This window comes from Lytechinus variegatus, chromosome 1 (genome assembly GCF_018143015.1).
Source record: "Lytechinus variegatus isolate NC3 chromosome 1, Lvar_3.0, whole genome shotgun sequence".
Taxonomy (NCBI): Eukaryota; Metazoa; Echinodermata; class Echinoidea; order Temnopleuroida; family Toxopneustidae; genus Lytechinus; species Lytechinus variegatus.
Genome location: NC_054740.1, coordinates 68120085 through 68182858, shown reverse-complemented (window position 1 = coordinate 68182858; position 62774 = coordinate 68120085). Strand labels below are relative to the sequence as shown.

The 62774-nt window shown below is 37.2% G+C and overlaps 3 protein-coding genes across 3 annotated transcripts; 1 reads left to right on the top strand and 2 right to left on the bottom strand.

The window, feature by feature from the left end:
• Nucleotides 1-6284: 6284 nt before the first annotated feature.
• LOC121420816 (solute carrier organic anion transporter family member 4A1-like) lies at nt 6285-14880 on the bottom strand. The gene is made up of 11 exons (XM_041615451.1): nt 14589-14880; nt 13489-13797; nt 12873-13077; nt 12279-12378; nt 10089-10210; nt 9415-9669; nt 8895-9090; nt 8427-8598; nt 7811-7992; nt 7388-7452; nt 6285-7055 (listed from the first exon to the last, which is right to left on the bottom strand). Exons 1-11 carry the CDS (start codon nt 14727-14729, stop codon nt 6784-6786), a joined length of 2019 nt encoding a protein of 672 aa, XP_041471385.1. The 5' UTR covers nt 14730-14880; the 3' UTR covers nt 6285-6783.
• Nucleotides 14881-24601: 9721 nt separating this feature from the next.
• Nucleotides 24602-27581, bottom strand: LOC121420804 (gastrin-releasing peptide receptor-like). The gene has a single exon (XM_041615442.1). It carries the CDS (start codon nt 26990-26992, stop codon nt 25838-25840), a length of 1155 nt encoding a protein of 384 aa, XP_041471376.1. The 5' UTR covers nt 26993-27581; the 3' UTR covers nt 24602-25837.
• A 1564-nt stretch (nt 27582-29145) lies between these two features.
• LOC121420793 lies at nt 29146-38371 on the top strand. Its single transcript, XM_041615433.1, has 3 exons — nt 29146-29661; nt 31420-31529; nt 31862-38371. The coding sequence occupies exons 1-3, from the start codon at nt 29411-29413 to the stop codon at nt 36349-36351; spliced, it is 4851 nt and encodes a 1616-aa protein (XP_041471367.1). The 5' UTR covers nt 29146-29410; the 3' UTR covers nt 36352-38371.
• The last annotated feature ends 24403 nt before the right edge of the window (nt 38372-62774 follow it).

Sequence of the window (62774 nt, the reverse complement as noted above, 5' to 3'; positions counted from 1 at the left end):
CAGTCTATACAGACCACAATCCTCTTGTGTTTTTGGAGAAATTCAAAACAAAGAATCAAAGACTGTATAGATGGAGCCTAATGCTCCAACCATTCCCTTTGAAAATTATACACATAAAGGGAAAGAATAATGTAATTGCTGATGCTCTATCAAGAGTATAAAAAGTGAAATTATTCATGATTTTGACCAAGTGTGTCATTTGAAGAAAACATCTTTGATGTTCATTTATTTTAACATGTTCGTTAAGTACTATATCTTTGTACACGATAACTGTAAATGATTTATCAAGATGACTTTGAACAGTTAAAAGAAAAAGTAATCTTAAAGAAACCTTTACTACGGTAAAGCTTTCTTTTCCCCGGTGGGGGAGGTGTTACATATAAGAATAATTGTAGAAGAATTGTAAAAGCGATTACATTCATCTATTAGTTATTTCCCTTTAAGGATAGCCAAGAATTGTAAAGAACATTCCAGGATGTCTTTTTATTATGCAGGCCTTGCCTATTTAAAGGCCAAGGAGTTTTATTGTTGAATAAGGAAAAGCCAAACAATAGAATTGTATTGGTAGTGGAAATGAATAGGCTTAGGTATTTTGTTTACACTGTTGATTTCAATGAGGTCATTCAAGAGTGTTCTGGATTTTGACTGCTCCTGAAAGGAGAAAGTTCTTTGGAAGACAATTCTAGAAGCTTGTAGATTAGTCGAAATTTGAGAATGATCTAGAACACTTGTAATTAGTATAAAGCTGCAGATTTTTCAAGATGATCATCACATCATCACACCATCACATCATATGAGAGCAGGAGATCACATCACATCATATGAGATCACTTCACCAGATCAGATCAGAGCAGTTTATGCATCAATGAACTGTTTGCAGTTATTTTGAGAAATTATCAGTTCTCATCGAGATCATCAACATCATCAACCTGTTCAATGAACACGCTTCAACCCATGGATTGCTGAAATTGACTGTTAATCATCATCAACATCGTCTTCACGGACATTTCAACTCGTTGCAGTGACTCTTATTATTCATCGGACTTCAACATCAGTTTCATCATCGCCATCATTGTGAATTTTCGCCAGTCAACTGGGATTTTATCATTTGGATTATTACTTGGATATAGCATCATCACTTCGGGATTTTACATCGGACACTTCAAGAGATTTATGTAAGATCATTATTTGTTTTATTTATGTATAATTATTTCCTGTAATAAAAAAAAGGAAATTTAAATAAAATTTTTACTTGTTATTTGTTGCAGTATCGTAACACACTGTAAAAGAATTATAAAACTATTAAGAAGGAAAATGAAATTCCATGTCATTGCAATTGGACCTACTAAAATTCTCAATAATGCTCAGAACTCTTTCAGCTTTGTTTTAAATCTTGACGATGGGACTTCATGAATACAGACACGAGTAATAGCGGTCTCATCATCGATAAAAATGTCCATTGATAAGAAATCTTGGGATGCTTTCAAACGTCTGAACGGATCCTATTCAAACCATGAACTGGCAGCATACACGTCAGTGGTAATCTATCTCGCCTAAATTCATGAAAATGCAAATGAATGATGGTAGGTCATAGTTATAAATGAATACCTGGTCATATGTTTGATTTGAGGAAAATCGACAAAATTAGGATTCACGCCATTAATATTCAGAAAACAAATATGTTCGGTCAGTATAATTTGGCTATTACCTTTGGCGTGTTAGAACTGTTTTACAGGTACTGTGTGAGTTATCATTTCTAATGCCCCGTTATTTTAATGATTTTGCACATTGGGGCTCACCATTAAATAGGCAAACTTTCAATAACAAATATCTTATACCCTGTAGTGCCATTTATATTTCGTTTAACACATGTATATACTAGTTTGCAGTTATTGTGCTATTGCGTTGAAGTAATATTTATGCTGACATACATGCATTCGGGAAATTCCACTAATTCAACCGTCCTTTTAATGGATAACTTCTTTCATTATGCATTTCTATCTTCTGGGCTGAAATATAGGGCAACAAACAAACCACTTCCAGATTGGGGATTGTGTGTTTCTAATATTTTCATTGAAAGGAGAAGTCCAAGGTGACATTGAGTTGGCTTTAAAAATCAGAAAAAATGCTCCTTTTGACGTCCCCCTTCCAAATGGACTCATTTCAGTTAATCCCACTAAAAAATGTAATTTCTTCTGAATCTACCGAAAGTAAGTTTATAACATCAAGAAATAAATCATACAGATTGCAAGATGATTCCAAATAATATGCATTTAAAAGAAAAAAATTACGGGCATTAAAACTAACGCATATGACTTTTAACTGGACGTAATATTTGTGAGAAATTTACATTTTAATCGAGCAATACATGTATACTCTTACTTACTTTTGCTGTTCAGGCACCGTTACACAAAGATTACTGATCATTGAAAGTTTGAAACGATAGATTGGTTGAAAGTGGATTCGGAGATCCTAAAACTCATGCGCCAGTCAAATTGATTGGTCGTTGTTATTTCTCGTAATGTACTGTAAACCTTAGTGCTATGAAGCCCCAACAGCATAGTCTTTGTTTTCAGGCACTTAACGAATTAGCACATTTACTGAATATCTCACAAGGAATGATATACATTACATTAAATACCCTGTACCCTTTTGACCCTATAATCTACTTGGTCTAAAGTTTAAGATTATCCCTAAAAGAACTGTGAGGCATGATGCCCCCCCCCCCCTCCTCTATGCTTCGCGCGATATTTCCAAAACGCAAAAAGATAGCGCGGCAAAATTGTTTTACCTTAAAAATAAAAAAAAGGAAAATTCGAAGTGAAACTCAAGGTCTCGGGCAACTTATGATACCAAATTCGCGAAGCACGGGTATAGCATCGCGACGCCACGTAACGTCATGACTAATTTTTATACTTTGTGTACAAAGTCTATGGGAGATGAAATTCATAAAAGGTTGATTTTTCGTTCTTATTGGTCTGCTTAATTAATTTAGGGTTAAATTTAATTGTTAAATGGTCTGTATTAATTTCTATTGAAAAAGAAACAATAAAAACCACAAAAAATACAAAGGAAATTCTTAAAACAAAAAAAATACATGAGAAAAAAAAATGGCTTTCGCAATTTGTCTTTGTGGAAACATGTCAAGTAGATTAAAAAGATGACATCTGGAAAAAAAGAAGAAAATTTGAAGTGAAAATGGTTGTAAAATTTGCAAATAATTATTTTCACGAATACATTTGCATATTTTATTCATAGTAAATAAAAAACAATTATTTTCATATTTTTTTCATATACTGCATGGCTTGTAGTTTATGTGCGTCCCAAATTTCGGCACGATCGCGCGATATATCTCAAATAGCCTCGTTCTTCAAGAGTAAATCAATCATTCGATTACTCGTTGACATAATCAAAAGGGTTCCAATGTTTGAACGTAGACAAAAATACATGTACACTTAATAAAAACACAATCAAATTAGAGAACCCGGAGATTTTATACATGATATATATATATATGTTAAAACATTTTAAACATGGCCCGTATTCTGAGCTCAGGTTTGAATTAAACTCTGGTTTAAAGCTGTGGTCACATTCCATTTATTAACTCATGTAACATCCCAATTGTTCATAAATGTCTGGGAATGATAACTGAAGTCTCTTTCTTTATTATGAAAGCAAAAACAAATAAACAAATTTGTTGAAAAATGGCTCCCCATAATTTAGCACAGATTTAGACCGTGGTCTAAGTTAAACCTGAATTCAGAATACGGCCCAATGTACGAGTTGAATGTGTGATTTACTAATGAAAATATTGGGGGATTTGTGGGGGGGGGGTTAACGAAGTTATATATAAGGCTTAAATGTTTGGTAAAAAGTTACATTGTTGAAATTTACAAAAAACAACACTGATTGAAATAATAAGTTCATAAAGTATCTAAGTCAGCCATTCTCAATTACTTTTTTGGAAGCGCCACATTTCTTGTTGAGAATCGGTAATGCTCCACTATCCATTACGCAATATCAGCGGAGGGGGTCCAGAGGCCCCTGATGGGGGTCGAGAGGGAAGAGCCCCCAGAAGTTTTGGAATATGAGGCCTTTTAAATTGCCCATGCAGAGGTGCTGCAATTAATATCAACAGAAAAAAATACAAATGCCAACAAACTACACAATATTAATATTAAAAGAAAAATGACCAGTGACTTGTTCACAACATACCAATGATACCACTAGTTCAGACTGTTCTGCACCAGATCTATTGGCTGAAGCAAGTGGCGTAATGGGTAAAAAAAATTAAGAGGGCTAGATATGGCAGCTGAAGTAAAAATATTGAACTTTTCAATACAAAATATATATTTTGACATAATATTAAGATAATTCCACTCGTTCCCTTTCTTTTTCTTTCCCTTTCTCCTTTTTTTTCTTGGCCGTGAAACACATGGGGGCCCCCATCTGTACCCCAGTGGCTAAAGTTACGTTCCCCGATTTTGCAAGGGCTGAAAATTAGGCGTTACACTGCCCTAGCGCCCCAAACTGCCCATCTTTCTCTACAACTCACGTGCAGTATTATTCATTCAGTTCGTCCTTAGCAAGAGTGCATGCAGACAATCACGGCAAGCAATACATCTGGGGTCCGTTGCAGAAAGAGTTGCGTTTAAACGCAAGTCAAAAAAATCAATCGCAAGTCCAAAATGCGCGCTGTTGATTGGTTGAAAATCAAGTTGCGCATGATTTTCAGAGTTGCGATTGATTGCAACTCTTTCTGCAACGGGCCCCTGAGCAAACATATATTTCACTTTTACAACTTCGGATTTCAATCGGTACGGAAACAAGGTTTCTGCTTGTTATGTCCCAAATTCATAATCTATTATGATCAGGATGTTCTTTAAATATCACATTATTTGATGTTTAACTCTTAACCAAAACTTATACTCTGGAAATGCAAAATTTATCGCCGTTGAAATAGAAATCCTACAAACGAGGTTTTCATATCACTTCTGTGGCACATAAACTTTGTAAGAATAAATAAAAAGGAGAACACCATCGATCCTCCATAATAGGGGTTATCGAGTGCTAAATTGGACAAAATTTGAGGAAATCAATTAGCAATTAAGTGTCAAGTAAAGAGTTTTTGTTTTCTCTTTGTATTAAAATGATCACCAAATCCTTATTTCCAGGTTACTGGTAGATACATTTTTATTTCCCCAATTTTTCCTTATTTTTACTTTTTTTTATACCAACTCCCAAGCGCCACTCCGCAAGGCTCGGTGCGCCACAAGTGGCGCGCGCGCCACCATTTGAGAATCCCTGATCTAAGTTTTTACTGTGAATCTCGTTTTCATTCGAAAAACGGGCAAAAAGAATACTGTTTTATGCGGTCCTTGAAATTGTGTCAGAGATTACCTAAACTGATACCATATATCGTTGGATTAAACTAAATAAGCAAATAGATAATTGAACCGTGATCCCCCCCCCCCCCCCCTCCTCCACATTCGTTACTTTATTTTAAAACGTTGAAAATCCATTCCTGAAGTGGGATATCAACAGGGCAATTCAGCAGTTGACCCTTATTTGCTATATAAAGATTAAATGCTCTATAATTATGACCGACTGCTCGAACATTATTTCAAAACAATGTGTTTGTTTTTCGTCAATCTTTACATGTTCCCTGAGAAAGAAAATATGGCATGCTGAAAATATTAAAAGCGGTAAGAAACAAAGAGAAAAAATATATTGCTATCGCTATCTAATAGGAGAATTTTGATATATGAATAAAAAGTTTGTAAGGATTATTATTGGGAGAATTTTAGTACGTTTCTGCGACTACTTACGGAGGATTTTAAGTGCCATCGACTTGTCAAGTCGCCAAGACGACATATGAAAAGTAGTATGTCGACATCATGATGGCGAAATAATTATCTTGCCAGTTCGACATAAAAGTTTTTTGTCAACATGGCGAGTTACGTTATTCCATCGAGTCGACTTATGAAAGGTTGTTTGTCAACGTGGCAAGATACATGAACTCGCCATATAGACATAAGCAATTAAAGGCGAGATTTAATTTTATATCCAGAAGTGCACACCACGCACCAATGGATGTTGGTATATCACTAGCAACGCTGCAACGGCCAAGATTCGTTTTCAATTACGGGATAAGGTACCTGCATGGTGTTGATATAAAACTAAATCTCGTCATTTACTATCTCTCACCATGTATAGATTTTTCATTTGTCGAATTGGCGAGATAATCTATCTGACCATGTCGACATACAACCTGTTTTTATGATTATGTCGACTTGGCTTAATAATTATCTCGCCATGTTGACAGACAACTTTTCGTTAGTCGACTTAAACTGAAAAGATTTAAAGTCGAATCGATTTTCATACGATTCTCTTTCAGCCTCATTCCACTCCTACCAATAAGTTATTTGCATAGAAAAGTCTCAAAAAGAATAATGTCACTGGGGCCAAAAGCATCACTTGGTCCCAATATTCAAAAGTGGAAGAAGTCAGAAATCGAAGACAAAGAATATTGAGAGAAATACATTATTCGTTGATTTTGCACACTTCTTTGTTTTCATCCTGTTTTTAACCCTTCACGTTTTTCGTTTCCTGCGGATGAGACTCAACGAAAATAAGACGAAAATGGTCAAAGATAGTCGTTTGAAAAAATTCAACTGAAAAGCATGCTGGTCATTGTGTATTATTTCAAATTTAGAAATATAAATACTTGATACAGATTCGTAACAAAATAACATTTTTGAAGATGCTCATTCAAAGCTATTATCACGCAGTATCATCTTTATGAACTGACTCTCTTGCATTTTGATCCACATCTACCACACTTATCCTTTCATTGCTACTTGGTTTATAAAACGCTAGCGCTCCTATAAAGAAGAAAATGGATAACAGTCTCAGCATCATACAGAGCAACAGTGCCGTCAGTCCGAATTGTTTGTTGTCGTAAATTAAGCAGGCCGAGCCGTCACAGGAGTCTTGCCACAATACACAAACTCGGTCGATGAGGGCGCCAAACACAACAGGACCGGGAATTGTTCCTGGACGAAAGAGACGGGAAGTAATTCTTATGAAATGAGTTCTATTGTCAAACCAACAAGATCACCAAGAATCATAAAGTTAACCTACATTTCTTTTTTTTACATAATTCATATTGCTACATTTGTTCGTTTCGTTTATTCATAAAATATAGATTGTTGGATGAAATATATCATTGCTCATTTTGAGATAAGGAATTAAGGAGTAAAGAACAATAAGGAATCAATTTGCATGTATTTATAATCAAAAACACGAATTTATATAACAAATATCTCTATCTAATCAGAACGTATGATTTCTATTGCTTCTTATGATATGATATTATACAACTTACCGAAAGCTCTGAAGCAAAGTGATTGAATACCAAGTGCAAACGAACGCTGATCGTGTGAAACACATCTAAAAGGTCAGAATAACAAATAGAAGTGTAAGATTTTGCGAGTAATTTTCTTATTGATTATGGTGACAACAACACAAACAATAATAATAAGAATAACAATAATAAAAAAAATGGCATCTTTGAAAATAGTGATAATAATAATATCAATAATGACAACAATGATAATAAATATAATATCAATGATACAGTAATGACGGGCATTTTAAGATCACTTATCACTAATAAAATGATGATCCTATTACGATACAAAATTATCAAATTTATCTGTCATTCACACAAAAAAAAATCAATATGTCGGTGATGTCAGTTAATGTTAGCTCTAACTTGATAACAGCACAAAATTTATCAAAAACATACCTTATTGAGGCCATGGTGGACGGGACCAAGGCTAAAAAGGTGCCTAAAAGCTGAAGAAATGTAAGAAAGATATACAGAGTTTCTTTTGAACACGATTGGGGACAGCGACCCAGCTCTGCCGAGCCTCCAAGCACCTCCGGGTCAATAGTCGAGTTGCCAATACATGTGCAGTTGGTATACATCTGTTTCATACACACAGAAAAAATAAAATCATGAAGTAAAAATAAACAAGGTAATATTGGCTCCAGGTTATTTTATAAGCATGTCCATTATAATAGTGTTAATGAGTCAAAAATATAATTTTCGAGTATCCATTGCAATTACACAAAGGATGTTAGATAAATACGAAATAAATAACGCTGCAAAAAAGATAGCAGTAACAAGATAACCATAAGAAAATATATGTTGACTAATCCTGAATAGAAAAGCTCATCTGCCATGAAAAAAAAATAGTTGAATATATCCACGGCCAGGTCTTTTATAGAAAGCCGACAAGAATTATCATGCTGGTTAACCAAGTAATCAATACCTTCATGCAGATATTATACATGTACATGTCGAAGGTATAAGATTTCTGTTTACGAGAACGTTCTCTCGAAATGGGGTAATGAAATACCTTTTCCACTCCGTTTATCTCCCCAGTTTCTAAGCAACCTGCGAAGCATGCTGAGTAGTACAAGATACCATCAGTCCCACACACTGGATCGTATGTAGTGGAGCAGCCGCATCCCGTATTGCAAGATGCGGTCAGATTGCTGTCTAACATTCCATCTCTTTCAATATTTCCTCTAAACGGTAAAAAATGGAAGAGAAGAATTAACAAAAATTTTGAGGTATTAATACCTTTCTCTACAAAATGCGACTGGTATGTTATATTTCTTTGATCATAAGGTAGATGGGTACCGGTAAAAAAGTTGTGTGCACCTGAATAGGTAGCCTAAGCTTAGCCGGCTAATAATAATAGCTCCTCCTATTATTGATCTTGTATCAAATCATCAATCAAGAGCCCATAAAAAAGGTAAAGTCTTCTATCAAGATTTCTAGAGGCGAAACGCAGACGGTTCATATGTCCTCTGGTACTCACGTGTTTGAATATGCAACGGACACACCGGCAAAAGGCACATTGGGACATTGTATGGAGAATGCTGGCAGCATACAGAAGCCAAATAAAAGACTACCCAGACAGAAACGAATCATTCCACGATATTGGAAGTTAAAGAAGGTAACAATCCAGCCACCGACTAAGGCACCGCAGAGACTGGCAGGGATCACAAGAAAACCTGTATGAACAAAAAAACAGACAAACTGCTGCATCAAATGCCCTAACTAGAGTTTCTTTTCATAGAAAAATAACTCCCAAAACCAATTCTAGAATGCCTATACAAGCAAAATATGGTGATCTTTTTAAGCAAATTTATAAACAAAACCTCTTTTTCATATCCAAGCAGAAAAAAACGAGACTATTCAATCAACATTTCGTTTAAATATTGAAGCATCACCACGATCGTCGGTGACAAGGAGGAGGAGGAGAAGAAGAAGAAGATGATGAGGATGATGAGGATGATGAAGAAGAAGAAGAAATTAGAAAATGCTTAAAAGCTAACCTGTTTTTAATGCTGCATCACTTGCAGGAATGTTGAATTGCGTTTCCATAAACTTCGGTCCAAATGTCGCAAGGGATGATATGATAAACCACTCGGTGATGGCAGCTCCGTTCACACACATGAAAGGGATGTTTTTAATCAGGTTTAAGCTGGCTTTGGGGAAATCTTTCAAAGCGTTTCCGTAGCCCGCCCGTGCAGCAAACTCAGAACCTTTCTGTGTTTGAGATACTCTCTTCAAAGCTAACTCTTTGGCCGCTGAAAACTAAGGAAACTTGTTTATTTCTATGGTCATTCTAAAAACAAATAGTGCAATTGTACTGAAAAAGCAAGGGTGTAAAACTTATCAGTCATTTCAAATCGTGAAATATTAAAATTCAAAATGAGAGATGTACCTTTTGTTTCCATCAAGTCAAAAAAAAATGATGGGAAATCATTCAGAATCTGTATATAAAGGACATATTGACAAATAAAAGAATGAAATAATAGCCATCTACAATCATTATTACAATATTTTATGTTTGTCACCCTTCGTCTGTGTTAATCCAAGAACGGCATACAAATCATTAGTTCATCATCATCTATCATACCCATATCACCACTCAAGATTCTTGGTACGGGGAAAAAGAATCTGTCATTTTCTTTCTCTTTATCATGCCCTCCATGCCTTGGCTTACCTGGCATAGATCTTGGAAACATGAGGAAAGGAAGAGCGATCGATAGAGCCATGCATCCTGTCAGGATGAAACCAAGCCACCAAGCACCAACCCATAAAGGACTGTCTGAAGAAATCGTTAAGCTATCAAAACAAACAAAAGTATAGATCTCTGAAAGACGGAATCGCACTTTACATCATTATTTATCATTACTATTATCTCAGATTTTTTTTTACTCTGCTGCTTTTGCAAGTTTGTCTTGCAAAATGTGCTAATGGGAACGGCTTATTATTGTTCTCCTTAATTAGCAAACGTCTTCGAGAGAAATACGCGGTATGTGTTTGTTGTCGTTCATTTTTGGTCAATTATAAATTTGTCACTTCTCTCACTTCATCAGTTATATCGTATTCACTAGAAGAACTCATGCGACACAACAAAATTTTACAAACATAACCACACAGTTGCGGTTTACGAATTCACCTGCCTAAATTTCACTCATTGATTATCGGTTTCATTGGGTAAACAGTATACATGCAAATGTCCGATTTTTTTATACATCCCGATGGTTCGCTCAAATGATAAATCTACCGCTCTTTGTGTGTAATTTCTAAGTTTACACTACGGGAAAATCTCATTCCTTTGCTGGGAATAGAACTTCCAATTAAATATATCATTGAATGATCTCATGGCTAAAGGCAAACGGAAGTCGTCTAGTAGATATTGGAAAGGTCATAAAGATATATATATATATATAGATAATCATTATTCAGTGGTCTAAGAGTGGTTAAAGAGCCCACAAATTTCAATGTTTGCCCCTTTGCCAATGTGTAATACATTAATTATCCTTCAAGCAAAACGGAATTTGAACGCAATCTCAAAAATGTTTAACTAACCCAACAAAATATGGAAAATATACTAGCAGTCCGCCCGTTGGTTAGAAAATCTTTGCTTGTAATTTTGTTTAACCAACAGTTCTGAGGTTCATATTTGAACCGACTGGTCGTGAAGGAATAATTTCTATAACGGGAACTCTCGAATCCATGATTCACAACTATAAGATGAGGAAGTGATATGACCTATTTTAAAGGTCATTGATAAGTGAGTCAAGTTTGAGCTGTCGAAATGGCTATGAAGACTAGCTTAACCCTCGTAAGGAAATGTGTGCAGTTCGTCTGGAGTTCTACTAGGTATGGTTTTTTTTTTTTCAAATCACGCTGAAGGATTGTCTCTATATTAACACCTTTTCGACAAGCTAATTGCTCTTCTGGGGCAAGACGATTTCAGCCCATCTTTTATGAGAGGATTTTGCCTCATCTTGGCGTGTAAATATCTAAAGGGATGTACAGTTCACTCTAAAGGGAGTGATCTAATAGAATCACTCCGAAACTAGCGTGATAAAGGACTAGATAGATAGTTTACAATTAGAGAGTACCATTAGATGAAAATGTCAACATAACGCATATCCGATCGAGCACTGTAGCTGACTGGGAACATTAGACAACATAAACCGTATATATTGGGTTGCAATACTGGCCGAATAATAAATATTTGAATAAAAAAAACACATCTTCCTTCTTGTCAGGTTCTCAACATAATAATAAGGAAGTGTGAAATATGATATGTATTGATAGGCCTATACAGGATCGGGTAATATGTTACGCCACTTTCCCCTGATATTGCTATAATTATCATTATTACGATTAGTATTATGTTCATTAAAACCAGCAGGTTGCATTAGAGAACGAACAAGACACTTGAACACCCCCATCCCCCTTTCTACACCTCCTCCAAAAACCAGCATATTACTGAACGAAATATAATTTAATCAAATGATAGAATGTGGTGACGAAGTGTTGATGTTAATGCGATAGCTTAATGTCTAAATATTCATATCTAAACAGAAGTTAGCGGGCTGGGATATGATTATTACCCATTGATAACAATATGGAGCATTTACCTATTATGTAGTTACCGTTTAAAGAGGGCACTGTGTAAATTATCACCCCAGCTTTAGCCCAAGCTATTGAAGGCGCTTGGTGCTTTCAAGGAATTAATCCTGCGAGGAACCCACCTCACCTGGGTTGAGTGCAGCAAAATGCAGATCAATCTTGTATCATCACCCATTTATGTTGGTGGGTGTTTATTACAAGGAATGTTTTTATATAATCCACTGTATGACTATGTACTTTAATAGAACCTTGATAATCGTACCTTTCTTGATCTATGGTGACGTCCGTATAGTGGTTTAAGAAGAGTCCCCCGATGAGATACCCTAAGGCTGGGCCAAGCGTTGACATACCCTGAAAGAGACCTGTGCAAAATTAATATTTTTTAAAGAGAATTTTCAAAAGAGAATAGCAGGCGTAAGCATTGTGTAAACCTATCCATATAATATTACACAATAATAAATCGCCTACCTTCCATGCAGGTGTAAAAATGAGATCAACTGAACCATATGTCTTACCCCCCCCCCCCCTTTACTTTCCGCGCCCATTCAGGTGTATCACTAGTCTCTACAGATACACAGTGGCGGCACCAGGATTTGGAAAGTGGAAGGCAAAACAAAATGTTGTTGGCAAGGGCCGACAAGAACTTGCTATTTAAAAATCACTCCAAAATGTTTTTCTTCCACAATAATTTCAAAGATTAGAGAGGGCAACTGGGAACTGGGGAGGGCAAATGCTCCTTGTGTCCCAATGTCCACTTGGTGCCGTCAACTACAATGCAGTTTGTTCTCAACAATGTCATCAATGTCATGAAATACATAAAATAGTTATATTCTGTCACTTGCCATTACGTACATACCCACATACAGAGGTGAGCGTTTGGTCTCAACATTCTCATCGATGTAGGTGACACCCAATGTGTAGATACCAGATGCACTGAATCCGTGCAGGAGTTGGGCGAGGATGAAGACACCAATGTAGTGACTGAGTCCTCCAGAGCTCCCCGTACACTCCCGATCAAGGGTCGCGTTGCCATCCAGTGAACAAGTGTCAATGCCTGCCGTCTGCATGGGTTGAAAAAAAAGTTTTGATTAGCACAAACTGATGGAAGTGAAGGTAACGGATACTGGTGGGATGGTTATGACCATTGTCATCATAATCATGGCTGAGGTGATGGTCTTGGTGGTGGTGGTGGTGATTATGATGATGATATTGATAATGATGGTGGAGATGATGATGATAATGATGATGATGATGATGGTGGTGGTGGGTGGTGGTGATGATGATGACGACGATGGTGATGGTGATGATTATGATTTTAATGAAGATGATGATGATAAAAACGACGACGACGACAAACCAATTGTTGGAAGTCGTAACAAAAATCTGACCGATTATGTATACACAAAATTCATGCCTTAATTTGAAAGTAGGATTGGGGTTCACGGCCCCACAAAACTACGAAAAGGAATTACCTGGTACTGGTAACGTCCAGTCGTGAAATGTGGCAAGGAAAACAGGAACGAGCTTGCCGCGAACCCCAAAGCTCCTATCCCCAACCACCTCGGTTTGTGAGCCCTCTCTCCGAAGTACGTGACGAAGACGACGACCAGTAGGACACCGAAGTCGTACGAGCTCGAGATGAAGCCGCTCTGGACGCTCGGGAGGTTGAACCTGCGTTCGAGCGTGGTCGTTACCACGTACACGATGCCATTGACCGTCATACCTTGCGTGAAACCGAAGAAGCATAGGCATATCAGGAAGCCGATTGGACTGTTACAGAACTAGAGGGAGAGAGAGAAGTAGAAGGGAGATAGAGAGGAAACGAAAGAAAAGAATGATGAAATTAAAAAGAAGAATAATGAGAGAAGACAAAAATGATGATGATGATTATGAAAAAGGAGAAAATGAAGGAGGAGGAGAAAAACGAGGGAAAAGAATAAGAAGAATGAGAAAACGAGAAGAAAAAGCAAAAACAGAGAAAATAAAAAGTAAAAGATAAAGAAGATAATGAATAAATACAGAGGGAGAAAGAGGAAAAGAAAGAGATAAAGAAACGGGATGTGGATATGTAAATATTGGGATTCTTTACGGAAATAAGAGGACAGAAAATGTCCTGGCTTTCAAATATTTGTAATGTATACTTCGAGTACTTTCTAAATAAATCATTTGCAGTTAATTTACAATAACTGAAGGTCAGAGCTTGTTATGATTGAAATCATTTGCAATGAATAGATAGAATGATATCAAAATTAAATAAATATGGTTTTATTGATGGAGTATACGTTAACTCGATACCCGGCCATAAAGGCATTATAAGAGTATTTTCTCAATCCGGGCGGGCGGTGCGTGTAAGGTTGTGAAATATTGAATTTTGTTTAGTTTTGTAATTTCATAATTGAAACAGAAATAAACATGAGAAGACTATTACTTATATAACTTTCACTTACATAATTATCGAGTGATTATTTTTAATTTGAGTTAAATTTTTGTTTCCTTCCTTCACGGTGACAAGTATAAAGTGATCAATAAAGAGAGTGATGATAAATGCTATATGGATTGCTATTTCTCATACCTGCAAGCGACGGGGATGCCATGCCCCGATACCACATTGTGTCTGCTTTTCCTCGCCGTAGACCTCGCCAACAACACCTTCATCGACGTTCATACCCTCGATGACTTCGCTCTCCGACGTTTCTTTCCTCTCGTCGGCCATCGATCTGTCTTATTCGCTGCACCTTTGTCGTTTCGTGATTTCTGATGAAAATGACAGTAAGTTGTTGATTTAGACGAGTTGTGTGGATTGTATATGGCCCTTGCAGTTTGCCTCACAACGGCTCCATGCAGGTTGTCTCCCAACCAAACTGTTACATTGGCTGTCAGAGAAATTCCCTTGTCAGAGAAATTCCCAATAAATAAGAGACATTAAGGCAGGTTATATTTGGGAATATGCTAGGAATGGCATGAATAATAAGCACCCCCCCCCCCCCCCTCTCCCGGTCATTCCCGCCATTTGCAGCTGGGCGGGGTGACATCATCGTATAAACACAAAGTTACACAACTAGGCCAATTGCAAGTTGTAATAATGTTGTAACTTGTGACCATCACATGACAGGAGGCTTGACATGATATGATTACGAAGAGCTTGACATTGGTATGACGTCACGATTTTGGTATGACGTCATGATATTCAAAAGCGGGAAGCCAAGATCAGTGTCGATCTTGAAATGCGTGAAAATATGAAGGCAAAGGAACTTGACATGAAGCCAAATGAGGAATGATGTCGAGGGTTTGTCCATAGCGAGTCACGTCCCCGCGTAGAGACATAAAGCCAGCACTTTAACAACATCATTATAAGTGGAATCATTTTTATGAATAAACTACGAGCTATATATAATAGGTATGCATGTATATATACAGTACATGGTCGTATGCAGCGGGCGCATGGGCAGTTGCCATCCAAATCGTTTGAAAACTTACATTTTAGTTGAAAAAAAAATCCTCCACAGTGTGCACGAAAGCACCCCAATGACGATCTTGGCCGCATTGCTCCTTTCCGATTTTTTTTCTGATTTTTTAATGCGTCTTACCCCCCTCCCTCCCCCACCCGAATAATATTTCTGATACATACCTAGATACATATACATGTAGATCATTATGAAATCGATATTCTAATGTGAATAAGTTTATTATACCAGCACAAATTCATATCATACACACCACTTTAGCCTACATGATACTTAAAACTATATTAGGCATATTGTTAAAGAGAACATGTCAATCTTATCATATACGTATAATTCATAAAGAATGAATTGACCAAGTCAAGCTGATTATGTTCAATATCCACTTTTATATTATAATAATGATTATTATTTTTATTATTATATATTATCATTATTACTACTGTTATCATTATCAGTATTTATTATTATTCAGATTATCATTTATTGTTATTATTTTTTTCAAACAAAGGCCCTTAATCCCCAACTGTCAAAATAAGTTCTTACAAAATACTGAAAGTCATTCTTAACCGAATTTTGACATGATACATAGTAGGAGATACTAAAACAGGTGATTATGTGCTCACATAGATGTTTTGATTCATTTACCTCCATGCTTGATTTCATTATGTTACATACATACCCCGGTGCATCATAAATGTAAGTCAATATCATCAGAAACCATATACCTACAATATGGTATTTATGGTATTCATCAGAAACCATATACCTACAATATGGTATTTATGGTATTCATCAGAAACCATATACCTACAATATGGTATTTATTGTCTTTGTCGTGCCCTAATGAGCCCGATTTCTCAAAGGGTGGCTAACTTAGCCCGGGTTAAAGGGAGTGAAACCTTTGGAACAAATAGGCTTGTGTAGAAACAGAAAAATCAAAGAATAAGAATAAAGAAAGTTTGAGAAAAATCGGACAAATAATGCTATATGGATATGGATATGGATATCCTCACATTGGCAATGCGACAAGGATGTGCGATGTCACTGATGAGCAACTTTCCCTTTAGTGGACTATAAAATACCCTCAAAATGTCTCTTTTTGCTTTTTCTTATGATGATACAAACTCTTTATCCATGATGTATTTTAAAAAAATATGTATTACATGCCCTCATGTAGAAAGAACAGTATGATTTATGGATAGATGTGATAAAAGAGGCAATTCAAGTGAAATATATACTAAAGAATGTGAGAGAGTGTTCACAAGTGACATCACACATCTTTGTCGCATTGCCAATTGCTATCTCTATAGCATTAGTGATCGCAATATTCAAATGCTCATAACTTTCTCATTATTTGTCCGATTTTTCTCAAACTTTCGTTGATCTGTTTCTTTGATTTTTCTGTTTTCACACAAGCTATCTTGTTCCAATGGTTTCATTCTCCTTTAACTTTGGCCCATTGGCGATCTATATCGTAACACACCCTTTGAGAATTCGGGCCATTGACCATGTTGACGTGAATATGATACAATTTCGCAATGGCAGCTATTGTACTTTTTTTTCTAGTTCATTACTAGTAATTTACTTCGGTCAGTAAATCAATTGGTAGCAAACGAATACACACAAAGCATACGGCCTTGACCTATCCACCACGAGAGCGAGAGAGATTGGCAACAATTCATCGACAGAACCTAAACTTATTATTCTGTGTCAGGAAATGTTTCAAATCTCTTTCATATCCATCAGAGCCAATATTGGATTGCAAATGTTCAATCTTCAATGTTCGTGATGTCAAACTAAACTATCCCTTTAAAGAAGTGTTCTCCACGGGATACTCCACTCACTTCAACTAGGGAAGATCAGTTGGCGAAAATTCATTAGAAGTCGGGCTTAGGTGAAATCCAGAATAAAGAGTGATTAACCAACATAATAGCGTGTAACTTCTCGACGATGAAAATAATAGTTGACAATCTGATAAGCAAATTATCGGTCGAAATGTAGAAGCATCATCTAGTCGGGCCAATATGTTGGATAATTTTGAATTTGACCACAGTTCGTTCTTGGCCAGCGATAAATGAACAATTACCAACATTTTTTTATTAGTGTAATACACCTTGTACTATGGGTAGCCAAATCCATGAAACCGACTACCTCTGATATAAAAATAACACACACCACACACCTATTCTTAAACTATGAATTTTTGGATTGGCGTACAGATGCGCTTGTGGGCATGCCCCCCCCCCCACCAAAAATTATTTATTTATTTATTGATAAAAAATAAAATAATGATAATAAAATAATGAATGAATAAATGAAAATTAGAAAATTTAAAATTAATATCACGACCAAGAAAAATAGGAGAAAAAGAAAGAAAAGGAAATGAAAAAGTTGAAATATATGACATCTCTTTCCAAATAATTGTATCAAAATCTATCACATATTTGTATTCAGAATGTTCACATTTTTGCTCGCTCGCATCTGGAGAAATTTTACCCAATACGTCACGTACGTCTGGCCGTTATTTGGTTCACTAAGCTGCTGAATTGTTAGGTATAATCAAAGCCAAATACTTGATGCAATGAATCGTTTCCTCGTTTTCTAAAACCAGCTACGAATAAGACACAACTTATATATGTACGCGTGTAGGCCTACTGTAGACCACATAACCTTGAATGCTAATTGCAACAGATGTTGGATTCATCCCGTACCATTACATTATACATGTGTCAAGTCCATGGAACACACGTTTTTGTTTGGAGCTATGGTTGTTTTTGCTTACAGCAAAATCCATTAGATCACAAGAAAAATGATGGCTATATCATGCGTCAATTAATCCTGTAGTTTATCAGTTGGGGAAGGATGATTTCCTCTCATTTGACTACGGTTATTGTTGTCGCCGCTGTTTGTCGGAAGACTCCATGTGCATGTGATATACGTTATGGAGGTGGTGGTGTGGTGGTGGTGGGGGTGGTGATGTGACAATGATGATGATGGTGATGAGGAGGAGAAGGTGCGTGGAGGAGGAGGAGGAGGATGATGATGATGATGACGGTGACGATTATTTTACAGTGCGAAACTAAATTACATAACATGACCAAAAACCAAAATCATTTCGTACATATTTTCTGCTATTGAGTTGAGGCTTTGTCGGTTCATTGTAAGCCACAACGTGGGAGCCAAACCTATATTCATCACTGTGATTTTCATGAATAGGCGCGGCTCATGCATACATAAATCTAATTCATTTTATTTTTTGTAGCCATTGATCGTTGAGATGTAACGCGTAGGAGTTTATTTCATCTTGTCTCTATTTCTAAGGATTGTTTGTGTCCTGAGATCAACTTCAACTCAAATTAGATATTCCTTAATTGCTAGGCACGTCATCATCTCAGCTAAAATAAAAGCAGAGTTTAAAATAACAATATCAGATCAAAGAATTGTCAAAGCATCCATACTGTGTAGTTATCATATTCAGGCTTATATTTAGAACAATATCATACTAAAATGTTACGTAAATCTACACTTACCTTTATAAAGTCTGTTCCAAGGCCAGGCCTCTCGTGTCCTCCTCAACAGGGTTGAGCAGAGCGATCAACAGACTTTCACCATTCGCATCTACACGCGCATCATTCGGGCAGAGCAGTTAATAGCATCAGTCGATCATATTGAATAATCGTACGACCGAAGCTGAATACAGGAATAATCACGTAATAAACAAATGGTGCTGGTTCATTCCTGTTTTCTACTTGCACTTGAAATTGGCACGTTTACTTGGCTCGACAGGAAATTGTAGCATTTGTAGGTCAATTTCTCCTTTGAATAAACGTTCCTAAATACCGAGTTGCGGGTATGACCATGTTACAGACGAACAGATCGTGTACATTTAGCAGGTATACAAAAACACGCACAGGCGAACGTGGTCGTTCGATCAATCGATGCTAATTATATTCGTAGTCTATTTGAATTATCGTTATGTTCCCTCTCCAATGTTCGTCCACGAGTAAACTATCTTTTCAGTGTGTTTAGATTTATTTATATCATTGCGAACGATTCAGGAGAAACTCGTGCAACAACTAGAAAACTGACGTAGTTAGTAATATACCTGATGCCGATGGCATGTAAACATTGTTTGGAAAAACATGTTTGATGTTATAGACTAGTGCCCAGGTTTTTTAATGAATGGGAATAGTCGACCGTAGTAAGAAGAAATAGTCTGCAAACACAGACTCATAATTGTACAAAGGAAATATTGATATTGAAAAAAGTCTGATCATTATACGAATTGTGGGATTGTATAAATAAATTCCATAAATTCTCATAAAATTACTAGATTGATCGAAATTGTAAATAAAAAAAGACAGGGGCGGCGAAACCTAGCTGGGGGTTGAAGCCCCCCCCCACTCTAAAAAGAAATATGTACAAAAACATAAACATGAATGATTGTGTTTTTTACCTGGTCAGTCCACTTTTTTTCTTTAGCCCCCCCCCCCCTTTAAAAGTAATCGCGACTCCTGAATGGTAATCAGAAAAAATATAGGGGGCTTTTGCCCTTCCACCCCCTCCAATATCTGGACATCATCGTTCACCATTTTTCCGAATCCTACTCTTGCACTGTTCCCCCCCCCCTTCTGAAACACACTTTGCCAGCATTTCTATAACAATAATTTTGTAGACTGATGTTAAAAATACCATTCATATTTTTTTTCCGAAATCAAGTCAGAAAAGGATTAATCAATGCATGGTGTAAATATCAATAGCGCCAACTTTTGTCTAAAACGAGCAAATTTGAGAAAAAAAACTCTGAACTCGGTAGTGTTATATATAGGGCAGACCCCCCTCCCCCCCCCCCCCCCTCTTTGCCATTTCTCTCCCTCCCTCTCTCTAGTTCACTTTAGTTAATCTCTTTCTCCCACCCCACACCCATTTCACCCAATAACACCAAGTTATTTATCCTGTAATATATCATTTTACATTTACATGTGATTTGTCTGACAAGAGATCAAAATGGGCTAAGATTAATTTAATAATAATAATACACTTCTTGTGAAATCATTCAAACATTATGTAATGCTTTGGGTTAAAGAGCATTACTTTAATGTAATATGCTTACCTTTTATACCATTAAAATATCAGAATGTCAAATCGGTCTCTAAGATCATGTAGCGTCGCCGATTCAAAGTATTTTAACCTATCCAGGAAAAGTCGGTGGCAAAGAGGAGAAAAAGAGGAAAGCCTTGCATTATTTTGTTGATTATTTTTTAATTTACTTAAATGAAGTAACCATTTCTGTAACCGCCCCCACAAAGCTAGAAAAATGATTTAATAGAAATAACACTTCTTCTCACCCCATTTAAGCTTTTCCACAAACTTACGCAGACACACACGCACAAATTGTACAGGAAACTTTTGTGGAAGCCCCCCCCCCCCCCCCGTGAAGGTGCGACTTAGCCCATGGAGTTGTCTTGCCCCGGGAAACTAGTCAGGCAGACCAGTCAGCCACGGTATTATCGACATAATTATGTACAATTATGAGCCCGTAGCCGGAGGGGGGGGGTCGGGGTTCGATCGAGTCCCCTAAAATTTCCAAAAACAAGAAAAAGTTAAAGTTTAGAAGAAAAAGGGGAAGAGAAGGGAACGAATCCCCTTATTGAAAGCCCTGGCTACAGGCCTAAAGTACTATGAACTCTTATGATCGATATTAAGTCATCCAAAGAACTAAATTATTCGGAAATAAATCAGCATGGACGACACCCCGTCTGGGTAAGAACAACCCGGAGTAACCCAGTTTCCGGGGCATTTTTTTAATAGAACAGACTATTGCCCCAGTCCCCAGCTGACTTCACCCCCCCCCCCCGTGTTTGTTTGAGGGTTCGTATGTGTATGTCTCTCTCTCTCTGTAATCTCGGTCTGCCTGTCTGTCTCTCTGTCTGTCTTTTTGTCTGTCTGTCTCTCTCTCCATCCACGCCCCCTCTATTTTCTTCCTCACTCATTTTGATTGTTATCTTTATATACACATAATATCAATCACTTTTGGTTACATAAATTTTCAACATCTTGAGAAAAAAAATCGTAGTTGAATTAATTTTGTTATAAAACCACGGTTTTATTTACAAACCACACTAATTTCATCCAACGATAAATAAACATAATGATCTGTCGATATGTTACATGTAAAAGTCACGAGAGATAAGATAACATCGTATGAATAAATTTGGAAATTAAATACCGGTTACAATCTTTCGAGAAACACACGGTTGACTTATTTTTAGAAACTTAGTTATTGAGAGAATCGAGCAGCTCCGACGTCAAAAGAAAATGTCACTGTATTTTAATGATGGTGAAGATAAGCATGAAGACATCAAATCAGGGTCGGTGTCAGACGGGGATGACGGGTGGGGGTAATGGGCAGTGGACGACCGTCCCCGGATGATTTTTTTTTTCAAAGTAGTGAGAAATTAGAAAAAAGGGGGAAACAAAAAGGGAGAGGTGGGAAGAAAGGAGGAGTGTACAAAAAGAGGTCTGGGCCGCGCAACTCCCGTATTATAAAGATAACCATATAATTCAATTGAGAAAAATAACACGTCGCTTTGCCCCCTCTATCCCCATAAAAGATATTCCTGGCTTCGCCCCTGTATGCATCGAAGTGACGAATAGAAGGTTAGATGACAACGTCATCTTTAAAAAAAGACCTTGTCAAATTGATTATATATATTTTTTTATTCACAACTGCTATGTGCCCCCGAAAAACAGAAGATAAAAACTAATTCCGAAAATGGCATGATCAATCAAAATCATTATGATTATGCGCATATGGTCCAATTCAGCAACTATCAATCAATAAGGATCTTAGTTTGAAATCTTTAGCGATTTCAATCAGCTTTACAGACACTTTAAATTTTCAATTTAATTTTCACCTTTTAACTTTTGACAAACAGGTCTGAAAAACATAGTCTATGTTTATTTCAGTGAAATGGAGAATCCCAAATTCGACAATTACCGAGTGAAAAATTAGAATTCACAACTAAGAGGAAATAACAATTTTGCAACATCTTACCAATAAATGTCAAAGCCAAAAAAAATATAATAAGATGTTTATTGGAAGCTATGACAGTGCAGGGGAAATAGGGAGGCAGTAATTCATGCGATATAACGTTGAATATGATTATTAGTATTATTATTAATATTATTATTATCATTATTGATATTAATGTTGTTGTTGCTGTTGTCATTGTTATCATAACATTTAGGGCCCATGAATTCAAGCAAGAAAATTGAGAAATTATGGTCGGCAATAATAATATATTTGGTATTCTCTGTTGATTAAAGGGGAGTTCAACATTAATAAAATAAAAGTGTCATCTTGGATGTCCTCACAACTTTTGGTTTGGTTATATCTAATTTTCACAAATAGCCTGCAAATCAAATATGAAAGATATGACAGACAATCACATATATCCGATATATCATGCATTATTATATCAGTGTTTCATCCCAATTCTTCATAAGTATATATAGCCTTTAGTTTTATGAATACCAAAACAGGTGTACAAATGATCCTCCGAGGAATGATAAAACAAGTAGAACTGGGGAGTGTTTCATGAAGCAATAGTCAGTGATTTTCACCGACAAATGTTATAAGCTACTGGGAATCCTTGCATCTGATTGGCTGAGAGCAACTTGTTGATAAAACTCATCATGAAACACTCCCCTGACCTGGGCTCCATTGAGAGAAGCGAACTATGCAAGAACCATAAGCCTAAGTAGCAGATCAAGAGGGGCCATCCTCCCATCCTACCCCATTGTAAAAAAGAAATTAGAAAAATTTGGAAAAAAATGTTGGGGCCCTATTCCTTGCGGCGTCAAGGGGGTTATGGAGTTTATTATTGAAGTGGTACCTTTTTTCTAATTCTCGAAAAAATGTGCCGCAAAATGTTTTTTTTTTGGTTTTCACAGAATTTTGAAAAAAAAAACACTCCTCGACCCCCTAAAAATAGAACATGGACGAGCAGTTGCTGAGTTCTGACTATAAATGGAACTAAACACACACGGAAGAAAAAAACAAATCGTATCGTAAGAGACTTCATGGGAGAGTCTAACAATAAACAATTATTTACAGTTACGATCAGATTTTATGTAATTGATATCACGATAACAATACTAGTGTAGTACACACATTTCTTTTCTGTTTCAACAAAATAAATCAAATTTTATGATATAAAATATGTATTACTGCTCAAATCGACATTCAAAAAGGTTTTCTTTATATTACTTGCAAATGCACATCCGATGCCTAGTACTGCACATATTATCTAGTAACAATAGTAATTTGTACACATCGTTAAAGATATTTAAACACCCTGAATTATTTAGATACGTAGCTATACATTTTAAGTACACACTAAGATCAATCACACAATTAGTACAGGCGAATACAAAGCCATAATTAGAATAGTAATGCTAATCTACTTTCCAACAGGTTATAATTTGACAGCATGTTTAGTCAGCAATATATGCAAACAAATATTTCGCAGTAAGATCCATGTTGTGAAAGTACTTCCGTAGCGAATGCTGTAGCGTCATGCTTTGAAAGCGATCGAAAATAATGAGATGAAAGTTGCCGAAATATTGCTCGCCGCAAAATTCTCAAACTTTGTACAGAGAAATTCCGAAACATCGTCTTTGCTTCGTTTGTTTGTAAAATCCGTGGCAGATAATCCCAAATTCCTCATTTCAGATAATAGGAAGTTTTCGCAAAGGGACGCAGAACGCTTTGAAGAACATAGAAAATGTGTTCTTAAATGACCTTCATGACAAAGAATGGCAACTAAGAAGACTAAGTAACAAAAATATGAATCATAGCAGCAGTTTCGTCCTGGACTCTGGACAAACGACACATTTGGTGCGTCGTGGTCTAGTGGTTCTGACTCTCGCCTTTGAAACAGAGGGTCGTGGGTTCGAATCGTAGCCATGGCGTATTCTCCTTCAGCAAGAAATTTATCCACACTGTGCTGCACTCGACTCAGGTGAGGTGAATGGGTACCCGGCAGGAGTAATTCCTTGCATGCACTGAGCGCCGGTGATGGTAGCTCGAGCTAAAGCCGGGGTAATAATAGCAGCGCTTTGAATCCTCTGGCAAATAGCGCTTTATAAATCCAACTATTATTATTATTATTATTTGCAATTTTGTCATGCCTCCCAGCTGACCATTTTGATTTGACGGGTATTTTCAATACATTTTCGGTGTTTTTTAAAGACGTTTTTAGTCCCGGTTCAGACCCCCACCCCATTGCCTGAATAAAACGTACAGGACATTCGTGCGTTGACTGTTTTCTAAAATTATGCCAAAGAAGAACGAGCTTTCGGCGGCAAATATGAGTCTTGTGCAATGTTTTTTTATATTTTTCAACCATCGTAACAAGTTCAGGTGCTCTTGATTTGACACATTAACAACCTTAGCAGTGTCACATTATGACATCGGCCGGTTGCAACGTTAAACATGTAGTTATTATCTCCATAGCTTAAATCTTTCAAGTTTATGTTTCCTTCGTGACGCATTATTGACACAATATTATCTTTTACACTGTAGCATTAAGATATTTTGATGTCCATCCACGTGTGGTTTCTACCACGTGATATTGATACAAATGTCATAGGGTTTTCAAAATGCGGTCTTAACATGTTTCGAGCGACAGTAATGAAGGTGTCACCATAACAAGCCATAGAATTGATTTCAGAACATAAAATGATCCGGGACACTATTAGAACCAGGTCCGTTAACAAACTTTCTTTTCTTTAATCATCAATGTCAATAGTTATATGACCAGCGATGGATCCTGTATTGAAATTTGCAAATGTGATATTACCTATGGACAATGTAAACATGATCAAAACAACTTGCATAAGTCAACCTTACATTAGTGGAATATCCGCCCAAGTCGAAGCAAATTGTTAAACCAGATTATGCAAAACATGTTTTATATACCTCTTCTATGTCAAATTTATCATAATTCGAATAGATTTATCTAGTCTAAACAAGATTTGACATAGTCAAAGTTGCATGCAGATTTCACTAGACTCATTCCTTGCACTAGGTCTTGATAATCCACTCTTGTCCTTATCCGTGTCATTTTCGTCTTTTGCAGTTGCTAAGGCTGCGAAAATTATAAATCCATAACTGTTTTTCAACAGGTATAACTCGTATTGGTCCTTATCTATCAATTCATACACTCTGAAATATTTGAAAAAACCATCATAAGCTCTGGATGTAAATCGCATGTAACATGATGCACATAATCTCCATCACTTTTAAGATCTTAAGTCAACACCCTAATAAGTTGACGTTCGAGTACTTTCGCTACAGAGCCGTATCCGAGTTCACGGTTGAAGGTGAATTTCTTTTCAGTGCCACGAAAGTACTTTGAGGTGACCTCAACGACGTGAACAACGTAACACTTGGTCGATGGTAGTTATTGCCTCGGTTGTGGTTGTTCATGTTCAAATTCTCACTCTTTTCGCAGCAGTAACTGCTCTGCTTTTGGCAGCATTTGGAAAGGTTCTTACGGTAGACCGTGCTCATCGCGAAGACGATGTACGGGTCGAGGCACGCGTTCAAGAGCGCGGAGATGGCAGATATCTGTTCAAAGATGATGCTGTGTGGCTTGTCGCTGCCAAGGCTAAACATCACGTGTTTGTATAGGCGATGGATGAAATATGGCATCCAAAATATGGCAAACGATACGGTGATTAGAACAAATATCATGGCAAGGCGACGTCTTTGGGACGTCTGCCTCCTATTATTTGCATCCTGCCTGGTATTGTTAAGCATGGTGTGACTGCTCTTGTAGAGTGTCACAGCGATGGAGACATAGAGGGTACTGATCACGAGCAACGGTACGAAGTACATGGTAAAGAAGCTATACAAGTCAAACAGTTGTCCTTCTATTTTACCCATGCGGACAGTGCTGCATATTGGCATTATATCGAGGATATAGGACATCAGAGCCATAGGAATGGCCAAGACAAGAGCTACGATCCACGTGACCAGAACACCCACAACCTTGACAGTTCTGCTGTTGATCTGTCGAGACTCTAGACCCCGAACGACAGCCATGTAACGCTCGATGCTCAACGCTGTCAGTGACAAAATGCAGACGTACTGGGCCACCGTCTCGAAGTAGGTATGCATCTTGCAGGCGACTAGTCCGTGGTTCCAGCAAAGTGGACCTAGGAGTTTGTTGACGTATACAGGTCCGCGCATCAGGATATATATCAGGTCCCCAACAATAACATTGATGAGGAAGATGTTTGAAGGAGTCCTCAGGGATTTGTTGAGGCACGTAATTGCTAGGAGTCCGATATTGGCGATTGTCCCCATGAACATGACGATGCATATGAAGATGACGCTGGCAAGATAGTCGTAATCCACCATGCTACACCACACATCCCAGTTGTTGGTCATATTAGTGTTGTTGTCACTGGAAAAGCTGCTGAAGTCATCCATCGAATCCATGGCTAAACCAAGATTTTACACGATATTCATCCACTGCGAAATGCTTTGTTTTCCAGCCTTATGTCTGCTCGATACTCTTTTAAGAGCTAAAACGTGTTAATGGTTATTTAACACTTATCAATTGTCAAGTAACAGAGGATTCACTGAGATATACAACGTGAGATAATATATCTCAAGTTAATCGAGAAAAAAAATATGTTACGTCCGGTGACTGTTGCAATACTGAGAGGCTAGAATGTTTTTTGATGTTTTTCGATGTTACTATATGAATGGAATCAATTAGACTGTACTGGTCCAGAATATCATCTATATACAACTCTTTATTTACCACGAAGCCCCATTGCCCAATACGCTGGTTTTTATAAGAGCAACATGTCAACATGCATCGAATCTGAATCTTTTAGTTTTCGAAGATGGGGAACAACTCCGTGCAAGTAGCTCCCAGTTGCAGTCGGAAGTCGGGGTATAAATAAGGTTCTTCGAGCAGGCTGGCGGCGTCAAGCGGCTCCAAGCACACCATCCTCCTGATTCCCAAGCGTAATTCTGTCTGCGATGCTGCCAAGAGACCTGCAAAGAAAAAAAAGAGGGAAAAAAACTGTTTGAAAGTTTAGCAAGCAAAATTGTTTAGTTGAACGGTGAGAGATAACTAGAAAATGATCGCTTGATGTTGTAAACATGACGTCGAATAACCACAAAGCATATGGGTAAATAATCGGATGCCGCCTTGGAGAGAAAATTTCATTTAAAAGCATTTTGCACGCGGCTTTGTGTTCTCCCAATACCCGAGATTGACATGATCATGCTTAAGTATTATCCCCGAGCCAACATCTCCATTCTCTACGAATAGTATTGAAACTGGACTTTAGGAGGACTTTTTGTTGGCTTTTTTCCCCAGAATATCCTATTATTTCTTAAGTTCATAAAATGAATAGTGAATGTACATGATTTATATATCATGGTAACTCGTATACTCTAGATGCACACTTGACATGAGGAAACGTAAATGTCTTCCATACACCTACTGTCTTAGATATTAATATAAACATCTGCAGACATATAAGTTTGCCTCTATCGTGTAATTGCATCATTGATTTTAAGATCAATGTGTATGTCATATTATAAATTCATCATTTACCCATCTTACTGATGAAGTTAGAATAACTGAATTCATTTAATAACACAACAACTATCTTAGGTCCGCCCTGTAACATTTTGCTTCATGATGGTAATTATTTATCCAACCAACATTGGGTGTTTCTTTTGGGCACTTTTATCTATCCAGTGTGATGAATATTTAATTTAGCCCATTCTGAAGTACATGCAGTTGCTGCTATTTTTTTAAACTGACTGGAGAATATGCTTCCCGCATTGGGTATTATACTTCCCCAAATTCGTTGGACACATAGTTACCCTCGTGCTGGTTAAAATCTGATTAAAAATTAACCCAGGGAACTCGGCCATTTTTGTTATGAATTGTAACAAAATGGCCGATCGAAACGGGGGTAGAAGTAGAGAACTTTTCGGTTTTTGAGGTTCCAGTCTGTGCCCAGATGTCAGGAAAACTGCCACTCGTTAGACCTTTATCCATATAATCGTGGTAAGTGCATAATTTCTGTTTTCATAATTTATCTTGCCAAATATTTTGACCATAATCTACCCTTGTCCCGTGAGTATGGGTAAATACACGGTGAGCTCCTGGGCGCCGGCCCGCGGCGCTCCCTGGGTTAGTTAAAAATATGTTTACAGTGTATGCAGTGGTTTTAAGAAATGATGTTTAAGATTTCAACTTGGCATCTAAGCACCCCGCACATTTCAATTCTTTAAAATCATTAATTCTTATCGTCCAGCCCACGGTATTTCCAATTTCCATCCGTAACAAAGCTGATAAACAGCCCAACATAGATTTCTAAAAACTATTTTTAAAATATCCATAACAAGGAAAGGCTCATTTACTATCCATCTGACCTGGTCAATGCCGCCTAGAAATATCCGGATGACGGGGTAAAAATTATCTATCGAAATGGATCCATCGTGCAGCGCCAATTATTATGAAGCCTATTTTACTTCCCGCATCACGTCTCGATCCAATTCGGTATGATACTTCGAAAATACGAATTATATGAGTTGGGTGAATATAGGCCGGGATGCAAAGGCCAAAAAGACGACTTTTTGTGACCACTATCGGGTAACTACTTTATATTCTCAGATATTATGTAAAAATATTATAAAAATCTTGTCTCAAACTCGTCAAGTGTGAAACTTGCAAATTTTCAAGTATTTTGAAAAAAACCCGAAAATTTGTGACCATTGTTGGCATTGTTGTAAGCCAACCAGCTCACGCGTAACACTCACGTCTAGAAGGAGGAAATCTGTCTTGTCCAATCACATCGCTCGTAGCATTCACTCTTACTTTGCAAGATGGACGCGTATACGTCCTCGTCTTTGTCATCAGAAACGGACGATTCTGATGGAAAAACGTCCTCATACTGTTTTATTCATGTTATCCAGACTCACGGAAGGGTAATTCCATTTTCTGAGAAGAGTTTTAAGAAGTTTTTAGAGTGCTCTATTTTGTGGGGGAAGATAGAGGATCGTCCAGAAAGTATCGTCGCAGCCAAGGCAGATGGACTCCGATATGAAGATCTATGCACAACAACACATGATCGCCGGTGAGTACCGTGTCTAATGAATCTGATGCTGCCTGACTGAAAGAGTGCTGCACCCAGCCTGGGACTGGGTGGATATGGCTGGGATGAAATGATAAAACGGCATGGATGTTGATTTTTGTAATTTAAACCTAACGTAGACTACCTTTTATTGTGTTAATCATGATCATGATGATGGAATGAGGGAGTGAGTGAGCTCAGGCTCCGTAACACAACGAGTAGCGATCAATCGCTAAATGAACTGGCCAATCAATATCAATGTTATACGTGCAGTTGGTTTAAAATACTGGCCGGGGACCAATCAGTGCGGTTCTTCCATATTTGCAATTCATCGCAAACCTTTGTGTTACGGAGCCCTGGACTCGGTTTATCGCTAATCAGAACCGCAACTTATAATGGGATCAAAAAGGGGCAATCAACTTCAAGCTAGCTCCACGTGCGGGCAGCCGGGCACTACGCTATGGACAGTGCGTGTGCGCAAAACTAGCTTAGAGAAAACGGCCCCCTTTTCAATCCCATGGCATGATGCATTGCTGTTCTTAATTCTGAGTCGCGCACGATAAACCGTAGGCTTATGTGACTTATGATCTTAAGTAGCCAGGAGGCTTCTAGAGAGTAAAAATCATTTACTAACGTAACTTACTCATACAAAGCCAGGTCTTCTTTCTCAGTCATAGACCCACACAACGGAAGCCAAAACCTGAAACTTTCACCCCCCGAGACATAAATCCTTCTAAAAGATCTAGCCCTAAAAAATCATGTACATGAGATAAAACTTCATTTCCGACATTTCTACGCTCTCGTTATTTTTTGAACAAGAATTCACTAAAAAAAATGAGAAAAATATTGTCAAGACGGAAGAGACTTGCCCGATGTTTACGCCGCCATCTTTCTTATTGTTCTTCACCAACGTTACAGATGTGTGCGTTAGGGAAGTTTTAGTAAATGATTTTTACTCTCTAGAAGCCTCCTGATTACTTACAAGGTGGTCTGCCTGAGTCTGAATGATATCCACTTTTGATATTAAACAATGAAACTGTCTACTGAACATGAAAATGCAATGCTATATTGTCATCAATATGTGAATATGTCCAGTTACATGTTGCGTTAAAACCTTGACACATTTTTACTATTTTAATCATGCGATATTTGTTGGTTATAATGGTTATAAAGATACAGTAATGATAATGTACGTACATCTACCTTTAGCATTAGTAAAAATATAATTGTGTTAATAGTAGTGATGATGCACTATACAGTCGTAATCATCCATGATTTTCCAAGGGGGGTGCACATTTTACGTAATATAAATAATAAATATCAAATCTCGTCCACGAAAAAATATGACAGGAAAAAAAAAGGTCTTTTAAAAGGCATGTTTACAAATTTTTATTTTGCCTCTGAAAAGGGGGAATGAGCTGCTGTGCCCCCCCCCCCCCCCGATCAGCCAGTGGTCATAATGATATGCCGGAACTAAAGCTGTATGAAAATAACTGAAGTTTATTCCTTCACTCTTGATTAATAGGCCTGATTACGGTAATGCCAGATGGCAGAAATCTTGCTGAAATAGAGAAACTTCAAGTTAGGGAGCTTCATGTACACCAAGGCATTTTTTATGTGCTTGATTTAAAATGGTAGTTACTGCACACTCGTTTGTCTAATCGCTACAGTTATACGCACACACGTGCATGTTAAATGTGTGTGTGTATTTGTAAATGTTACACACTAAATGAAAGTGCTTTGTCTCATTTATTTTCATAGAAAAGGACAAGGAAGGGCTGGTTATCATCCTGATTGCTATCGTCATTATTGCAATGTGACTACCATTAAGAGAGCCCAGGACAAGGCAGCAAAACTACAATTGTCAAAAGGTAAACTTTTTTTCATAATTTTTTTTCAAATTCATATTTGTCAATTTTGTTTTTCATTTCTATATAACTATGTAAATAATTTTTTATGATGATATGAGGACTGCCAGTATGTCATTCACCTGGTCAGTATTGCTTTATAAAGTCAATGGTTTATAGTGCCATTATCTTGTTAAATAATGGCATCAATAAGGATTTGCATGTAGAAAATTTAGTTTATTAAGATGCAAAGGGCAGGGAAGCAGTCAAATGATTTGATATTGAATAATTTCCATTTGAATAAGACTTTCTTTATTTGAATGCTAAGACCAAGCCTTTTTATTTTTCTATCACAGAAGATGAAGACGTACCAGAAAGTCATCAGGGGACATCAGACGGGATGGAATCAGAGCCAAAACGTCTCTTAAGGTCTGATGCAAGGAAAAGTTCGTGTCGAGGGAGGCCTCATGTGCTACCTGTCGAGTGTATAATTTGTAAGAACAATAAGTATGTACGAGAAAGCTATTCGCGCAAAAGGAAAGTAGAAAGACTAGTTAGATGTGAAACACTTACAGGGGGGCAGCTTTTAAAAGCAGCTGAAATTCGTAAAGATGAGCATATGCTCCTTCAAATCAGGGAAAAGGATCTTGTGGCTCTTGAGGTCCGTTATCACAGGTCATGTTATTTGTCTTACTGTAAAGTAGTGAAGCCAAGGATAGAAAATAATTTGCCATTCAAACAAATCTACGAACTGTCATATAGTAGGTTCTGTCAGGATATAATTGAACAGAGGATAATACGTGGGCAGGAAATCCTACGCCTTACAAAGCTATTGAAGCTTTTTGTGAAGACAGTCAAAGAAGTAGAAGGACTAGAAGCAGGTAGCTACAAAAGTGCCAACTTGAAAAGAAGATTGAAGGAGTCTTACCCTGTACTGTGCTTTAGTAGACCTTCACGGCAGTATGAAAGCGAAATTGTATTTGTGGAGAGCCTTCATGTAGAAGATGTCATTGAGTCAGCTGTAGCAGACGTCTCTAGTGAGGAAAGCCAGAGCGAGAGTGATGGTAGTATGCGCCCAACTAAAGTTCGCTCTGATCAGCAAATTCTGAGAAGTTTGTATACGGCTGCCGGAATAATCAAGAATGCACTAGAGGGGGTGGACTTGAAGACAACCTGGCCTCCAACATCAGACTACTTGACTATTGAACAGAGTAAGAGGCTTGTTCCTTGGCAGCTATTCAATTTCTTAGCATGGATGTCGGGAGTCAATCAAGAGCCAAAAGAAGATATGGTAGAAGTGTCACATGATGATGAACGGAAGATTCTCTCTCTAGCGCAAGACATCATGTACCTGAAGACAAAAGGGAGATGTGTGTTACCAAAGCACAACGCTCTTGGAATGGCAGTACGACATCTTACAGGCTCAGCCAAACTCATTGGGATTCTAAATGGGCTTGGCCATAGCGTGTCAAGGCCAGTGGTCCTCGAGCATGACACTGCCCTTGCTAAACGGCAACTTGCATTGGGTCATGCAATACTTCCGGACGGTATTCAGCCCATCTTCACCACTCTTGTGTATGATAATAATGATTTCGGAGAAGAAACCATAAGTGGGAAGGGTACAACTCACAACACCAACGGTATTATTATCCAGCACCCATCCAGCCAACCAAACAATGAACAGCCTAAAGTAGCCGTACCAAAGGCGAGGAAGATCACTTTTGAGGTCCCTCCACAAGAGCTCATGACCTACTTTGGACGTAGGAAAATTGGTCCTAAACCATTTGACAGAATTGGCCTAGATTGCAAGGTGTACCAGAATGCACAGAAGAACGCAAGAGATGTGGACGTAGCATGCAGGTTGTTGAAGACAGTTGAGTTGGGTGAAAAATTGTTCCCAGGATGGACCGGGATGAATGTCATGCTGAGTAAACCTGTTTCGCTTCAGTCTACAGTCCGCTACCTTCCAATAATTGATGCGAGTCCAACAGAATTCGACACAGTCAACACAATCCTTGCTCATACCTTGTCGATAGCAGACGCCCTCAAGCAAGAAGCAGTTGTTCTTGTTTTTGACCAAGCCATCTACTCGAAGGCTCAGCAGATACGATGGGCTAACGACCTTTATCACAAGAGGATAATCATTCGCTTGGGGGCATTTCACACTGCCTTATCAATGCTTGCCTGTGTTGGAAAGCGGTTTGGAGATGCTGGTCTGGAGAACCTAATGATCGAGTCAAATATTGTAGCCCAAGGTTCCATTAATGGAGTTCTCAGTGGACACCATTACAATCGAAGCATCCGAGCTCACAAGTGCATCGTTGAAGCCTTGGAACGTTTACGTTGGCAAGCCTATATGAACTCCCTATCAGATGTGGAGTATGCATCTACATATGAGATCCTTTCCAAGCTTCAGTCAGATTTTCCAACATTTTCTTTCACAGAGTTTGTACAAGGAGAGGATTATCAGGCTATGGTATCTTCCTATCGTTCTTTTGTCGAACAGCGTTCTGCACAAGATCCAACATTTGCTCTCTGGTCCAGCTATATAGAGATGGTGGAAGTCATCCTTCTGTTTCTACGTGGGACAAGGCAAGGAGATTGGCAATTACATCTATCTTCTATTCGCAGCTTCCTTCCCTGGTTTTTCGCATATGATCGCACAAATTATGCAAGATACCTTCCTGTCTATTGGCATGAGATGAATGAGCTGCCCAACAGCCATCCACTAATTCATGAGGCTTTCATGGAAGGGAAGTTTGTTGTCCATCGGCAGACCGACCACGGATTTTGTGGTGTGGCTTGTGATCAGACTATAGAGCAAACTTGCAACAGGGACACAAAAACTAAAGGTGGTATGATAGGATTTACAAGAAACAAAGGTGCAGTTGCTCGTTGGATTCTCTCTCAACAGGAAAGGAGTGCTATCAGCAAGCAGTGTGAAAAGATGGCTGGAAAGGATGACACATCTGCCGTCAAAAAGGATCTTCTGTTGGCAAACATGGAGAAATTTGAGAGAGATGTACGTGCTGTCGTTGAAACAGTAGAGTCCATGATCAATCCCTTCCAGGAAAATAATGAAGAACTCCTTCATATAGCATCAGGAACTATAGCTTCTAGTGAAGTATGCAAGGATTACACAGAAGCCTATGCAAGTGGTGATGAAGCATTCAAGGCTTTCTCAGAAGAATGTCTCCAGGGAGATGAAGACCTCTTCAGAGTGATAAAAAAGCAGAAAAGGAAGACTTTTGCCACAATGAGTAAGTCTTCCACAACCAAAGTGAAGGGGAAAGAGATTACCATCAAAGCAGATCGTAGCCTTTTCCAACGACTGGTAATTATTGCAGGAGCTAGAAAACTAGATATTCAAAATATGATGACATATAATCTAGGTCCTCTCCCACTTGCTCTAGCAACGGTTGATGGTTCATTGACCAAGACTACAAAGGCATCTCTACTTCATGCCATAGAATCTAGTGTGGAGCCTGCTCCCCTAGTAGAAGGAATTCCGCTTAACAGTGTTTGGGTAATTGATGGAATGGCGATGCTACAAGAAATACCTCAGAAGGCTGTGCCATCTACTTTTGGTGAACTATCAAGATATGTAATTCAACAGCTTGTTCGCCTTGCACACAGTGCCCGTAGTGATACTATACACTTTGTAGTTGACACGTATCGATCCATCAGTATCAAGGCGGCAGAGAGAGGAAGAAGAGCTGCAAGCGGAAGTCAGCTCACAAAGATCTACGGTATGGAGCAGAAAGTACCAAACCAGTGGAAGAAATTTCTTTCATCTAGTCAAAACAAAGAGGCTTTGATCCGCTTCCTATTCCAGACATGGCAAGAGAATCCGAATCTGCTTCAAGATGTCAAAGTCATCATGGCTCATGATGAAAGCTGTCATTTGCTCCAGAATTTAGATGGGGTACTAAAGATTGAAGCCCTGAGTCAGCTTCATTGTAATCATGAGGAAGCAGATACCAGGCTCTTTCTGCATTGTCAGTATGCTGCTGCATGTCTGCCTTCATCTTCGACCACTTCACCAGCAGTCATCATTAAGAGCCCAGACACAGATGTGTTTATTATCGGGGTTGCAAAGGCACATGAAATTCAGGCCCAGCTACTTTTCCATACTGGTAGGGGCAATAACAAACGTACAGTCAACCTGACAGCTATAAGATCTCATCTCGGGGATAGTGTTGCAAATGCTCTCATCGGCCTCCACTGCTTTTCAGGATGTGATTCTACGAGTTGCTTCTATGGAAGGTCAAAGAAAAAGGCACTGAAGCTGATGACCTCATCTAATGATTTCCTGTCAGCCTTCCAGATGTTTGGGACTTCATTTGCCCTAGAGGAAGGTGTGCTTAAGACAGTTGAGAAGTTTGTTTGCAAACTGTATGATCAGGATTGTTCCAGTGTTAATACAGCTAGATACAACAAATTCTTAATGGGCACAAAGACAGAAATGAATATGCCCCCTACTCATGATGCACTAGTAAAGCACACTATGAGAGCTAACTATCAATCTGCAATACATATTAGATGCTTTGAACAATTTCCTGTTATTCCAAGTCCACACAACCATGGATGGAAGGTAATAGATTCCAACATAGAAATAGTTTGGGGTGACCTTCCTCCTGCACCAAGTACCCTCCTCGAGCTAACCTATTGCAGTTGCAAGAAGACCGGTTGTGAAGAACCCAAAACTCATGGAAAGGGCAGATGTTCATGTCGTCAGCATGGAGTCGCATGCACTGATCTATGCAGATGTATTAATTGTCAAAATTCAGCTCAAAGAGGTCCCATAATGGATGAGGACGATACAGACAATGAAGATGAAGATTAGAGGTGCTTAAATTACAAATGCTTGAATGTTGCTCATCATACATTTACACCACATAAAATAAATCAATATTAATCTGTATTTGTCAGAATTCATTTCACCTTTACCATTGTAAAGTTTCATTAACCTTAAAATGAGTGTGGTCAGACAGTGCCTATATAATAGAAAACATCCAATCACACTTTGTTTTAATGAAATAAGCAGAAACAATGACAGTCTCAAATAAATAATTTTATTTTGAAATTAGAATGCATCAACATACACTTACATGTATTTGCCATACAACAGGCCTGCATACAAACATTGTGATTAAATGAACACCTATTTCATATTCCTGGCTCTGAATAATTACTGGCAACATACTAAAAGAGTTTTCTCTTTTTCAGTACTTAATGGGTCATAGGCTTTTTTCCAATGTATTCAAAGATGCATGGACCATAGTACCAATCTTATTACTTTCTTAAAAGTCATATTTCTAAGGCATGAATGATTTTTTTTTACCATAAATGAGGACTTTGTTCTTTTCTTGATTTGCTTATTTTGCAAAGAGACATGCTTAGGTGCCAATGTGCACACTGTAAATTAATACATTAATCTAAAATTATGGATTTCTTGTGCAGCGTATGTGTTTCCAGTTTTATTATCGAAGTATCCAAATTACCTTTGTACTGCAAGATTTCAGACTTGGTAAGGGAGTCTTATATCCCAAAGTTTATCACTAATACCTTTGGATGCTACTCTGAATCAATTGTTTTATTAGAATTTCTTATTCATTGTAATTTGTATATTCAGCTTCTTGTGTACATCTATCCGAGTCTTTATAATTTTTTCTTCTACTCTGAGAAAATGTCCTTACCTGCAAAATACTTATTGAACTAAATCCATACTAGTCCATTCCACTCGTAGATCAGCTTTCTATCTGAAGTACTTGATAATCCATGATACAGCTAGATGTTCCTTCCTAAGGTGTTAATTGATCAACTTTTTATTGTTAGATTGGGGGAAAATATTTATCTTTATACCCTTTTCAATTAATTGAGAAAAAATGTAAAAGGATAAGTCAGATGGATTATAATTTGAAAATGTAACGAGAGAGTTGGGAATATTTATGACTTTTTTAAAATTTCATTATGTCAATTTAGAAGGTACAGTGTATATGTTAATGGCTTTAAAGTTTTATTCAGGAGTGGCACAACATATGGCATGGAGAAAGAAGGAAAATTTTCAGATTTGTTCCCTCTTTCTGATTGAATATGGTAATTGCCAGCATGCAGGATAACAAGTTAATTGAAAATGTCTACTAGTCTATCTCTTGTTTGTATAAAACTTTATGTCCTTAATGATAAAAAATAGTCGTGGTTGACAGTTAAATTTATCAATGTTCATCGCACTTCTGTAACGTTCATTATCAATTTTTTCTTTTATGATGCCAATATTTTCAAGTGTCTTTGTATCAGCCAAGGTAAATCCATTATCATGTAACAAGATATAATGTATATTGGTTGTTCTATTGCGTATAACTTACGAAAATGCTTTAAACATTAACAAGATGATATGTTAACTGATACACTCCTTTAACCATGATACTTGAATAAGAAATGTTAATATCAGTGTTTACTGCTGTTGAATTATGGTCTTCAGATATAACCTTCAAAGAAATTTGTAAATTTATTTGGGGATTTTGACTATTGTATATAGTAATAAGCAGTATGCTATAAGGTATTGTTATGCAACAACAATGATACTTCTTACTTTAATAAGAAATTTTAGTATCAGTGTTAACTGCTGTTGAGTTAAGGTCTTCAGATATAACCTTGAAACAAACTTGGAAATTTATTTTGGAATTTTGACTGTGATACATGTAACTTAGCAGTATGGTATAATATTTTGTTTTGCTACAAAATTTCTTTTATTTCCTTCAATGAAGGTGGTGGAAAATGTGAAAATTACTGTATTACATGAATTTTTGTAACATGCATGCAAGGACCATAGTTTATCAATATTATATACATCTTGAATATGACATATTTTGCACCTGTGTGGATACTTTCTGTAATATTTCATGGGAAAATTCCTTGAGGGCTCTGGGCGAGCTCACCTCTCGAAATGCACCCAAAATCCTTGGAGAACTGGAAAAGGAGCCCCTTAGATTTTCACAGGGTCCAACGTTAACTGTAATACAAAATGATTTTTGTCCTGACATAACAAGTAGCCCCCCCAAAAAAAAAAAAAAAATCCCTGCATGTGTGACCAGTCAGCAGTGTGAAAAGATGCTTATGAGAGGATAAAATGGAGTGATACAGAGAGGAGCATAATTATTTTTAAAGAGACGAGAGGGTGTCCAGAAAGGGAAGGAAGAGAGGGGGCAGAGGATAGGATGGCAGATCGATCGAGAGAGGTTGAAATGGGAGATGTTTTTATATTATCATTGATAAAGGAGAGAGAGGGAAGAGGCGTCAAAAGGTGGGAGGGGGGGTGCACACAGACTGAGGATAGGGTGGCAGATTGAGAGAGCTAGGGGGTGGGGCATTGGCGGCGGAAGTTAAAAAGGTTATGGGGGGTCCACCTGAAATTTGGGATGGAGACGGATAAAAAATTTGACTAGTAAAAAAAAAAAAATCATTAACCAAAATCTAGGAGGGACCACCAAAATTTTCTGACTAGCAAGAAAAAAAGAAAGAAGTTATCAAGTGAAATTATACCACAACAAATTCACAAGGGTTCCACCTGTATTTTTTTCTAAGGGGGGGGGGCGGAGAAAAAAAATTGACTTGCAAAAACAAAAAAAGGTTCTCAACAAAAAATTTAGGGGGAACCGTCCGCCGATGGGGGGGGGGGTCGGGGAGTAATGGGAGATTATATTAATTGTTATTGGTAAAAATTTGAGGGGGCAGAGAAGGATATGATGGAAGATTTTGAGAGGGGATAAGCTTTATTGCCGAGAGAAAAGTGAATGAATGTTTTGGTTCCGATATCATATCATTCGGGGCTCCGGCCGATCGCTCTAATAAATCATATCTTTCCATTGAAGATATCACTCCTAAACCTTGCTGAAAGCTCGTGTGAAAATGATTATACCGTACGCAAATGTTGATTTGTGATAATTATCATGAAATAAGCGGTAAGTAGAAAATTTTCCACATAAATCACCAACTCAAGTTTATTACGTCTCCCGGTACGTCTCTAGCCACGCCAGTCGTCCTCCGTTACCATACACTTCTACACGGCGTAAATGAAATGTTACGAGCGATATGATTGGTTCAGCGAGAATCCCCCATTCCGAATGCGGATGAACCGCGATAGCCGATTGGCCTTTGCTCGATCTAAATAAAATGATATTTTGCTGTGTTTTTTTCAAATTGCTATAAAATTTGCAAGTTTTACGCTTGACGAGTTTGTGTGTACATTCCTATCATATTTTCCCACCATCAAGCGAAAATTCAGGTAGTTGCCACGCGGTGGTCACAAAAATGAAAAACTAGAGCATTTTTCGTTGTTCGCATCGCGATCTAATAGTAATAGCCCCTCACCGACAATGTTCTGAATGGGCGGCATGGGATAGGTGTAACATCAATAACCAATGGTTGAGAGAAATATCTAATTCCAGCAAAATAGATACGAGGGGAATCAATTTAACACTAGAAACGATAGGGGCAATGCATTCTAAATTAATATCACCTGAACCATACCTCCTGTATAACTTTGTCTCTTTGTATTCATGGTATCAGGAAAGTGCACGAGATTAAGCGCTTGAACCTTACTCCAGTTCGTGAGGGTCTCAGCATTGTGAAAATTATATTTGAAATCATTTTGAAATCAAGTACCGCGGTTTTTTAAGTATAAGACAAGACGGTCAACAATTTAGAACTCACACGCCGGTGTGGATGGAGTGATAACACATACTGCAATTTTTAATGACAGAACCATCTAGATTCACCGGATTACAATTAAGAAAATATATAGATTCAAACTGTTTCTAAACTAACGAACAAATAACGATTAACAAATAATGATATTTCTTTTGACTGTGACTCTTTACCAGAGTGTTCTGAGACCATCTCGGATCACAAACAGTTGGTTCATCCAGACAATTAAAAAGAAACTGGTCGAAGCGTACCGATGTATCACTAGGGATATCCTTAACGATTATTACTTCGGTAATGTATCGTAAACCCTCTTCCTCACGTCATGATGGAAATGGCTTAAGCTGTATATCTTAAGGACAGAGTGAGTAAGAATTCTTATTCCCATGCAATTATTCCTCTATATCGATGCTCAAACCACTTCTTCGTGAACAGAATCGGTAATCACTGTGGCCAAGAGTGATGTAAGGCGCCTGATTTGAAACATTGAAGTCCGAGTTCGATCCCTGGGCACGGCACTTTAGCCCTTAGGCAAGGCATTTATCTTCAATAATCTTTTTATCATGCAAGAAAATATCAGAACTTGGGGTTACCAACGTTTTCATTAAAGAATTAAAGAAAAAAAAGTTCTCAATATCAAGTTTAATTTGGATGGCTAAGAATGGGAAAGATGCAGTAATATTCTCCGAGGTAGGGGATATTTAACGAATCGAACGAAAGATGAGATTTAATTTGTCACGTGCCATCCATCCCCCAACACATTTCTCTGGGTTATCGTGTGATTTGGTCCCCGCCCCCCCCCCCCCCTTATTGCCTTATTTAGGATAATAGTATAAAAACAAAATACGTCGACCATGTCAACTGCATGTACTCGAATAATTGAACAGTGTGTTAATTGGACCAAAGGATGTAGTAAAAATGGTTTGGTAAAACTTTGTTGTATAGAACATTTTTTACAGCAATTTATCCCCATTCGCACACACGCATACACACCCACACGCGCGCGCGCGAACACAACCCACTCATTACTTTTCAGAATATCTTCGATTGTCTACACTCTCGGAAAATGATTTAAACACAATAACAACGTAAATTGTACGACTAAGAGTACAGACTCCTGTAATTAATGAACAATAAAATGATATGACCATGTTCAATATAAGTTTTTGTGGTAAAGCAGTCAAGTTGTTTGAATTCCATCTTTCTTCCCGTTCACAGACCGTGTGATTAAACGGTTTTAAATCAGTTCCTTTACCTCTAACCCATGCCCGTACCACAGGGCTCTGTGTAAGGGCTGACCCTTTTTTCAATTTATCTGATAAGATTGCGGAAGTTATGATTCTTCAAGGAATTCAATACCATAGTATACCGGCTATATTCAACTAAGTAGCGAAAACTGCCCTTAGTCGACTCTATTCATGCATTATTGAATTTATGACAGAATGCAAACCCTTTTTATATGAATGAAGATAAATGTAAATTGCTGTAAAATTGATGTAAACTCCTTGTCACCTTATGACCACACAATTTGTCTTAAACTTGGCTCAATCTTTGAGTTATTGTTTTATTCGCAATTGACAATGTCTCCTCAAATCTGAAAGAGCAAGTCTACCCAAAAGTTAATTTGAATGAAAAGAGAAGAGAAACAAACCTCCAAGATAATGGTGGATTATTATAAAGTAAGAAAGAGTTATGAAATGTTAAAGTCTATATATGACTAGAACATTTTTATGCCATTTGTATGCATATACATGATTATACAAAGTAACATATATTCCTTTCTGTGGCCTGGGAAAGTCATTTTAACAAAATTGAATTGTTATCTTTGGTGATAATTATAAAATTCTAGACTTTACATTATTTCATCTGTCATGCTCGTGTATGATTGGATTTCAGATTGTATTGGACGAAATCATAAGAAATGACAGGTTACTCAAATTACTCAAGAATTCATCCTTCAGCGAGAAAGTGCTATCTGTATCATGAAATTGTGGGATCTTTAGAAACAAAAAGAAATTTGCCGAGGAGAAAACAATAGCCAAAAGAAATCGAGAAGCCTTCCCGACCTATCAGTGTGGCGTCAAGTTGCCCATATCTCTTTTCCGTTTTCCCCCCAAAGAAATCACGATAATTTACAAAACACAAAAAGTCGTCGCCGTCTGTTCTTTCATTCATCCTAGAGTTTCTTCAAACTCGGTGTCTCTTTAGATTGATTCAAGGAAAGCTTCCAGTTGACGAAACCCGTGTCTCTTTTTTTCAAAATTGATATTTTGTGACTGTAAGTACCTCCTGCATCACAAATGTCGCTCCTGGCAACTTCAACACTTCGTCAGCACGGTGCATGTTTCATAAAGTTTTTCGTAGCAAAACGTAAAACTTTACGGACAACTGGAATATGGCAACTCAAAATTTCACCGAGTTTGATTTATAATATGAATGTGCAGTTCTTTGATAAAATATTTGTTTCCGTTACCATTAGCTTAGAAATGGACGTTGAAGTACGTGTTCTCGATTAGACCTTGCCCCTCGAAAAAAAGTCGAGGGCAATATTTAACTTTATTTTTTTTATCACTTATAGTATAAATGCGCAGATCTTTAATAAAATTCTTTGTTTCCATTACCAATAACTTTTTGTCCAGATATAAATGAAGGTATTTCTTAGCTTACTTAAATAGGTAGATAAACTCCTTTAGGAGATACTTTTTGCTTTGTTTCTTTATGATTAGAATGGTATAAAATATACTTACATAAAATACAGTTTCTAGTGGAGAATGTTTTTGACGTTGCCGGATAAAGGCTTTTTCATCTTAGCTTGATCAATGAACGCCTTTAAAGCTAAATTACAGTAGTTACAGTTAACATTGATTTCATGAGAAAGTCTGTAAAGGTTAAGTATTACTATATCATCGTCGATCTAAATCTTGTACAGTTACATAAACAGTTATCTTGTACAGTTACATAAACTGCACTTAAAATCTAAGCTGAAAAACAATCACACTGAAGATCGCCAACACAGATAGGCACACGTGGGACAGTGTATATTATATTGCTGGAATAAAGACCCGACGGAAGTGCCCGAATCCGCGCTTATTTTGCTTATTTCTTAGCAATTACACAATTTCTTCCAGAATCCTTCGGCACATATTTTTTTATTCATATAAACAGACACTTGTGTGGTCATTATATTGGATTCTGCAAAAAGTCATTTTGAGATCGTTACCACAACTGGAATTTATTTTTAAATTGACGTGATCAAAAAAAAAATCAAATTGGTGACTATTTAATGATGTCTCACATTTTTGTAATCCTTCTATATTCATATTTGATTTTTTTTCTTTAACGTATAACATTTTTTCCTAATAAAAATAATTGTTGCCAATTCGGGGAGTAAAAGTTGATTAATTCAAACCTTAGTCACGTTGCGTATCTATCTTTTGGGGTAGATAAAAAATCTTTTAGAAACTTGGAACTCTCATCCTTTATCACTTTCTCATGTCGTTTGGAAAGTCACATGTTCCTTCTTTCTAAACTCTTTGGGGTCACCTATTTTCTTTTTTCTTATCTGTTTTCTACATTTATATCTTAAATATTAACTACTATAACCTTGGTGTTTGGATGGAATGTGTGTTGTTGTCATGTATGTGTATTCTACGCGGTAACCTTTGCTGTTCTACGTGGTAACCAATGCAGCGTGTCCTGCAATGTGCTGATTAAACTTACCTGCAAAGATAGATATCTCCCTATTTGACCGCGCCCCTACTCATACATCTCCACTCACGGAAGTATTCTAACGCCTCTAGTTATGTCAATTAGGCCTACTTCTGTTTTTAAATCAAAAGTTAGGTTAAAAGATAGGGGTGGTTGGCGATTAAAACATGCAAATAGAATAACCCTATGTTTATTCCTGAATAGGATCAATTCAACAAGCGGTGACTTCTCGCCACCGGAGATCCATAAAATTCCTATAAACAAAGAAAGCGAACTACATAACTGATGGTCCTGTTTTAGTGAAGCTGAAGGGCAAGTTCTAAATAAGTTCATGGAAGAAAGCGGGGATGGGATGGAACTCATCAAACAAGGAAGCATTAAACGACGTCTAACGTGTGTTAGTTTCACTAAAAATCCAAATAAAAAGACATGACAACCTCCGGAATGGTTTACAACTCCTGACTTCGACCGATTTCCTACGCTGCGTCCTACTTTTGTGCTGACGTCACTTTTATTTGAAGTGGGTTATTATTAGTCAATGGGCAGTTTTGGTTTAGATTGCACCTTTTTAGGGATGATGGGAGGACTTCAATCTTAACTGGATGACAGGTTATGACCAAAAGTCAGAGAAAAACAAGAAGGAAGTGGACATTGGAGAGGAAAACGCAGTAATCACTTCATGGTCATCCACTATTTTTTTTTTATTTATAAGTGGAACTTCTATCGATTTAGTCAGATTACCCACACCCCCTCCATCCACTCGAACATCTCGATAGTTTCCCCGATATTGATTACTCTCTTAATGATTTAAAAATAGATCCTTGTTATTGTTTCTTCGAGTTAAAACTGTAAGACTTTAAAACTTATCGTGCGACCATCCGAATATTACATTCGGTGCAAGTTGAAACGGTCTATTCAACTCCTCTTCGCGTCGTTGAATAGACTGTTTCAACTTTTACACTCGTGTAATATTCGGAATGATCGCACTCATCAACATTGAATATTTGTTAACTATCGAACCGCCACGTGTCGGTATTTTACCTTTTCAATTTGTTATGATATATCGTATTTTACTCTGTAGTTGTCTTGACAAAAATTGAGGTGAAATAAACTAGCATTTGATTAATCAACAACATTTATGCTGTCGAAATCTATTTCCATTCAACCTGTCATTATTATATTCCCAGGATTCTCTTATTCTGTTTGGTTTATATTTGTGTAGCTTATGTCTTTCGCCTTCTTCATTGTTGTGTGTTACATTCTTTTAATTTTTCAGTGATATCCCCTCCCTGTAATACTTTTCATCTCTTGAAAGTATGTGTGTTTTAAGATTGCTATTTTCCATGTCGTCTTTATGTGAGGTGTTGATGATTTAAACATGAAGTTTGTGATAACTTATTCCATCATCATAGTTCAGAACGTGTTTTTCTCGTTATTTTTATCACATTTATGTGGATAAGTGGCGAAGGCGTTACGTCGCCCTTGACTACATTTTACCAGATGCCTGGAACATTAATTTTTTCTCGGAATAAATGGAGCACATCGATGTCATAGCCTGATTCAATTACTCGTAATTACCATGCCGACGGATCGATAAAGCAGACTTATCGGGTATCTGTTTTCGGATATACCCTTCAATTTAAGTCCAGGTAATGTCTTACTTTTTATCGCGTGTTAACAATCAAGGTTTTGGGTTGTTGTTGTTTTTAACACATGGCATTTTAAAGAAACAAAACAAATTCATGATAGAATGAAGAATTGATAGTTGTCTCTGTTAAAGATCCTACGAAGGTGGTGTGTGATCACTGAATTTTTACTGATATTTTTAAGCGTTTGTTTGGTAAACCACTATTTGTAAAGTAATCACCTCATTTTTCATTCGAAATACATCTGTAGTTAATCTGAGACCTACACTCTCCTAAAACACCGTATATACAGTACATGAAAAAGATACAACGAACACACTATGATTGGTGTCGAAAAATACCCACAATGCAACAGTATACTAGATGTAATTGCAGAATTGAGTTTATATCCTTTCATAATATCCACATCAGGATCCAACACAAGGTGAAGACTCCCCGTCCCCAGATCCTCTTTATCCAGCATCCTCGTGTGAACATGTTATGTCAATACACGGTTGTCAAGAAAGACCGTTTTCAACCGCTGAACCGCCGAATAAACCCTCAGGGGAGATGGGTTTAATGGAAGATCATCATGATACATGAAATAATCAAAGGGGATATGAATTGATTAGGAAACTTTCGCTACTGCAGCGGGGACAGGTTCAAGAACACGGTAAATGTATTGAAAAATACAATTTCCATCAAAGAAAAGGCCCGGGTACTATTTGTACAGATCCACGTCTGCGTCATAGCTGACAATGTGTTATGTGTACCTGCTGTTTTACAGTTGTTGATGTTGTTACTGTTCGGTGATAGTTGAGGAAGAGGTGGCGCTCTTCGAATTGATTCATGTGTACCTTACAATATAGCTCTGACACTATTTTCTTTAACATATTAACATCAGACCACCATTCAATGACAAAAACTTCATGATAAAGACAGAATTAGAATATTTCCAACTATTTTTCAAACTTGCAAAACGTAACATTCGCCCATACAATTTATCTTTTTTTTCTTATTATCAATCAATATCTTGATTGTTTTTTGTGGGTTTTTTCTTGTCAAACCATATTGATCACATTGTACCATATTAACCGTTGTTTTTTCTTCTATATTATCTTTTCTTCTTCTTATTCTTTTTTACATTCTCAAATTCTTCTTCTGTTGTTGCATGCTGCCACTGCTCCTGCTGTCGGATCTGCCATGGCCTCCTTCTCTACTTCACCAGCCTCTTACTACAAAAACTTTTTTTTCATATTTATAATTATTTTCCTTTCATTTTTTTTTATTGTGAAATCACTCGGCAAGAAAAAAATAATAATTTGTTAACCGTAACTTACTGCTAATAATATTGACTTTTCTTGGTAAATTCATTCGTAGACATCATCCCCAAAGACAACCTCCACCTACGCCAAATCCATACTGAAGCAGATGCTTCAGCAGAATGTGACTCTATTGTTCTATTTATATTGTGTCTTCATGTTCACTTGTCGCCCCCTTCCCTCCACCCTCCTCCTTCCCTGCAGCTTCTCTGAAGGATAAATGATCCCGCTAATGGATGGTGCAACCAGCTCCCAGGAGGAATAATGCCTAGTCCTCAGCTCAACGTGAAAAGAAGATATGCATCAAAGACCAATTTCAAGAGGGATGCAAGGATACAATAGGGATGTACGTTTTCTCGTTGTTCGCTCCCGTTCTTTGTCATCAACTGGTTCCTCCTTTTATCCGTGGTTTTCCTTCTTTCTTTCTGCTGTGTGTGTGTGCGTGTGCGGGATATATGAAGGTATGGGTGGCTGGGTGTGTGTGTCCCCACACGCTATTCCAACGTTAGTCAGACCGGCCGGCTGGCCCCTTTTTACAGAACACTATTTTGATTATTCAAGCAATTTGGATGAACTGAAAACACTCATTACCGTGTGTGTGTGGGTGTGTGTGCGTGTGTGTATTTTCTACCAACATCAATCGAACCACCCTGTAAATGAGACTATGTACCTGCTGAGCATGATTTGAAGTATAGCATATTGCAGAAAGAGCGGCAAATATCAATCGCAAGTCTTTAATACGCGAATTTCATTGGTTGAAAATGATGTTGCATTTTAGTCTTGGAGTTGCGTTTAAAAACGTTTTTTCTGCAACGGACCCTTGCTGTTTTAATTTCTTTTCAATATCTAACAAATTTCAAATGACCGGCGTTGCCAAAAAGCATGTCTGACTAAATAGAAGCTTGGACCCATTTGCCAACTATCGTGATTGGCGCCGTAAGAGCAATAACATTACAACCGTTTAAATAAAAGAGCTCTTTTGACTCTCAAATGACAACTTACGAAATCATCCTTAAGATTTGTATGTTGCACTAATGAAATGAACCAGTTATGTCAAGAAGCTTAATCTCAATAACATGATTATCAATCAACTGTATAGACAGATTTTGATATTCAGCCTCTCTTGATGTATAAAGTGCAAATTCATTATCAGGCAGATTCACTATGAAGTAAAAAGCAGGACATCAAAATTTCTTCCTCTTATCTTTGCAAGGTTTCATAATGAGGACGAATCAAAGATTTCCATCTAATCCATCTGGAAAAAAAAATCCTCCCTCACTCATTGAGTCACATAAATGCGGTACAAACATCTTAGTAATAAACATCAGATATGTCGATGGTTAAATAATAACTTAAAAAGAATGAGAGTAAACAATTTGAAAATAAACCTCTTGTTAATCAATGGTTGTGCAATTGTATTTTATACAATAAAATGGACTGCATTGCAGGGGATAGGGTCTCCCTCTTTGAAGAAAAAATACTAATCTTCATATTATTGCTGTCGAATGAAAATTGTAATTTTAAATATCCAAGAAAAACAATCACATTTGGCATGTTTGGATTCTTCATCTTACCCCTCCGAGATATGATATAAGAAACCCTACTAAATGTTTAAAAGAAATCACAATATTGTCGTAACATCATCACATCGGCACTCTATTGGTATCATTTTTATTATTAGGCCTATCATCAGCATCATCACCATCATCATCACCATCATCACCATCACCATCATCACCATCATCACCATCATCATCATCACCATCATCATCATCATCACCACCATCATCATCATCACCATCATCATCATCATCACCATCATCATCATCGTCATCACCATCATCATCACTATTCATGATCATCATTTGTAATTTCATTACTGCTATCGTCATTATAATTTTATTTTTGAGGGAAAAGGCCTATGCGAAATATATGAGAAAGAAAAGCAGCCCTTAAAACCTGAAACGGTTTTGAACTTATATACTTCGATATCGACTAAGTTAACATATTTAGGTAACGCGACATTTGCTTTCACGACAAATGCGCCTACGCTAATTTCCCTGAAGATATAATGGGAGGGTTTGGGTTAGATAATAGAGTTCTGTGTTAAAAATAATGTAAGTAGTGGCATTCAGGTTAAAATAAGGTTTGAAGCTCGGGTGTTTGTTAATACGCATTTTCAGTAGGAGTAAATTTTATTGTCGCAGGAGCAAATCTCAAACAACCGACCATTAGCAATTATGGAGCCTTTGCATGAAAGAAACCTCTTCATTAGAAACCATTGGAGTCTTGACATACAATAACCTAAATTTGATTACCATTTGCATGCTGTAAATTACATTGCCATCACGAAGATGTGATCCATATGGGCAGACCAATGCACCGTAATTTAACTAAGAACAAGGCAGATTTATTAATTACGGACACGAAGATAAAAAAAAATCCGTACAATTCTGTGCACGACCTGTTTACTGAATAAAGTTGTTTCCTGACTTAACATTTCGATTGAAATGGGCTAAATGTATAACGTCTGCTACTTAAACCTCCTGAAACATTTATTCCTTTTGGCAAGTCGACACGGCTGAGCAACCCTCAGGCGCCAAGGAGCGACCTGGATCACGCATATGAGCTTTGAACGAAGGTGGCAAGTGGCCCACATAGTCGCTTTTTAATTAGCTGGTCACTCGTCAAAACGGAATTCAATTAAAGAAAAACTTCCAATGTGTTCACTCTACATACTCTATGAAACTTAATAGCATAATAAATCATCCGACGTTATGTCGTACATAGTGGTGTAAATTGGTGGACATTCATGTAGGCCTAGAGTACTGTGCCTACACCCTTTAAAAATTGTCAAAGTAAGTATTTGTTGGTGAATGTGACCAGCCGACGGATAAAAGAAAAATTATCAGTACCAACGAAAATGCTGGTAGATTCTAACCAATATATTGATTGTTCCATTTCTAGTCGGACAGATATTCATCACCACATTATTTATTTTAAGTAATCCTTATTAAGAGAGTAGATGAACTGTCATCTTCGGATAAGAAGAGGCTGTAATAGCTTCGACTTTATTAACATATTTGAAAAAAAAAACATTTGATGGTGACTGATGTTAAAGGGGTACTTAAGAATAGAAATAATATGATTTGAGCAGATAAAGAAGAATATTCCTAACAAAATACTGCAAATTTGTCATCAATGTCAGAGGAGGAATAACGAAGAAATGACATTTTGAAGCGTTCACAGCAAAAGCTGTGGTGTTAACCGGTGTACATAGAGGACCACACCAGTTATTTTACACCAGTGTTAAATTGGTGATGTTAGTTTTACACCTTTAGGTGTAATTTCAACACATTTTGCTGTTACATTTACACTCTTTGGTGTTATGTTTAATCTCTAGGGTGTAATTTTAACACCTCAGGGTGTGGTCCTCTATTAACGCCAATTGGTGTCAGTTTTAACACAGCAATTTTTACAGTGTTGCTTTATTTCGGTGAAAACAGTTCTTTGCATGTCTTCGTGAATATGCAATGAGCAAATTGGTGATATCATATCCCTAGTTGTTTTTTTTATTTTACCATATGCAATCATTATAATTCCATGTAATAACATATGAAAGGGAAACCTTGGACATGACATCTTCAGCCCACCTATATAATATTCATGACTGTGTTCATATATATCTTTTCACAAAATGGTGCTAGGCTTTAGATTTCCACAGCTTTGTTATTTTTGTCAGATTTTTTTTTTCTAAATGATTCAGCGGTTAGCTCGGCAAATCTCACTATATCTATTTAAATATCATTATTTTCAGCCTGGAGAGCCAAATACGTCTTACAGATTGACTCAAAATGTCAACAGTTCTTCGGACGTCGTGAAAAAATGTTTTGAATACATCGGTGAGAGTCGATAATGTAAAATAAGACACTAGATTGGTTTACACATTAGTGGTTACTATATAGCGACACACCTTGACAAAGCAGAACATAACAGCGATATTTATGCTAAAGATAACTTCCACAATTATCCGGAGGCCTTTTCGATCAGATTCCTAAGGTATTTATAGATTTATGACGTCGAAAAGACAAATGGTATATAATCCTAATAATGCCCTGGGATTCGACTGCTCACCATAAACATGATATAGCAGCTGATGTACAGTACCAATGGTCTAATCTGGTGATATCGGACATAGCGTCGAGTTGCATGTAATCATAACAGGGACTTAACTACTGAAACCGTATCTCTGGAGTCGGAATAACCGAAAACAATGTAACTTTGGATAGCTTTCTCATGTGTTACGCCATGGTTACGCCAAATGTTATTTTAACAAATAAACAAATCAGAGTCGTTTGTAACTTACGACAGCTTTCATAAAATGCCCCTGGCCTATTTTATGTATTCATGTTTATGCAGGTGAATCCCTGCGAGAGGAAGACAGACGTAACATATGCTATCGTCATGATCTTTCAAAGTTGAAGAAGAAAGATAAACCTGCAAAATATCAGAGGAATCGAGATTCGATGAATAAATCATTTATCATAATTTTTTTTTTAAACAAGTGCACACCTAGTTACCAATAATGCATATAGCATTTCCATTTATTTGAAAGCAGGATAAAGAGCATTGTAGATTAAATGCCTTGCTCACGGGCATAGGTCCCGCGGCTGGGATCGAACTCCGGACTTTCCATGTATAGACAGGCGCCTTAGACCACTCGGCCACGGCACCTCCTTACTATTTTGCTACTTCATATACGATGGCATTTCTGTTCGATTATTCTTTCATTTTCTCTAACATTTCTTGTAAAGCACACTATACAGAGCGGATATAGATAGGTACAAGTCCAATCTATTATTTATCATTATCATTAATAATATTTTATGATTATCACTATTATTATTGTAATTATTGTGATTATCATTAAGATGTTGTGAACCCTCCTTGAGAGGGGAATATCTACACTGATATAAATTTATGTTTGATAGATAAAACAGACAAAAGGGGGACAAGAATTCTTTAATGATAGACCATGATCAATTAAAAGACAAGAAAGTTAATGAATTTGCAAAAGACGTCAAAACCTTGCAATGACCCAATTTTTCTTGTAAAGTAAAATCCACGAATTGCCATTCTGTTTTGACTGAAAATACTTACTTTTTTGTTTTCATATAAGCATTTAGTAAATAATCTGTGTGATGTAATCGAATGCAAAATTTTAAGCCTATACATCATTATGGAATAAAAACCAATGGATTGCTTGATTTTTAGCAGTGAAGTATAACTTAATGATAACATGACGTCACAAATTAACTCATGAAGCGCCCTGTTGCTTTTTTTATACCTTCATCCATTGATATGTATCATTCGGTAGAGACTATACATAAGAGGGCGTATATCATTTTCCACAAAGGAAAATCACTTACCAATCTCTAACTGCTTAATCCTTGTATTCTGCTATTCATGAAATAAATAATTCGGGGAAAGTAAAGTAAAATAATTTTTTAAAAAATCATAAAAAATCAAGGGGATTTAGCAAGTGAGGAAGAAATGTACTAGCGGTTTTTCCTGGCTAATTGAGCTACAGTATTACGAGATATTCTACAATAAAAAGGGTATCAAGATTCTATGGACAGCTGATTTCCTATTTAGAAATTTAATCCATTTCACTTACCATAGTGCAGAGACGTTAGCAAGCTATTTATATGATCAATTTCAAGGAAACTTGAAGGCAAAATAAAATGTTGCATTACATTCACGGAAATTTGTTGGATTGAAGGCATACCTCCGAGTGGTTTTCACTTCGCATATCCAGCCACAACTTATCAAGCAACAAAATCAGCAATATTCTATAGTAAGCCGATTCATACTCGTATAAATTTTCAACCAACTTCATTTTTGTACAGATAATACAGAAATATAAAAAGCATCAAGGCATAATGTAGAAGTATACAACATTAATATTCAAGGCAAGAACATGATTAACAATATTAGGGCCTCCTTTGTAATTTTCTCTCGGCCTAGAGATAAAATGGTTTTTACCGCAGGATCCATAACTCGGTTTGTGCTTTTCGTTCAATGTGTAAATTAAGAGTTATTCCAGTGAAAAACGTGCCTGATAAGGTATTGATTTGAATTGATATATAGACACAATATTCTCTTCCTGTTTTCACACATGCAATAAATTGGCACGGTCAGGGTGAATGAACGCTGAATGAGAGGGGGGGGGGGGCGACTTAGTCTCTTTTTCAAGACTTTTCTTCATAACAATGTACATTTCAAAAAGGAACACCCATGAGAGATGAACAGCAATAACCAATTGTATTCCACTGATCAATTATTAATGATTTTCTCGAGGAAATAGATCTTCCGAAAAGTTAGATAGGGGTATTCATGCAGCTAATTTTGAATACTAATTTATCAGTTGCTCATAATGATGATGTACAGGTATTGATGGTGGTCCGTGTTGCTAACATAAACATAAGATCACCACGGGATCGATGACGTAATATAACGTAGATTTTTTTTGTTTAAACTGTATGATTCTTATGTTTACTGGCCTCTATCCCCTCCACATGTGTCAAGGGTGACGAAAATTTGTATATAGGCCTATAGATTTTAAATAGAAATTTGAGTTTGAAAAGGTGTTATTTTATTAATTATTGAGAGATGTGTATCACATCATCTGGCGACTCATAGATAAAGCATAGATTCTCATGATTAATATCGTTGCTTAATGTGAATCCAACAAATACAGGCCAGTGGGTTTAGGAGTTCATCTGTTACTAGAAGGTACATGTATAGAGTTTCATTTTGTTCTTCGACATTCATGACTTTTTTGCGACCAATAGACATGATGAATAAGTGGAGGACAAACGTCTACACAATTACGGCGGGCGGACTTGAGTCCGTCAAGAACTTTGACAAATAAGTCCTTCCTCTGGGGAAAGCTGTCTCTAATGACATTTCATTTGTCGTTGTATTACAGCTTAAATCATCAAACTTGCGAAATGAATAAGTCACCAAGATAACAAATTTAAAGTGTTTCTTTACAAAATGTTTCTCTGATGATGCTATTCAAATCCGAATCCATATTTTACAGTTCGAAATAGACACCACTAATTGAATACTGTTTCATTGTTTTCCCCAGTTGATCGTGATTGACAGACCATATTATCCGATAGATCACCGAATTCTATGATTATCACATGCCTTGTGCAGAGATCTCCTGGTACCACATAGCCTCTTGTCGAGGCCCTGGCGGCTGCTTCCCGAGCGAAGCGAGGGATTTCCTAATTCTCGAAGCGAATTAGGCCTGGCGCGAGCCAGGGCCTCTTGACATCTGAAGTGAATTATATATTCATGAGGAACGTCTTCCTAATAAACATACACGAGTCTAGTCCTTTGTCAGGACTGTTGTGTGTGTTTTTTTTTTACTCTGGCCCCTATACTACACAATCGACCTCTACGCCCTAAATATAAACAACCCCTCGAATTATAGGAATATCGCGATCAATGGGGTTTGGTACATGGTGGAGAATGAAGAGAGGGGGGAGAGAAATGAACTACCAACGGATAGAATCTAGACTAGATGAGCTCATGAATATTTAATATGACGTCATAGCAGCCCGCGCTCTCATTGGATGATTTTCACCGACAAGTTTATGGTCGGTGAATTGGTAACAAGTGGAATGCTTCTGGCCGTCTCACCTACATCACGCGATTCAACATAGCAGCAGTGCTGTGAAAACTACTATAACTCGCACAAGATGTTCAGTGATACTTGGTTACTCTTATTTCCACGTTTTATGAACTAGACCAATACACTTACAGAGATATGATGGTAATTCAACAAATACCCACAATGTGGCCAAAATTAATTGACCTCACATGACTGTCAGATCAATAAACTTGCAAAGTAATGATGGTAATTCAACAGATACCCCCATTATGGCCAAAGCGCATTGACCTTTGACCTTGGTCATGTGACCTAAAATGCGCACAGGATGTTCAGTGATACATGATTACTCTTATGTCCAAGTTTCATGAATCAGATCCAAAAACTTTTAAAGTTTTGATTGTAATTTAACAGATACCTCCAAATCGGCCAAAGTTCATTGACCCTAAATGACATTTGACCTCGGTCATGTGACGTGAAACTCATGCAGGATGTTTGGTGATACTTGATTAACCTTATGGCCAAGTTTCATGAACTTGATCATATACTTTCTAAGTTATTATGATATTTCAAAAACTTAACCTCAGGTTAAGATTTTGATATTGATTCCCCCAACATGGTCTAAGTTCATTGACCCTAAATGACCTTTGACCTTGATCATGTGACATGAAACTCTGATAAGATGTTTAGTAATACTTGATTAACCTTATAGCCAAGTTTTATGAACTAGATCATATACTTTCTAAGTTATGATGTCATTTCAAAAATTTAAACTTGGGTTAAGATTTGATGTTGACGCCGCCGCTGTCGGAAAAGCGGCGCCTATAGTCTCACTCTGCTATGCAGGTGAGACAAAAACAATAAAAAACAAAAGAAAGTCGGTGATTCTGGTGCGCACAGCATTTTGAGGAATTACTTCCTTCCGATAGCCATTTACCTCACCTGGGTCGAGTGCAGCACAGAGTGGATAAATTTCTTGCTGAAGGAAAACACGCCATGGCTATGATTCGATTTATGGCTAGGAGTCTATAACACAATAATTGTCATGCACTCATCGTAGTTTCTCTTTTGCTATGCAGTGCTTTGATTGGGTTTGACTGACAAGTCACCATCCATGGACACAATACCGCCTTCGCTCAGGAATTCGAATTCAAATCACAGTTTTCGAGTGAGCATGTGAATGTTACAATAATTCTAGAGACGAATTGCAGTAATCATTACAGTGATGATTCACGATTCTCGTGTAAAAAGGCCCTTAGTACCCCCTTATGAAAAAAAAAGCATTTGGAATGTTGCAGTAACATGCAAAAGTGGTTATTACGGAAACTGATGAAGGTCCCTTGGACCTGCAAGCTCCGTAAGTTGATATACAAGAGCTGACTGCATGGGGAACGTCATACGAGATATGTTGATTAGGCATCTGAGGAGAAAGTAACTGAGAGTGGGCTGTGAGAGAGAAAACTGATACAGGAAAGGGTTACCGCTTAGCCCGATCACCAACTTTCGAAATTGACTTTCATGTAAGCTTGTTTCATTGTCAAATCTTAAACAGCATCGGGTAAACTTTACACACGCATGTTCGATTTTCACTCATTTTTGTGTTAAGCAGCTTTGGAGCGAAAATTACACAGCAATCACCTTTTCAAGCTGTCTAGATCGTTTCTGAATTCAGTTTGAGGGGTTTTTTTCTGCTGAAAGACAATATTTTCGCGAACATCCATCCCAGCCCCTCCCCCAAATTAACAAGAGGTATATTCATATCGCAATAGATATTGTCTCAATAGATGTGATTGACACTTTCAGCATGAAACTATATGTTAATGTAGTCATATCAGGGTTACTTTCTAAAAAACAAAGCTTTTTGGAAAAGAACGGTGCTTGTATCCCCACATGCGACCCCTCTCCTCTTTTTTTCTCCCCCCCTCCTTCTCTTCTCTGTTTTCCTATCAATCTCCCTTTCTCGCTCTGTAACGTACTTCTTTAGACGATAAACAGTTTCATATCTTAGAAAGACGAAACACATTTCGAGAGATCTATATCGTATAAGATAACAGGAAAAACGCCATCCTTATGAGTTATATTGTGTTTGATATTTATCATCTCAGAAGCGCATTCTTCGCACGAGAAGACAAGAATTGAGGAAAATGCCCTTGGTAGATGATAAACACTTTCATATCTTAGGAAGACGAAACTTCAGGAATATACGTGGATATGTTATCGGGGTTTCTTTCCAAGATTAGGGGCAGACAGTTTCACCTATAATCATATCAAAATCACCTTTTTGAAAGGAAAAGTCGAGTTTGGGGTTAAAATTATCTTAAATAGAATATAAGTAATTTCATATCTTAGGAAGACAAAACACATATCGAGAGATCTATATCGTATAAGATAACAGGAAAAACGCCATCCTTATGAGTTATCTTGTGTTTGATATCTATCATCTCAGAAGCGCATACTTCGCACGCGAAGACAAGAATTGAGGAAAATTGCCTTTGATAGATAAACACTTTCATATCTTAGGAAGACGAAACTTCAGGAATATACGTGGATATGTTATCGGGCTTCTTTCCAAGACTAGGGGCAGACAGTTTCACCTATAATCACATCAAAATCACCTTTTTGAAAGGAAAAGTCGATTTTGGGGTTAAAATTATCTTAAATAGAATATAAGTAATTTCATATCTAAGGGAGACGAGAATTAAAGAATATATAACTATCATTTTCCCTGATATGAGGCAGTACTATACGAACATGGTGCCGTATATAAAGGCTATAGAAGCATTCATATCAGAAACCTTTCTTTGCATGGGACGGGGGAAATGCTCTGCTTAACTACCATCCATGTCCCTCCTACCCCCATCTCTACCCCACTCCCTCACACACACACACGCTCACCCCTTGCTGCTCTTCTCCCCTCTCCCTTTCTGTCTATCGCCCTCATCTTCTCACGTTGCCTCTTTATCAAGATGCATTATTTTGATATCTTTATGATGTAAATAATATTCGACTCATATTATATCCCTGCTCCAGTGAAGCAGAGCCAATATCGCATCTCCCCCATTGTTTAGGGTAGGATAATTGATGTGATGAGTAAAATGTTACTCTCACATTAAGAATAACCCACCAAGGCTTCGGAAAGGATTGAGCGCAATTGGCACGAGGTCTTCAAAACAAAACAACAGATGTGACATGCGATGACAGGTGATATGCATCATGCTAATCGTATCAATAAATATAGATATCAATCTCTGATCCGAAAAGTAGCTGGGCTTATTATCCTAATTTACAGCTTGAAATATTCGTCCTACTTTCCACCCATTCTCTGTTCATATCTTGATTGATAGAGATCCAACATTTAAGTTTAACGTAAGCACCGACGCCAAAATCCAAGATCAAGATTAGTCCTCAGCGAATTGCCAGCTCAGTAATCAACACATGAAAGATTCATCGTGTTGTGCTTTATAAAAGGACATTTAGGCCCTGAAGTCAGGTTTAACTTAAACTCATATTTAAAGCTGTGGTTTAAGTATGGAGAGCCGATTGTTACATAACTCACTGGCAGTAGAAATATAATATTTCACCTCATTTGGCTCTCAAATTATTCATGATTTTCTCCACCATCGATGAATCAGGAAAGAGCACAGTAAACATAAGAAACATACAAATAAACATTTTGACACTTTGGGCTTCCCATAATTTTAGCACAGAGTTAGACCACGGTCTAAGTTAATAAGAAACATACAAATTAATAAACATTTTGACACTTTGGGTTTCCCATAATTTTAGCACAGAGTTAGACCACGGTCTAAGTTAAACTTGACTTCAGAATACGGGCCTTAGATTCGATTTGAATCGGAGTACACACAGGTCAGATACTTTGCTAATCAATCCTCAGACCCCCCCCCCCCTTTCCCTTCATTATACACACTACATACACGCACCCAACGTGCACACTCAGAAACAAACATGCCCTTTGTCGTGTTTCTAAATAATATTTTAGAGATTTCATATTTGATAAAATGAATGTAAATGAATCCAAAACGGCAGAAATCTTCATTGGTTTCAAAACACGACATTCAAAAAGAAATAACAGGGCGCACAGCGCGCACACACACACACACAACCAGACACATCCGGATAGAAGCTGAGGTCATTTCCCCAGGAGCACTTTTCTTCGATGATGCTAGGTACAAAATTATAGTCCTTTCATTGATGTCTGCAACAGAACTTGTGTTAGCCTCGGATGACTCAATGAATAATTTCAAGATTTCATCAAGGTCACAGGTGTCTAATCTACTATGTATCTTAATTTAAAGCAAACACTCACCCTTGTCAATGAAAGCAGAAAAAATGTTTAAAAAAGTACAGCCATGTATACAGTATGTATTGAGAGAAACTGAATGGAAAAGATACAAATTGCGAAATTCGCTCCCAACATGCCCAACGAGTACACGTCAGATAATTCGTGTGAACCAATTGCACATGTATGTTTGTTCTCTCAAAGAATATGTTTTCCTTTTTTCTTCCTCATCTGAGTTCTTCGATGCGAGTAATGGTAATTAATACTGAATTATCTTTTTGAATTAAGATCCATCTCATCCTATTCTCCATTATTTCTTTCCCATGTCTTTCTTAACCTCTCTCGCTTTTGTAACCTCCCCCCCCCCCCCCCCCCCATCTCTCTCCGCACCGTTCAACTTTATTGTAGATTTAATGCGTGATAAACATTTTCATATATAAGAAAGACGAAACCTAAGTTATCTTTTTTTTCTCTCTCTCTTTCTCTCTCTCTCTATCTCTCTATCTCTCGCTGTTCTTCTTTCCATTAAATCAAGAAATACGTGTAAAGAGTACATTTACGAAGCAGAAGGTAATAAAAGCAATAGAAAATATGAAAAATTATATGTTATTATGAACAGTAAAGAAATGTAGGGTATCGGTCTTGGCGAGTCTGTCTTTTTTATCGTTAATGATGTGTTTGCTTCCGCTGATGAATTGAAAAGTGTTGCCAATCATCCGTCTAAAAATAATTTTAGCATTTTGATGTGTGCTGTATACAAAAAAATATGTTGTTCAACTTTCGTTTTGTTCATTATTCATTGAAGTCTATACTCCAAATGTTAACGGATTGAAGGTTTTCGTTTCAATCTCAGGGTCTCTTTATATCGCAATCTTTGAAAAGGGAATTAAAAGAGGAGTTGGCATGTCTGGAAGTCATGCTATGAGTCATGAATGTTTCGGAAACTTCTAGAATTGGTCATTAATGTTGCGGGACGAAATAACCAATTTTATGTTAAACACTTCGTATAAATGTTATTCCTTTTACTATAAACATCGATATTTTCCTTCATTTAGCATGTCTAGAGCAATATTCATCTGTCTTTCTACCTTATTGTACAGTGATAGCGTGGAATCTTGACTCGACTGATTACTAGTTCTCCAAAAGAGTGTCTCTTAGTTTTATTGTCTACACTATTGATCGGAGTGTTTCATGAAGCATCTGGTTAGAGATTTTCACTGGAAATATAATACTGAGCCAATCAGAGGCAAGGATTTCAGTAGCGAATGACAACAGTAAGTGAACACCACTGGTTGTTTTGTTTCGTGAAACGCTCCTTCGCGTTGATAGATCAGATCCATTGTCATTTCGTAATCTTAACCAGGAGTGAATCTCTTGAATAATTCTCTCTGCTAATATACTATACTATTACCTCCCACTCTCCTTCACTGCGATCTGTCTAATTCTTATATCTAAATATTTGGATAGTCATGGATATTTCATTTTTTTCTTTTCTTTTAATGTTTTTTTTTCTTGTATCAGCCCAACCCTTCCCCCTTCCTATATATACCTCTCTGTATCATCATCTCTCTCTTTCACTCTCTTTCAATGTCACTCACTTTAACATCGTAACACGACTTCTCCAGTGATAAGTGACAGGAGGTCATTAGGGAAATTCTTTGGGGGTGGAAAATTTGAGACCCTACACAATTTGCAATCTCTCTCACTCACTCAAAGTACTTCGAGTTAACTGCTAGAACAACATCCAAGTGATGATAACCAGAATTCGCTAGATCCGGAGCTGCATCACTGGAAGTGCATCCCTCCAAAACAATATCATTATTTTCGGTACCCTTCTTTGTCTCAGCGCACTCCCGCCAGGTAAAATCGGCTTTATCCCAAGCTCAGTTTCTGGATGTTGAAAGATTGTTACAAAGTAACTCAATGAATAATTTGATTAAGTCTATAAATAAGCAAGATCATTGAATTTTAAACACTAATAATCCCTTACTATTTCAAAACAGTAGTCATAAATAACTTGATATGACATCTACATGATATGCAAAGCTTGCTTTGTATTTACTGCAATTCTGTAACTATTAGCACTGTTATTTCTGTTTCTTCTCTCATTACGTTTATGATGATAATAACATCTATGATAATAATAATAATAATAATAATAATGAAAATAACATTAATCATAATAATAATATAACAAAAAAATAATAAAAACGACATTAAATAAATAATAGTAATAATGACGATGATAACGATAATAAAGCAACTCTTTACGCTCTCGTTTATGTTGTGTATTTTATCTAATTTGTAGAGGGTGACCATTTACATTATGTAGATGTCTATTTAGTTTTATAGACGAATTCCACTGACGCATACATGTAATGCACATGTAAATGGCTTTATGGATGCCCTTTTTCCAAATTTATTTAATGCTTGATTTTGATCTATATTCCCAAAAGAGAGCAGACAGGAGGTATGGAAATCTTTTACCCTCACATCAAAAACGGCGATAAGAAATTTATTAAGTTACCCTGTTACAAAACCCACGCAACGATTAATAACCCATAAGGCAAGATGTTCCGTACATGTGCCCGAAGACATCATTTCCTCGGCGTACCTAAAATGTAGAGGAAAGTGATTTACCGTTTTCGCCATGAGGGGATAGTTATCCTTAAAAGCGCCGAGTATCAGAAGAAAAACATATATGCATGTAGACGTTCATGTCAACATCAATCTTTTTAAGGGGAAATGTCATTCAAAATACCATTAACCAGTTCAATATAGTCAAATACGCATACATACTGTAGGTGTCCAAATAACATAAATACAGGACTAAAGTTTCCTAAAGATTGCATTAATTTTTCTTGGCAAAATGAAGCAACATAACAAGTCAACAAATTGACTCCCCAAAAATCAGATATCGACCCAACCTGCAACCCAAGTGGAAATGATATCAAGTACAGTGCAGTAATAGGAAAGCGTTTAAATTATCTTTAAAGTATTAAGACGAGTAAAGCGATTGAAATATAGTCTGGCGGATGGCAATTCCCATTAGTATATTGTCGTACTGTAATGTAAAAAAAATTAATGCGAAGCGTAGATTATTTATGTTTTTTAAAATGTCATGTCAATAGTGAAATAAAACATGCTTACTCAAGTGCCAGATAAGTTTATCACAGAGAATCCACCCATCTCGCCTCGACATTCGAATAATATGTAACGTCCTGGATGTGAATTGAATTTATTATAACGTCACTGGCATTCCACAATATTTTGTTCAAATCAAGAAGTACAAAGTAAGAAAAAACAAATATACAATTCAAGGAGCAGACATAAGCAGATAAACAAAATGGTATTTCCATTACGTCATGCGTGACGCACGGTTTATAGGCACAAGAACCCCCCCCCCCTTCCCCTTCATGCCCTTAATTCCTCCACGATTTTTTTTTTTAGCGAAACTCAATATTCTGTTACAACCGAAAAAAATAAATCAATGAGAAATCGAGCACAAACTTTTAGGAAATGAAAGCTTTCAAAATATTTGAAAGGTATAAGCATTGATATGATATAAGCAACAACGACCATAATGGAAGCCTAGCCTCGGTGAAAGAATACTTTGGCCATCACTGCAGGTGTTGAGGTGTACGACCTAGAAGATGGACTAATATTATTGTTCCCATGGAAACGAAGCAAAATCTCCTACGTGAGTGGACTTTATATTAGTCTGCATACTGGTTTTAATGTCCACCATTATGGTCATTATACAAAATACATATCAAAAGTACCATAATTTTATTGTCATAAGTTTAAGACTTAACAATTTCCACCGTGCCTATTACTTTGTTAAAGAAAAATATGTATTTAAAACATCACTTGAATCAAAATCTGGTGATGTCAATCGAAGTAAACGCCTCTATCATGTTTGGTGGT

What these genes read in the sequence shown, in the direction of transcription:
- LOC121420816 (XM_041615451.1), bottom strand. Translation starts at nt 14,729, where the DNA reads ATGGCCGACGAGAGGAAAGAAACGTCGGAGAGCGAAGTCATCGAGGGT. An exon ending in GTTTCCAAGATCTATGCCAG is followed by an intron (nt 9,670 to 10,088) that starts GTAAGCCAAGGC and finishes CTTAGTTTTCAG; the next exon opens with CGGCCAAAGAGTTAGCTTTG. An exon ending in TCCGTTGCATATTCAAACAC is followed by an intron (nt 8,599 to 8,894) that starts GTGAGTACCAGA and finishes TTTACCGTTTAG; the next exon opens with AGGAAATATTGAAAGAGATG.
- LOC121420804 (XM_041615442.1), bottom strand. Translation starts at nt 26,992, where the DNA reads ATGGATTCGATGGATGACTTCAGCAGCTTTTCCAGTGACAACAACACT.
- LOC121420793 (XM_041615433.1), top strand. Translation starts at nt 29,411, where the DNA reads ATGGACGCGTATACGTCCTCGTCTTTGTCATCAGAAACGGACGATTCT. An exon ending in ACAACAACACATGATCGCCG is followed by an intron (nt 29,662 to 31,419) that starts GTGAGTACCGTG and finishes TTATTTTCATAG; the next exon opens with AAAAGGACAAGGAAGGGCTG. An exon ending in AAAACTACAATTGTCAAAAG is followed by an intron (nt 31,530 to 31,861) that starts GTAAACTTTTTT and finishes TTTCTATCACAG; the next exon opens with AAGATGAAGACGTACCAGAA.